Source organism: Rhinoraja longicauda, chromosome 9 (assembly GCF_053455715.1).
Source record: "Rhinoraja longicauda isolate Sanriku21f chromosome 9, sRhiLon1.1, whole genome shotgun sequence".
NCBI lineage: Eukaryota > Metazoa > Chordata > Chondrichthyes > Rajiformes > Arhynchobatidae > Rhinoraja > Rhinoraja longicauda.
The window spans coordinates 18,082,527-18,143,712 of NC_135961.1; the positions used below are offsets into that span (position 1 = coordinate 18,082,527).

Sequence of the window (61,186 nt, forward strand, 5' to 3'; positions counted from 1 at the left end):
CACTATCCTACACACACCAGGGACAATTTTTACATTTACCCAGTCAATTAACCTACAAACCTGCACGTCTTTGGAGTGTGGGAGGAAACCGAAGATCTCGGAGAAAACCCACGCAGGTCACGGGGAGAACGTACAAACTCCATACATACTTACATACTTACACAGAAATATCCAATTTTGGAAAACACTCCCTATATCATTAGTTGGTCGTAGTAATGCTATAAAGATGATCTTTCTTCCACAGCTACTATACTTATTTCAAGCAATTCCGATCTATCTTCCAAAAAAGTTTTTTTTTTAAATTGATTCAATTGTTACTAATTTTATTTGGGACTACAAGACTCATAGAATAAATAAAAGACATCTATGTAAGTCTAAAATTAATGGAGGAATTGCTTTACCTAACTTTTTATTTTATTATTGGGCGGTTAATATTAAAAATATAACCTGCTGGTTGGATGATTCTGATCAACAACCGGATTGGTTAAAGATGGAGAAAGAGGATTGTTTACCATTCGATATTGGTGCGATCCTCTTAGCTCCAATAAATTTAAATAAAAAAACATATGGAGGTAATCCCATTATACACAGTGTTATCCGTACCTGGAAACAATTAAAGCTTACGTTAAAATTGAGTAAATTATCTGTTTTCCTTCCTATTGCGAATAATCCGTCTTTTAAACCGTCTGTCTTAGATAGAGGCTTTGCTCAATGGAAAAGTTATGGAATTAAAAGGGTGGGAGATCTTTATCATAAGGGAACTTTTCTTTCTTTTCAGGATTTACAGCAGAAGTACGGATTACATGTCAATAATTATTTTAGATATTTACAACTTAGAGATTATGTAAAATCACACATGCAAGAATATAAGTTTAGAGGTCCAGAAACACTTGATGTATGCCTGAATCGACATTATAATTCAAATAAATTAATATCCTTTATTTACAATACTCTCCTTGACACTGACATTCCGTCATCAGAATCTTATAGACGAGCATGGGAGGACGAATTGAATCAATTTATAATGCAAGATATATGGGATGAAAGTTTACAACATATACATCAATGTTCATTGAATACTAGACATTCCTTAATACAATTTAAAATAATACATAGATTACATTATTCGAAGACGAAATTAAATAGGATTTTTCCTAGTATCTCTCCTATTTGTGATAAATGTCAATTTCAAGAAGCTAATTTAACTCATATTTTCGTAACTTGTATAAAAATGCAAAACTTCTGGTTGGAGATTTTTAAAATAGTTTCTAAAGTTATTAATAAAAAATTAGATATGGACCCAAAATTAATTATATTAGGATTATCAGAACATACTACAAATTTTACAGTAAGTCAGGTACATTTTCTTGATTACAGTCTAATAACTGCGAAAAAATTAATACTTAAATTTTGGAAAAAACCAATAACCCCCACAATTAAAATGTGGACTACGGAAATGACAGAGACCCTGCATTTGGAAAAAATAAGGTTTGCCTTAATCGACAAACCTGAGTTGTTTTAAAAAATATGGTCTCCATTTATTGAATTTTTAGAAAAGTAAATGGGTTTGGCACAGGACTAAAATAAAAAATTTAAATTAAAAGTTGAAACTTGAGTTAGGGGTTGGATGTACAACTGTGGTTATTGTCTCCCTGATCTACTCCCTTTAATTTTTATTGTTAGATCCTTTTTTTTAACCCTCTTACTCTCTCTCCCCAAGTTTATAGTTTTTTATTTTTATTTTTACTTTCTCTCTTCAAAAATTTAAAAATTGAAGCTATGTAAGAACTTTGTAACAAATGTGTTTTTTCTTATTTCTATTTGTACATATGCTTTTCAAAAATAAAAAATATTTTAAAAAAACAAACTCCATACAGACGGCGCCCGTAGTCAGGATCGAACCTGAGTCTCCGGCGCTGCATTCGCTGTAAGGCAGCAACTCTACCGCTGCGCCACCGTGCCGCCCTTATAAGCATGTTCAGTTTGTCAGCATGTTCAGTTTGTAAGCATGGACCAGCCAGCTGGTCAGATTTTCCAAAATGGATTGAGGATGGGGCAATGTGCATATTTGATGTGTGTGTGGCACTGAATGAGGGTGTTTGGGCTTTTGATTAGACAGGAGACGTGCTGATAGTATTTTGGTAGCACACTCATTTGGTTGGCCTGGTTATTAGAGTCATAGAATGGATACCAGTACTTCAGTCCAACTTGCGCATGCCGACCAACTATCTATAATAGTGTCTCCTGCCAGCATTTGGCCCATAGCCCTCGAAACCTATCCTGTCCAAATGTTTTTTAAACATTGTGACACTCCCTGCCTCAACTACCTCCTCTGGCAGCTTGTTCCACGATGCTCATGAATAAAATCTGCGGATACTTTGTTTCAAGGCTTGTGACGTGTGTAGTTCTTCAATTGCAAGCTTATCATCGGCATGGGGTAGGATGCTGACTGCTGTCCAATGTGAATTCCCACGGCAGGTAGCAGGGACCACACTTCACGATCAGATATTCCAGGTAGTTCCAAGAGCTCGCCGGGCCCACTACATTCAAACACCACAAGGAGTTTATTAGGATGTTATTAGACCCCTCCACCCCTAACCTTGGCTCGGGACACTGAACAATCCATCTGGTGAAGTGAGAAGCCCTCTGATTATGCAGCACAGTCAGGTAAGGCAGGGTTGAGCCAGATCTCTGTAAAACAGAGCACACAGAAGTCTCTTAGTTCACTAAAGTAGGTGAGTCTAGCTTTCAGTTTATCCAGCTTGTTTTCAATAGCTTGGATGTTTTCCAGCAATATGCTGGGGAGGAGATACTTGAAACGACATTGTTTCAGTCTCGCTTGCAGTCCAGCGCGCCGCACACGTTTTCTGGCTAGGTGGCTGCCCCTGGCTGGGCTCGGGAGTTGAGGTGAGAAATTGGCTCTGCCATGATGTAGGTGGGTGCACCAGGTGCCATCGAGGAACCAGGTTGAGGCATCGATGCAATGGTATTTTAGGCTCTCGGTCTGGTCGGGGCCTGATCTCAAGACTCTGTGTCAGACACACCGAGAGTTCGGGGACCCCTATCGGTATGGTTGCCAACTATCTCACTCCCAAATAACGGACAAGGTGATGTCACCGTCCCGCGCCCCACGTGACCTCATCCAGCCAGCGGCCACATGCTCCTGCTCCGTTAGGCGGCGCCCGGGCCTATACTGTCCGGACCTACACTGTCCGTTGTAAGGGGTTTCTGTGCCGAGCTTTCGCCCGACCTAAGGTCCCCGTGCCTTGCTCTGATCCCTTGACCAGGCCGCGCACACTGGTTCCCCGTGAGTGGTTTGACCCACTCACCCCCTACGGTTCTAGACACTGGACTTAGATGCAGGAGCGTTTATAGTGCAGAAAAATTCAACCAGACCAGATTTGAAAACCAGGGTTTAAATGAAAAAGGCTTTTATTTAGCACTTGGGACTATTGTCCATGAATACTTATACAGTTCTATAAGGCATATCTATAAGACACATACCGAATTACATGAATACTTTTGACTATGAATCATAAAACGCACAGTTCTACAAGACATATACACAAATACCCTTTTACTCTGAATTCTAAAACGCACAGTTCTACAAGACATATACACGACTGTAAGATGGGGAACGTACGACACATCGCAAAATTGACCAACACATATTCCTTTACACACCCACGTTTATTCAAACCACCCTCCCCTCTACACTAAACTATGTCCAGGATATGCAAGATCGGGGTACATGCTCACCATGGGGCTATTACTGGGGTTACTGGCTGTTCGTTTTGCAGTATTTCTTCTCGAGTTGCGTGCCTGTTCCTCTCTCTTGCATCCGTTCTTCCTGCCTGTCTTTTCTTCCTCCTGCATCCGTTTGACTTCCTTCTTGCGTGAGTTGCAGGTTTCTTCTTGCATGCCTTTAAAACCCAAAGGTCGTGGCCAGTTATACTATTCTAACCCGTCCTATTTCCCGCCAGATCTTGGGATCTCTTTGTTTAAAAGATATGTATTGAGTTTTCTCTCTGATCTGCGCTTATGTCTGGGGTGTACCGGGGATGGCCAGACGGTGTTAATTGGTATTTCGTTGCGAGGTGATGGGTTTAACTGGTTTCCCATCACCTACCAGGTAGTTTTCTATGGGCTATTGTGCTCCCTTAATGAGATTAACTGTGTAGGTCGGCTTGGGGCATTGTGAGTATGCTGATGTCAGCGCCCCAGTGTCTGGACTTCGACCTGGTTTCGCAGGTTTCTGCATGGCCAATACCCATCCATTGTTCTGGCCGTGGCTTTGCAGAAACCTAGAGACTGGGCTGTAAGGTTTTTGCTCTTGTGGCTGGTCACGAGGTCCTGCGGCCATTTTAGGACCCACAGATTGTGACATCCCTTGGTAAACTGACCGCAGCCTTTCTCCGCTATCAGCCCCAGTCTCCCGTTTAAAATGTCCAAACTGCAGCTCTTTGGTTTGGTGTTGCTTTCAGAATGAGGGAAAACTTCTCAAATCTTACACCGTGCCTACAGTGTCCGGGCCTTCAGTGTCCGGGCCTTCAGTGTCCGGGCCTACAGTGTCCGGGCCTACAGTGTCCGGGCCTACAGTGTCCGGGCCTACAGTGTCCGGGCCTACAGTGTCCGGGCCTACAGCACCCCCTGGGCCTAACACGGGACAAAGGCGGTCTCGTAGGGGACAAACCAATTTAGTCCAATATACGGGATGTCCCGGCTAATACGGGGCAATTGGAAACCCTATGCAATCGGCCGTGTTGGTTGGGCCTGTTTAGTCCAGTAAGAACTTTGATATAGGAGCTCACCAGATTGCCTGTCCTGAAAGAAGATTCCAACAGAGGTGTACAAAAAAAACTAAAAACATTTCCTGCTGGAATAATCCCTACGAGAGAATGATTAACTTTTAAAAACAAGAACAGATTTGATGAATGTGCTTTCTTTGGAAAAACCTGAGTCATCTCCTAATAATTCCACATATGTTGCAGCTGTTTGCAAGTGACTTCATTCCTGTGACTGTTACATGTGTTACTAGGATAAATTGGGTCTCGATCTTAAAATACAAGGATCTGATTGCAAAAATAAGCTTCAATTATTTATCTCTTCCATTTTATCCACATAACGTTAAGATTGCTGCACCACAAGAATTTTAAATAGATACATGTTTAATGTCAAAAATGGAAAGCAAGGATACTGTGCATGCCATTTTATTTTTGGGAACTCCACTAGGAATACTTGATAGCATGATATATCTTTCCTTCAGCATCATCAATGGAAAGGAACACAAACAGAATGCTGGAAGAACTCAGCAGATCAACCTTTCCTCTGCTTCTTGTTCCACTGAGTTCTTGCAATGTTCATTCCTAGCTTCCAGCTATCATCAGTGGAAATTAAACCTATATATACGGCTATAAGACCATAGAAGCAGAATTCCCCCCCTCCCTAGACCCGTTTCAGTTTGCATATCGAGCTAAGCGGTCCACTGAGGATGCCATCTCCTCTGCTCTACACCCAGCCCTCACCCACTTGGACACTAAAAACTCATATGTTAGGATGCTGTTCATAGACTTTAGCTCAGCATTTAACACCATCATCCCCCAGCAGCTGGTTTGTAAACTAACAAATCTGGGCTTCAGCCCCCTTCTCTGCAACTGGCTGCTGGACTTCCTCACTGCCAGACCCCAGTCCGTACGGGTCGGCAGCAACACATCGGACACCATCACGCTGAGTACGGGTGCCCCACAAGGATGTGTGCTAAGCCCCCTGCTCTTCACCTTGCTGACCCACGACTGCACACCCACCTACAGCTCCAACCACTTCGTCAAGTTTGCGGATGACACAACAGTGGTGGGTCTCATCAGCAACAACGACGAGACCCACTACAGGAAGGAGGTGGACCAGCTGGCCGCGTGGTGCACAGACAACAATCTCTTCCTGAATGTGGAGAAAACAAAGGAGATTGTTGTCGACTTCAGGAGAACGCACACCCAACACCCCCACCCACTGACCATCAATGGTGCTGCTGTGGAGCAGGTGAGCAGCACCAAATTCCTGGGGGTGAACATCACCGAGGATCTCTCCTGGAGCAACAACATCACGTCCATCGCCAAGAAAGCCCAGCAGCGCCTCTACTTCCTCCGCAAACTGAAGAGAGCGGGAGCCCCCACACCCATCATGTACACTTTTTACCGAGGCGCCATCGAGAGCATCCTCAGCAGCTGCATCACTGTGTGGTTCAGAAGCTGCACAGCCTCCAGCCGCAAGACCCTGCAGCGCATAGTGAACACTGCTGAGAGGATCACTGGCGCCTCACTCCCAACACTCCTGGTCCTTTACACCACCCGCCTCACCCGCAAAGCATTGAGCATTGTGGGTGACCCCTTCCACCCCTCCAACAGCCTCTTCACCCTCCTGCCTTCAGGGAGAAGGTTTCGCAGCCTGAGGTCAAGCACCACCCGACTAAAGAACAGTTTTTTCCACCAGGCTGTCAGGATGCTGAACTCTCTCCCCTCCCTTCCTCCTCTCTCCCCTGCCCCTATTGGACCTGGACTTTAACACCCCACACACACGCACATCCAGCAGCAGACACTTTAAAAAAAAATTTTTAACGCATTTGAAGTGACTATATTTTATATTTTATATTTTATGTTGATTGTTGTTTGCTGTGCCTTTTTAATTTTAACTTAGTTTTATGCACTTTGTTCCTCGGGATTGTGGGAAACGGTATTTCGATTTTCTGTCTGTGTAAACTGGCTGAGGATTGACAATAAAATTGACTTTGACTTTGACTTAGGCCACGGCTCATCGAATCTGCTCTGCCATTCTTTGTTTATTTAGTTTAGAGATACAGCGCGAAACAGGCCCTTCGGCCCACCGAGTCCGCACCGATCAGCAATCCCCACACACTAACACTATCCTACACACACTTGGAACAGTTTACACTTATACCAAGCCAATTTACCTACATATCTGTACGTCTTTGGAGTGAGGGAGGAAACCGACGATCTCGGAGAAAACCCATTCGGTCATGGGGAAAACGTTGCTGAACTATATTTCCCTCTCAACCCCATTCTCTTGCCTTCTCCTCGTAACCTTTGACAACTTTACTAATCAAACCTTACTTGTCTATCTCCATTTTAAAAATATCCAAAGGACTTGGCCTCCACTGCAGTCTGTGGCAATGAATTCCACAGATTCACCACACTCTGGCTGAAGCAATTCCTCCTCATCTCCATTCTAATGGTACGTCCTTTTATTCTGAGGCTGTGCCCTTTGGTTTAATATGCACACATATATACACAGACACACACACATATATATATATGCATATATATCTATATATCTCTATCACCCTATCACTCCATACAGTATGTGTGTGTGTGTGTGTGTGTATATAAAGCACCTGGCCAGTTCAGTCTTTAAGCTGTTACTTGGAGGAATGCCAGTACTGTATGCAGCAGCATACGGCCCAATCATTTTCCACCTTCAGAACGGATTGCATGCTTCATAAAGATCCAGTGCTCAATTCATTTCTATTTAGATCCTAGTGGATGGCCACATTTGCATGAAATTACTTGTAGACACTGTTTAACTGTCAAGCTGGTGCAGAAGTGTGGTGACTCTTCTGTTGCTGGTCCCAGAAGATGATCCACTATCGTCCGATACAATGATCCCACTCTCTTCAATCTTTTTTCCACTTGTAAATCTATCATTATTTCTAGCTGTACTGCCAACAACCTATGCTGAGAAACAATGTTCTGCATGCTGCACGGTATTTTTCTCTTCACTCTACACGTGTACTTGCGTATGACTTGTCTGTATTCTTATGTAGTATGATCTGATTTGATTGGATAACACACAAACAAAAGCTTTTCATTATACCTCAGTATACATGGCAATAAAAATTAACCTAACGAACAATATCCTTATTCAATGAACAATACTCCAGCCAGGGGTAAAAGTGTTCAAGGGAGACTTCAAGCCTTTTGCACAATATTGATAGGAATACTAACAACTAGATAGCAGTTTGTATAATTGTATTATAAAAAGAATAAGCTGCATCCTATAACCACGAGAACTAAGACTGTTGACATGCATGCCAAACTTTAGCATGCTTGAAAGAATACAAGATTTAATTTACTTAAAATGCATGCCTAAAGTTAGACACTCAGTCAGACAAGCCGTTTATGGAGTGTTCCCAAGGACATGACCTTTCTTCTCTTAATATTTATTCATAAACAATGATAATAATTGCAAAAGCAAAATAAAGTTAATGCTGGAAATCTGAAATAAAAACAGAAAATACTTAAAACGCACTACAGGATCAGCATCAACAGTGATTTTACACTGTCTACAGGTTCTGCTTGATCTGCTTAATACTTCCAGCACATGTTGTTTTATTTTATACGACCACGAATAGTCCTGCAGAAATGTCATCAATCTGAAGCAGGGTCGTGACCTGAAACATCCTCTGTCCATTTCCCTTCCACTGATGCTGCCTGACAAGCCAAATTCTTCCAGCAGTTGTTTGTTTTTTTTTGCTCACAAGATCATATGCGCTGATAATTGCATAATTCCCAAAAGCATGCAAAAGTACAAACTGAGGAGCTGTATACTAGCCTTTACACAAAGCAACCGAGTAAGGCATTCAATCAATGAAAACAAACACTCTCATGCATTTTCAGAAATCAGAAATTTGTACTACATTTCTTTAAATATAATGAAGAATAGACCAGGCGCAATTGTGTAATTGAAGTGAGTGATAAAAGTTGGCAACTTATTGTATTGACTAATGCAGATATAAATATTGTAATGATGTTGAGATACTCAACCCCTGTTGTGACTGTTACTAAAACCACTGGAGACTGAAGCTGATAAACGCAAAGGGTCTTTATCGTTCACGATAAGCAACCTTTCTCATGGTGACAGAATCATCAAAGTTCATGAAGTGTTTATAATGTTAAGAACAAGGATAACAGTAGGTGATTCAATAGAATTACAACAGCTACAATGATATTGTTTACTTCACTATTTTATGTCTGGCAAATGGTTTCATTGGGAATGACATATTTACAATGGCAGCACACTGTGGCTGAATTTCCACCCTTGAATGTCCAGACACCTGTGTGCTAAAGTAGTCTAAAAGCTTTTGAGGACACCCAAAATTAATATTGCAATGGCTAACTCTCCACTACACAAATATTCCTATTATTGTTGGACAGAGCAAATATAGCCATGACGGTGTTTGATGTGTGCAACAAGGAACTGCAGATGCTGGTTTAAACCGAAGATCGTCACAACAAGCTGGAGTAACTCGGCAGGTCAAACAGCATTTCTGGAGAAAAGAAATAGGTGACGTTTTGGGTCGAGACCCTTCTTCAGATGTGTTTGATATGCTAGGTGACAAAATATATCTGATCTGGAACACTCCTTGGTCTCTTTTACAATCATACAAAATAATGTAGTGGCAGGTACATGGTGCCTGGTTTGATGCAGGCCAATAAATGCAGGCCTATTGCCTTAGATCTGACTGATGCAGAAAGTCTCATTGTCTTGTCAGTTTACAAACGATATCTCTTTCTGAAGAAGGGTCTCGACCCGAAACATCACCTATTCCTTTTCCCCAGAGATGCTGTCTAGCCCGCTGAGTTACTCCAGCATCGTGTAAACCAGCATCTGCAGTTCCTTCCTACACTCTCTTGAACAACCTCCTGCTGGGGGCTGGTAGCTTGCACTCAAACTGTTTGTTAACAAAGCTGTCTTTTTAACTTCAAGATAGACACAAAATGCTGGAGGAACTCAGCAGGACTGGCAGTCATCTCTGGAAAGAAGGAATGGGTGATGTTTCTGGTCGAGACCCTTCTTCAGACCTCACCACCCACCCCTTCTCTCTGAACTCCCACCAGCCCCCCATCATAATACATCTGTAGTTCCATCCTACACCTTTTTAACTTCAAGATTGAATTAGATGTAGAAATCAAACACAGGTTGGGTGAGCACCAGGCGTGGAGCAACTGCGTTTGGTCCATGGCACCACCCTGAACTTCTCGTTGATTGTCACTGTAATTCTCAATGCTACTCCCACTCTGACTTATTGGGCGGCACGGTGGCGCAGCGGTAGAGTTGCTGCCTTACAGCTAATGCAGCGCTAGAGACTCAGGTTCGATCGTGACTAAGGGCGCCGTCTGTACGGAGTTTGTACGTTCTCCCCGTGACCTGCGGGGGTTTTCTCCGGGATATTCGGTTTCCTCCCACACTCCAAAGACGTACAGGTTTGTAGGTTAATTGGCTGTGCAAATGTAAAAATTGTCCCTAGTGGGTGAAGGATAATGTTAGTGTGCGGGGATCGCTGGGCGGTGCGGACCCGGTGGGCCGAAGGGCCTGTTTCTGCGCTGTATCTCTAAAAAATATATATATATAACTCTGTAAAGATAGGGAATACATAATAATTTTGTATAGGAAGGAACTGCAGATGCTGGTTTAAACCAAAGATAGACACAAAATGCTGGAGTAACTCAGCGGGACAGGCAGCATCTCTGAAGAAAAGCAATGGATGACGTTTTCCTAATTTAAAAAAAAAAAGTTTAGTGGCAGGTCCACTAAATGTTTCACTTAACGTTGAGAACGATTTAAAATATATATTTTTAAAGTTGTCAGTGAGACTTGAACCAGGTTGTTAGTTGTCCATAACCAGGGGCCACAGTTTAAGAATAAGGGGTAGAACTGAGATGAGGAAAGACTTTTTCAGTCAGAGAGTTGTGAATCTGTGGAATTCTCTGCCTCAGAAGGCAGTGGAGGCCAATTCTCTGAATGCATTCAAGAGAGTGCTGGATAGAGCTCTTAAGGATAGAGGAGTCAGGGGGTATGGGGAGAAGGCAGGAACGGGGTACTGATTGAGAATGATCAGCCATGATCACATTGAATGGTGGTGCTGGCTCGAAGGGCCGAATGGCCTCCTCCTGCACCTATTGTCAATGGATGTTTAAGAAAATAAGAAAGATGCTGGTACAAATCGATTTATTCACAAAATGCTGGAGTAACTCAGTCTGAAGAAGGGTTTCGACCCGAAACGTCACCCATTCCTTCTCTCCCGAGATGCTGCCTGACCTGCTGAGTTACTCCAGCATTTTGTGAATAAGTCAATGGGATGTTTCTTTTGTTTTTGGTGTTTGGTTATGATTGTACGCGTTATTGCATTTTTTTTAATTGATTATTCTTATTGGTCTTATTGTTGAACTGCGGGCAAATTTTTCATTTCACTGCACATTTATGTGTGTATGTGACAAATAAACGATTGACTTATTGACTCGAGCGAGAGCTCTTATGAGAGAGGTCGGAGGCGAGCGCTAGGACCCGGCTGAGCACGGGGCTGGTCGCGGAAGCGAGCGCGGCTGGTGGGGCTCCCATTGTAGCGGGTGGCGGTGCGCGGGACTGGGTCGGGCAGGGGGCCGCGCGGTCCACTCGCCGGAACAAAGTGACCGTGCAGCGCGTGCAGCGCCAGCGCAGAGTAGCAGCAGAGCCCAGAGCAGAGCCTAGTCTGTGTGTCTGTCTGCTTCCAGGGAGGGTAAGGGGGACTGCTGGACTGCGGAGGATCTGGGCTGTGCAACATGCCAGCGGCCGCCAAGAGGTTCCTGAGCGAGGGCAAGGGGAGAGGGCTGCAGACCAGCAAGGATCTGCAGGTCGGCGAGCTGCTCTTCACATGCCCAGCCTACACACACGTCCTCACCATCAACGAGCGGGGCAATCAATGCGAGCTCTGCTTCACCCGGTACGTGCGACAAGACGTCTTCTCTGCAAACTTGCTGCTCGCTAGCTAATGTTATTTTGCAGGATGACGAGATCCCATGATGGGTCCTACTGTGTGTGGCTCGGTGGTTGCAAGGTGCCAGCGTTCAGTATTTCCGTGCTTTTAATGTCCCCCCCCCCCCCCCAAGGGGCAAGTTGCACATGGGGGAAGGTCTGGAGCACTTTATTTGAAATGGCATAATTATTTCAATAACATAATTACTATTGGTGTTGCTGGTGTCCGTTGAAAGTCAAGTTGACCACACTTGATCCTTTCAGTCACCCTGGAAGTATTTGTGGAGCGCTGTTCTTGTATGGAGTTGGAATTCCACCCATTGGAGAACTCAGTGTCATTTATAGAATGATCTATTTTAAAAAGCACAGACCAGTGCAGCACAGGAACAGGCCCCTAGGCCCGTGATATCAGTGCCTGTCACGGTGCCAAACACAAGCTAAAACCGCCAGCACATGGTCTGTATCCCTTCATTCCCTGTCTGTTCATGTGCCTGTCAGATAGCTTCTTAAATGTTGTATCTACTCCCTTGGATTGTGTTCCAGGCGCCTACTACTGCGTGAAAAATGAAGACCTGCCTTGTAAATCTTCTTTAAACTTTTCCCCTTTCACCTTCAACCTATGCTGTCTAGAATTTTATATTTTCACCCTGGCGAAAAAGACTTGGGCCATCTATCCTGTCTATGCCTCACATACTTTTTACATACATACATACAACACATTTTACATACTTCTATCAACATGCACCTCAGACTCCAATACATCCAGGGAAAGCAATCCAGGCCTGTCCAACCTTTCTTTCATAGCTTATACTCTCTAATCCTGGCAATATCCCACCTCTTTACTTTCTCCACAGTCTCCTTCTCCTTCCTGTAATGAGAACCAGAACTGCACATAATACTCCAGATATGGCTTGCTGGGCAGCATGACGCCAACTTTTATACTCCATGTCCTGCCTGATGAAGGCATGACATATATCTTCTTGACCACCCTATCTACTTTGGTAATCATTTTTGAGGTGCTATGGATTTGCACTCCAAGATCCTTTTGTATATCAGTGATCCATGAGGTCCTACTATTTATATACTTTTGACCTCTCAAAGTGCACCATTTTACACTTGTCCAGATTAAACTCCATCTGCCATTTCTAACTGATTTACATCCTGCTGTAAACTTTGATAACCTCCCTCACTATCCACAACTCTGCCAATTTTAGTGTGGTCGGTCGGTCTGCGTTTGTGTATGTGTGTGCACGTGCGTGTCTCAGTTCCTGCATTGGTCCCAGTCATAATAATTCTCCACAATTACCCTCTCCTACGACCAGGCCAATGTTTCAAAAGTGCAAAGATGAGAGCGAGTCATACATTTATATAGACCCTTTCCTTTACTCCGCTTGCCCCACTGAAGTTTGTGACCTTTAGATTTCCTTTTCTGACATTTTTTAGAACTCTTCTCTTGATTATAAACAGTCTGAAGACAGAGTTGTGCACAAGAATTACATCGGGGGTGAGGACTTTAGATGTGTGGAGAGATTAGAAGAAGTGGGATTGTTCTTCCAAGAAATGGTTAACGGATTAGATAAACTTATTCAAATATTTAAAATATGTTCTAGACAGGAGGATTGGTATCCAGCCGACAAATTTTAGAGAGCTGACAAAATGACCAGATGGAAGATTATTGGAAGATTCTTGGTATAATTAGATTATACCAACATACAGTGAAATGTTTTTTGCGTACTAACCAAACAAATCGTACCAGACACGAGGATGTCGGGTACTGGAAAAGAGAAAATAAGCAGAATGGAGAAAAGAGTGTTACAGTTACAGAGGAAGTACAGATAAAAAATAAAGTATAACGACCACAATGAAGTACTTTGGAAAATCAGGAGTTCATCCTCTGCATCTGAGAGGTCACCTGATAACAGCGAATGCGAAGCTGTACGTGAATCTGGTGGAATGTGCTTCCGAACCTTTGTATCTTCTGCCCGAGGGGAGAGGGTAGAATTGCATTGAATTTGAATACTTTATTGTCAAATGTGACGTCACAGTGGAATTCTTTGCTTGCACACCCAAGGTATGCAAATAGTCATCCATAAAGGGCGCTTACAAAGTGCAAATATCCTCCTGCGCCAGGTCTCCCTTTGTTCTTCCCCCCCCCCCCCCTCACAGCGCCCCCCCCCCATGCCGGGTCCTTCATTGTTGATTATTCTTCCCTCTTCCCCCAACGGCGGTCTCCCCATTCCGGGTCCTCCTTCATTCCTTTCCTGGTGTGAGTGGCCCTTGACTATGTTGGCTGCTTTCCTGATAGAACATGTAGTATAGATGTAGTTGATTTGGGGGGGGGGGGGGGGGGGGGGGCTGATTTGCCTTTGTAACCTTCTGCTTAATTTCTTGTGGTCTTGGGCAGAGCAGTTGGCAGACTAAGCTACAATGCATCTGGATAGGATGCTTTCTATGGTACATCTGTAGTAATCTGTAGAAGGGCGGCACAGTGGTGCAATGGTAGAGTTGCTGCCATACAGAGCCAGAGACCTGGGTTTGATCTTGACTACAGGTGTAGTCTGTGTGGAGTTTGTACATTCTCCCTGTGACCGTATGGTTTTCTCCTGATGTTTAGGTGTACAGGTTTGTAGATTAATTGGTTTTGGTAAATTGTAAAATTGTCCCTCGTCTATGTAGGATCATGTACGAGGTGAGCACTTTTCAGCATGGATGCAAAGTACGCAAAGGGCTTTTCTCTATGCTGTATGTCTAAAGTCTAAATCGGTGGGAGTTATTGGACATATGCTTAATTTCCCTAACCTTTTGAGAAGTAATGGGGTTGGTATGCCTCTTGGTCAAACAGGCAACGTTGTTGGTTCAGGACAAATTTGGTGATATTTATGTCTGGGTCTTTGAAGCCCTCGACCATCTCCACAGCAGCAACATTGATGCAGACTAAGGCCTGTATTCCATTTTGCTTTCTGAAGTTGATGTCCAGCTCCATTGTTTTGCTGACTTTGAGGGGGGAGTTTGCTGTTTTGACACCATGCCTCTCTAATGTGGTGAGGTCATAATCTGGAAAACATTCCATTAAAAACAAATTGAACGATCTGTTTGCAAAAGAAAATTGGATATATCCCGTGAACATTTCCACAGTCGTCGGCCTGATTGCTCTTTCCAAAGAAAAGTACAGAAGCAACCAGCTCAATATCATCTGCTAATGATGCTAAGATTTGTAACCATAGGCCTTTTTTAATAAATCAAAGCAATTTCTCAGTTTTCAATATATATACTCGTGGCATGGTGCAAAAGAGGAGTATATTCAGCCCGTTATACCTGTCAGTTAATTTGGAGGTAGGATGCGAGTCCCATGCCTCTTCCACACATAACTGTGTGGCACGGACGGCACGGTGGCGCAGCGATAGAGTTGCTACCTTACAGCGAATGCAGCGCCGGAGACTCAGGTTCGATCCTGACTACGGGCGCCGTCTGTACGGAGTTTGTACGTTCTCCCCGTGATCTGCGTGGGTTTTCTCCGAGATCTTCGGTTTCCTCCCACACTCCAAAGACGTACAGGTTTGTAGGTTAATTGGCCGGGCAAATGTAAAAATTGTCCCGAGTGTGTGTAGGATAGTGTTGGTGTGCGGGGATCGCTGGACGGTGTAGACCCGGTGGGCTGAAGGGCCTGTTTCTGCGCTGTATCTCTAAATCTAAAAAATAAACTGTCAATGTTTCCCACTAGCACAATTTTGTACAGTGCATTTTGGATCACGCCTCATTGTTTAAAAAATAATTATTTTCATCTTGGACGTGTTGTACAGCACAGAAATAGGCCATTTAGCCTACCCTCTCCTTCACCCTCTCCCATTCTCCTTCCTTTCTGTTTTCTGTTGCAAGGAAGCACTCTGCTCCCTCACCCAACCCCCCACTGATGTCCTCTTCCATCTTCAAGACTTTCTCATGGACACCTAATCCCCTCTGGATTGTTTAATTTTTAATTGTCAACATTGATTGCCTTGACTTCTACACTCCCCTCACCCACTCCACCCTCAAGCTGTTTGACTCCACTCTTGGAATAACTTTTTTGCATCAGTCTTCACAGTAGAAGACACCAACAGTGTGCCTGCAATCCTAGAGAGTCAGGGGGTGGAAGTTAGAGGAGTGGTTATTACCAAGGAGAAAGTGCGAGGAAAACTGAAAGGTATGAGGGTGGTCAAGTCACCTGGACCGGATGGACTGCAACCCAGGGTTCTGAAGGAGGAGGCCTCAGAGATTGTGGAGGCATTCGTTGTGATATTTCAAGAGTCACTAGAGGTAGGAGTGGTTCCTGAAGATTGGAAAATTGTGAATATCACCCTGCTGTACAAGAAGGGAGTAAAGCAGAAGAGCGGAAACTATAGGCCGGTTAGCCTGACCAGCGGTTGGTGAGGTTTTAGAGTCAATTATAAAGGATGAGGTTACGCAGTACTTGGAAGTTCACGATAAAATAGGCCAACGTCAGCATGGTTTTGTGAAGGGAAGATCTTGCCTGACGAATCTGCTGGAATTCTTTGAGGAAGTTAATTGCAGGACGGACAGATGGCTGTAGCTGTTGTTTTCCTAGATTTTCAGAAGGTCTTCGATAAGGTTCCGCACGTCAGGCTATAACGAAAGATAGCGAGTTGGCTGGGTGGCAGAAGGCAACGTTGCAATAAAAGGCGCTTTTTGAGGTTGGCTGCCAATGACTAGTGGAGTTTCGCAAGGGTCGGTGCTGGGACTGCTTCTCTTCACGTTGGCTTTGTGGCCAAGTTTGCAGATGATGCTAAGATAGGTGGAGGGGCAGGCAGTGTAGAGGAAGCAAGGACTCTGCAGAAAGACTTGGACAGGGTAGGAGAGTGGACAGAGGAAATTCAGTATAGCAAAGTGCGGAGTCCTGCATTTTGGTAATAAGAATAAAGGCGTAGATTATTTTCTAAATGGAGAGAGAATCCAGAAATCGGAGGTGCAAAGGGACTTGGGAGTGCTGGTGCAGGACTTTTAGATCCCCTATCATCCTTCTAAACTCCAGTGAATACAAGCCCAGTCTTTCCAATCTTTCCTTATATGACAGTCCCTCCATCCCAGGGATTAACCTCGTGAACCTACGCTGCACTGCCTCAATAGCAAGGACGTCCTTCCTCAAATTAGAACAAAACTGCACACAGTACTCCAGATGTGGTCTCACCAGGGCCCTATACAACTGCAGAAGGACTTCTTTGCTCCTGTACTCAAATCCTCTCGTTATGAAGGCCAACATGCCATTAGATTTCTTCACTGCCTGCTGTACCTGCACGCTTACTTTCAGTGACTGGTGTACAAGGACACCAAGGTCTCTTTGCACTTCCCCTTTACCTAATCTGACACCATTGAGATAATAATCTGCCTCCTTATTTACATTTATTTACATTTACCTCACATTTATCTACATTATACTGCATCTGCCCACTCACTCAACCTGTCCAAGTCACCCTGCAACCTCCTAACATCCTCTTCGCTGTTCACACGGCCGCCCAGCTTTGTGTCATCTGCAAACTTGCTAGTGTTACTTCTAATTCTATCATCCAAATCAGTAATATATATGGTAAATAGTTGGGGCCCCAGCACCGAGCCTTGCGGCACTCCACCCTCCACTGCCTGCCATTCTGAAAAAGACCCGTTTATTCGTACTCTTTGCTTCCTGTCTGCCGACCAATTCTCTATCCATGTCAATACCCTACCCCCAATACCATGTGCTCTAATTTTGCTTACCAACCTCCCATGTGGGACCTTATCAAAGGCTTTTGAAAGTCTAGATACACTACATCCACTGGCTCTCCTTCATCCATTTTACTTGTCACATCCTCAAAAAACTCCGGAAGATTAGTCAAGCAGGATTTCCCCTTCATAAATCCAAGGGGAATTTGAATCCCCTTGGACCAATCTTTTTACTCCTATCCAAATGCGCCGTTATTACCTCTTTAATAATTGACTCCAGCATCTTCCCCACCACCGATGTCAGGCTAACTGGTCTATAATTCCCTGTTTTCTCTCTCGCTCCTTTCTTGAAAAGTGGGATAACATTAGCTACCCTCCAATCTATAGGAACTAATCCTGAATCTATTGAACATTGGAAAATGATCACCAATGCGTCCACGATTTCTTGAGCCACCTCCTTGAGTACCCTGGGATGACCATCAGGCCCTGGGGATTTATCAGCCTTCAGTCCCATCAGTCTACCCAATACTATTTCTCGCCTAATGCATATTTCTTTCAGTTCCTCTGTCTCCCTTGAGCCTCTGTCCACTATTATATCTGGGAGATTGTTTGTGTCTTCCTTAGTGAAGACAGATCCGAAGTACCTGTTCAATTCTTCTGCCATTTCCTTGTTACCCATAACAATTTCACCCGTTTCTGCCTTCAAAGGACCCACATTTGTCTTTACTAATCTTTTTCTCTTTATATACCTAAAGAAGCTTTGACTATCCTTCTTTATATTCTTGGCCAGCTTTGCTTCGTAACTCATCTTTTCAGCCCGTATTGCTCTTTTTGCTATCTTCTGTTGTCCTTTGAAAGTTGCCCAATCCTCTGGCTTCCTGCTACTCTTTGGTATCTTATACATCTTTTATATGAGTTTTATTCCATCTCCAACTTCCCTTGTCAACCACGGTTGCCCCTTACGCCCTTAGAATCTTTCTTCCTCTTTGGAATGAAATGATCCTGCATCTTCTGGATTATGCCCAGAAATTCCTGCCATTGGTGTTCCACCATTAATCCTGCTAGGATCCTTTTCCATTCGATCTTGGCCAGCTCCTCTCTCATGCCTTCATAGTCCCCTTTGTTCAACTGCAACACTGACATTCCTTGTTTAACCTTCTCCCTCTCAAATTGCAGATTAAAACTAATCATATTATGGTCACTACCTCTAAGCGGTTCCTTTACCTTGAGTTCCCTTATTAAATCTGGTTCATTGGACAACACTAAATCCAGAATTGCCTACTCTCTGGTAGGCTCTAGTACAAGCTGCTCTAAGAATCCATCTCGGAGACACTCTACAAATTCCCTTTCTTGGGGTCCAGAACCAACCTGATTTTCCCAGTCTTTCGATTCCAAAAGCTTCATGTTGATAACAAATCTATCAAACATCTTTTAAAAAGTCTATATCATACTTCAACTTCAACAATACTTCATGGAAGTATTCATGGAAGTTAGTAAACAAATGCACTTTCAACTCTGTTATGAACAGAGTGGCACAGCGGTAGAGTTGCTGCCTTAACGGGATTGCAGCGTTGGAGACCTGGGTTCCATCCCGACTACAGGTGCTGTCTGTACGGAGTTTGTACGTTCTCCCCGTGACCCGCTTGGGTTTTCTCCGAGATCTTTGGTTTCTTCCCACACTCCAAAGACGTGCAGGTTTGTGGGTTAATTGGCTTGGTAAATTTAAAAATTGTTCCTAGTGGGTATAGGATAGTGTGAATGTGCGGGGATCGCTGGTCGGCGCGGACCCGGTGGGTAGAGAGGGCCTGTTTCTGCGCTGTATCTCTAAACTAAACTAATATGCACATATTCCGTGACCTTGCCTTTTTGAAAATTGCAATGTGTATCAACTCCCTCCTGCTTCTTCCCCTTTTATAATCTATATATTAAAACTCTCGTTTGTTCCTGAACTGTAGCCAAAATGGTACACGATAGCATGACAATTTTAGGCCCACCTTACTCACCGTCGTCCCTTTGGTACTAATGGAAGAAGTTTCATTGAAATTGGTGTTATATTTTAAAAGTTATTCACATTTTAAAGTTTAAATCTATCTCCTAGGGAGGATGGGGGGAAGGAGGGAGGGCAAGTCAAGTCACAGTACACGATGTGCAGTGAAATGAAAGTGGCAGTGGAGGGAGGAGGACAAGGGGGGGAGGGGGGGAAGGGGGGAAGGGGGGAGGAGAGGGTGCTGCACCAATGCAGGAGAGGTTTGGGCCCAATGGGTCCACTTGGTCTATTACCTATTATAATTGAATAATTCTAAAGAATGAGAAGCAAAGGGTTTGATACCAGAGATGGGAGTTTTGTATTTATTTTTGACTTGTTTGCATTGGGTTAACCCAACAACTGCAGATCATTTCTAAACAGGAGATTGAGTTTCCATTGTGAAATTGTGGAACTATTCCACATCCGAGGAGAATGAGAAGATTGTGGCTAGATGGTAGTTCCTTTCTGTGTTACACAACGTCGGATGGATCCCGTCTGGACCAGAGGCCGGGACCAGTAGTCTAGTTTATTGTCACATTGTCACGAGGTACAATGAAAAACTTTTGTTGCATTTTTTAAAAAGCTTTCTTTTACTTTGACATTGGCAGCGCTGTCATCTTTATAGAAGAGAGATGCATAGCACTCATTTATTCCCAAATCATACATGTATTTTGGAGCCTAATTGGCCTTGTCCTTCTTCACTATTGGACTGTTTTTTTCTAATAAAGATGTGTGAGTATTCTTGTGTTGCTCACTCTGTAAAATTTCCAGAAATAATTTTGAGGTGCCTTAACAAAATAGACACAAAATGCTGGAGTAACGCAGGCAGCATCTCTGGAGAGAAGGAATGGGTCGAGTCCCTTCTTCAGATTGATCAGACTTAATGTGGAAAATAACAGGCCATAGTGTAGTAGCTAACATATTGGTGTGGATAGAAGATTGACAGGGAACTCAAATGGAACTGTTTTTCTTGGCAAGATGATGAACCATAGGAATTAATGCTGGGAGTTGCAATGTTTTTGTATGAATGCCTTGAATCCAGGTGCATAAAGCATGGTTGCTAACTTTGCTGATAACTCAGAAGTAGGAAAGTAATTGCGAAGAGGATGTAAAGAGATTCAAAAAGCTAAGCTAAGTTAGTGACAGATGTGGTAAATGTGAAATTATCCTTTTTTTTAATGGGCCATATCATCTAAATGGTGAGATATTGCAGGGGAATCGATCTAGGGTCTTTGTGCATGATTTGCAAAAAACGTAACAATGTTAGCATTTATTGCTAGGGGAATTAAATACAAAAGTAGGAAGGTTATATGGGGCACTAATGAGGACATAGCTCAAGAACTGAGTATAGTGATGCTCTCCAAATTTAAGATTGATTATTAATGCATTGGAAGGATTTTATAGAAGATTTACTCAATTAAATAGGCACATGGAACTGCAGATGCTGGAATCTTGAGCAAAAAAATAAAGTGCTGAAGTAACTCAGCGGGTCAGGTGGCATCTCTGGAGAACATGGATAGATGAAGATTTTGATCTGAAGAAGGGCCCCGACATGAAATGTTGTTTATCCATGTTCTCCAGAAATTGTGCCTAACCTGCTGTTATTCCAGCACATTGTGTTTAGTAAACTAATATCTGAATAGGACAGTTTGTCATATGGGATAGATTGTCTGATTTGGGATTGTCTGCTGGAGTTCAGAAGATTGAGAGAAGATTTAATTGAAGTATAAGAATATGTCTTGATGGGGAGAGAACGCTTCATGTTGTGGGGGAATCTTTTCTCACTTCAAAAGTACGAGGTTACCAAATTAAGGTGCTTTTTGGATATCTTCTATAAAGGGCTGTGGAAGCAGAGTCTCGTGTAGGCAGAGCTAGATAAATACTTAATGAGCAAGGTGGTAAAACAATACCGTGGACATAGAGAAGTTTATAGTTAGATCAACCATAATCTTATAGACTGCAAAACAGGCTTGAAGGGTCGTTTTAGAACAGACGACTGTTGCCAGTCGAATTCTTGCACCCAATTTGTATGTTCATTATTCTCCGCTGTACTTTCTACATTCAGTTTGATTCTTTACGGCATTATGAGCCCAACATTTACCATAAAGATTTTCTCATGCTCATGGTCATGAAACTTTATCTGGTATGTTTTCAGCTATTTTCTCTTCCCAATAATCAATTTCTATTATTTTTTTTCTGCCAACCTTTGATCCCAGTCATCCCATTCTGGTTTGTCTAACTTCTATTTGTGTGTTTACAGCTGCCTCTTTTCTATTTTAACCTAATATGGAATCAGCTTGGCAAGTTGTGCTTTGTTATTAGTGATTACTGCATCAGTGCACCTGCAGTGAGTTGGAAATTGGGTCATGCTGCAGAGGGTGTGAACTGATAACTGCAATGCTGTTTTTCTAAATTGTTCCCTTCTCTTATTTTTCTTTCCAAACTTTGTTATCTTTTGGCAACTGCAAGGGTATTAGTATCAATTTGATTATTAACATATAATTACATTATAGCAAGCATTGTCTCACAAAGGAAACCTGACCAACAAAGACGCTGTGTTAAAGCAGAAACTGAAAGTATGTATTTAATATAAATGCAACTCAATTTATTGATAGTATGTTTTTTGTTAAATGTTTCTCGATAGATGGTCAATCATCATATGCATTTTGTGCTGTACCTAAATGTACACCCTTTTTTAAAAGGCTCGTATCTGCCATGCAAACCCAATCTCAAACAAAGTGTCGGAGTAATTCAGCGAGTCGGGCAGTATCTTGAAATGGCATGTTATAAGGAATTTAGCAATTTTGCTTAAAAACTGGGTAATTTCTTGAGCAAAATGAGGCAAGCAAAACACTCTCGGACTTTCCATACCGGATACTCACTCTTCAGTTTTTTTGTTAAGCTGGGAGTAGAAGTACTGCCTGCTTGTAAGATTTTCCAAAGAGCAGTTGGGCGATGGAGCAACAAGCATCTTTGTTTGTGTAGCAGTGGTTGAAGGTGCAACTTCTCGGTAAATACAACGTTTTTAAATATTGTTACAGCAGAGTTATGTTTTTGATAGCAGAGTGAGACAGATTACTGGTGTAGGTGGGAATATGAAATGGAGGAGCAAGCTTAAGGAGCTGAATAGCCTACTACTCTATGTTAATATGCTCTCCTACTTTCTTTCAAATTGGACCATGAAATATTTGAAGTCCACTTGAGACAATATCTGTTGAAGGTCCCTTTTTAACTGGATGGAATCGTTAGTAGACTGTGATCTAGTCTCTGGAGAGCAGCACTTCTGACCTGATTGGTGATTCCACTGAATCATGATTCTATTTTTTTAGGGGAAGAAAGGGAAAAACTATGACTTTGGCAGTTGAACCTTTGCATGTCGCTATGTGTAGGACGTGAGGCATAAGCCTTTTCATTTAATTTTGGACTGATGTCTTTTCTAAACGTGAGTGACGAAGATAGGGCGGCTCTGCATAAATTCTTGTGCCAAACTTTTTTTTTCCGAAGGTAGTGCAATTCACCATATCGCACTGCACCTGGTAAATTATATCTGGAAAATCAGAAAATGGGTGCACTGAGCTGTGGAATTGATTATTGAGCAGTTGATGATTGTGCCTAGTGGATGACTTTGTTACCCATTAATATCTTCCCTTTTTGTTTTTGCAGGAAAGAGGATTTGGCAAAGTGTGGGCGGTGTAAATTAGCGTTTTACTGCAATGTGACCTGCCAGGTAAGGTCCAAGCCTGTGATCTGCAGAGTTGGCAAAAACATAAATGTCACTTTTCGCAGTTGTGGAAGTATGCTTGTAATCCACCAACAGAAGGCGGTCTATCAGTATCTCTGGAGAACATAGATAAGTGACTTTTTGGATCAAGACCCTTCTTCGTCTTGGCCTGAAACATCACCTAACCATGTTCTCTAGAAATGCTGCTTGACCTGCAGAGTTACTCCAGCACTTTGTGTCCTATAAATACAACAGATTTGTTTTAAAGATATGTCTGAGAGGAGTCAACATTTGCAAATGGTTTTGTTAGATTGCAATGGCTCTGTTGAATTTTGTCAAATTGCAAGGTTACTATTCAAATTAATCCTGAACTGTGTAGGAAGGAATAGCAGATGCCGGTTTACACCGAAGATAGACACAAAATGCTGGAGTAACTCAGCGGGACAGGCAGTATCGTGGGATAGGCAATATCTCTGGCTAGAAGAAATGGGTGATGTATCGGCTTGAGAAGGGTCTGAAGAAGGTTCTTGACTCGAAACGTCACCCATTTGTTCTCTCCAAAGATGCTGCCTGTACTCCAGCATTTTGTGTGAATCCTGAACACACTGTAATAATAACCATTTCATTTTAATTGTACTAATATGGTGAGTGTATAATTAACGAGGTTTTGCATCTTGTTGTCTTGCAGAAGACTGACTGGCCAATGCACAAACTGGAATGCTCTTCATTGAGTAAATTTGGACAGGACTGGAACCCCTCTGAGACGGTCAGGCTGGTGGCAAGAATCCTGGTTAAACAGGTGAGGTGAATGGATGAACCAACAAAATGTGCGATTGATTATGGTTGATTATATTAAAATAAAATATAATAATAAAATAAAAAATTGTAAATTATATATATATATATATATATATATATATATATATGTGTGTGAAAAATAATATATCTAATATATAAGAAATATATAAGAAATATATCAATGGATCCAGTGAACTTTGGTGATTCATACATTCCAAACGACCATGGTGAGATTTTAGAAACATAGAAACATAGAAAATAAGTGCAGGAGTAGGCCATTCGGCCCTTCGAGCCTGCACCGCCATTCAATATCATATCATATCATATCATATCATATATATACAGCCGGAAACAGGCCTTTTCGGCCCTCCAAGTCCGTGCCGCCCAGTGATCCCCGTACATTAACACTATCCTACACCCACTAGGTGATCATGGCTGATCATCCAGCTCAGTAGCCTGTACCTGCCTTCTCTCCATACCCCCTGATCCCTTTAGCAAAAAGGGCCACATCTAACTCCCTCTTAAATATAGCCAATGAACTGGCCTCAACTACCTTCTGTGGCAGAGAATTCCACAGACTCACCACTCTCTGTGTGAAGAAATGTTTTCTCATCTCGATCCTAAAAGACTTCCCCCTTATCCTTAAGCTGTGACCCCTGGTTCTGGACTCCCCCAACATCGGGAACAATCTTCCCACATCTAGCCTCTCCAACCCCTTAAGAATTTTATATGTTTCTATAAGATTCCCCCTCAGTCTTCTAAATTCCAGCGAGTACAAGCCCAGTCTATCCAGTCTTTCCTCATATGAAAGTCCCGCCATCCCAGGGATCAATCTGGTGAACCTTCTCTGTACTCCCTCTAAGGCAAGAACGTCTTTCCTCAGGTTAGGAGACCAAAACTGCACACAATACTCCAGGTGCGGCCTCACCAAGGCCCTGTACAACTGCAGCAGAACCTCCCTGCTCCTAAACTCAAATCCTCTTGCTATGAATGCCAACATACCATTCGCTTTCTTCACTGCCTGCTGCACCTGCATGCTTGCTTTCAATGACTGGTGCACCATGACACCCAGGTCACGTTGCATCTCCCCTTCTCCCAATCAGTCACCATTCAGGTAATACTCTGCTTTCCTGTTCTTGCCGCCAAAGTGGATAACCTCACATTTATCCACATTATATTGCATCTGCCATGCATTTGCCCACTCGCCTAATCTATCCAAGTCACTCTGCAGCCTCCTAGCATCCTCCTCGCAGCTAACACTGCCACCCAGCTTCGTGTCATCCGCAAACTTAGAGATGTTGCATTCAATTCCCTCGTCCAAATCATTAATATACACTGTAAATAACTGGGGTCCCAGCACTGAGCCTTGCGGTACCCCACTAGTCACTGCCTGCCATTCCGAAAAGGACCCGTTTATTCCTACTCTTTGCTTCCTGTCCGCCAACCAATTTTCTATCCACCTCAACACTGAACCCTCAATACCGTGTGCTTTAAGTTTGTACACCAATCTCCTATGTGGGACCTTGTCGAAGGCCTTCTGAAAGTCCAGATATAACACATCGACTGGTTCTCCCTTATCCACTCTACTAGTTACATCCTCGAAAAATTCTATAAGATTCGTCAGACATGATTTGCCTTTGGTAAATCCATGCTGACTTTGTCCGATGATTTTACCACTTTCCAAATGTGATGCTATCACATCTTTAATAACTGACTCTAGCATTTTCCCCAACTACCGATGTTAGGCTAACTGGTCTATAATTCCCCGTTTTCGCTCTCCCTCCCTTTTTAAAAAGTGGGGTTACATTAGCTACCCTCCAGTCCTCAGGAACTACTCCAGAATCTAAAGAGTTTTGAAAAATTATCACTAATGCATCCACTATTTCTGAGGCTACTTCCTTAAGCACTCTGGGATGCAGCCTATCTGACCCTGGGGATTTATCTGCCTTTAATCCATTTAATTTACCTAACACCACTTCCCGACTAACCTGGATTTCCCTCAGTTCCTCCATCTCATTAGACCCCCGGTCCCCCGCTATTTCCGGCAGACGGTTTATGTCTTCCTTAGTGAAGACAGAACCAAAGTATTTGTTCAATTGGTCTGCCATCTCCTTGTTTCCTATGATCAATTCACCTGTTTCCGACTGCAAGGGACCTACATTTGTCTTAACTAATCTTTTTCTCTTGACATATCTATAAAAGCTTTTGCAGTCAGTTTTTATGTTCCTTGCCAGTTTTCCCTCATAATCTATTTTCCCTTTCCTAATTAAGCCCTTTGTCCTCCTCTGCTGGACTCTGAATTTCTCCCAGTCCTCTGGTATGCTACTTTTTCTGGCTAATCTGTATGCTTCATCTTTTGTTTTAATACTATCCTTGATTTCCCTTGTTAGCCACGGATGCACTACCTTTCCTGGTTTGTTCTTTTGCCAAACTGGGATAAACACTTGTTGTAGTTCATCCATGCGACCTTTAAATGCCTTCCATTGCATGTCCACCGTCAACCCTTTCAGCATCATTCGCCAGTCTATCTTGGACAATTCACGCCTCATACCCTCAAAGTTACCTTTCTTTAAGTTCAGAACACTTGTTTCTGTATTGACTTTGTCACTCTCCATCCTAATGAAGAACTATACCATATTATGATCACTCTTGCCCAAGGGGCCTCGCACAACAAGACTGCTAACTAACCCTTCCTCATTACTCAATACCCAGTCTAGAATGGCCTGTTCTCTCGTTGGTTCCTCGACATGTTGGTTTAGAAAACCATCTCTCAAACATTCCAAGAAATCCTCTTCCTCAGCACCCCTGCCAGTTTGGTTCACCCAATCTATATGTAGATTGAAGTCACCCATTATAACTGCTGCACCTTTAGTGCACGCATTTCTAATTTCCTGCTTGATGCCATCCCCAACCTCACTACTGCTGTTAGGTGGCCTGTACACAACTCCCACTAGCGTTTTCTGCCCCTTAGTGTTTCGTAGCTCTACCCATATCGATTCCACTTCCTCCAAGCTAATGTCCTTCCTTTCCACTGCTTTAATCTCCTCTCTAACCAGTAACGCTACCCCACCTCCTTTTCCTTTCTGTCTATTCCGCCTGAATATAGAATATCCCTGGATGTTGAGCTCCCAGCCTTGGTCACCCTGGAGCCATGTCTCCGTAATCCCAACTATATCATAATCATTAATAACTATCTCCACATTTAATTCATCCACCTTATTACGTATACTCCTTGCATTGAGACACAAAGCCTTCAGGCTTGTTTTTACAACTCTCTTACCCCTTATACAATTATGTTGAAAAGTGGTCCTTTTTGATTTTTGCCCTGGATTTGTCTGCCTGCCACTTTTACTTTTCACCTTGCTACCTGTTGTTTCTACCCTCATTTTACACCCCTCTGTCTCTCTGCTCCTGCTCCCATCCCCCTGCCACATTAGTTTAAATCCTCCCCGACAGCACTAGCAAACACTCCCCCTAGGACATTGGTTCCATTCCAGCTCAGGTGCAGAATGGAACCAATTTTGGTTAACTCTGTGCTTGGTAATTATTTATCCATGTGATCTCCCACATATATATATATATTTGGAGGCACAAATTTGTTTTTTGTAGCTTGAATGATTCCAATTGTATGGTTTTGCTGTGGATGGTGAATGAGCTGTGTTGAATCTAAAATGTGTTGTATTTTAGATTAATCCCAGCCTTTCTTTGTGATGAATTTCATGACAATTGATTAGCTGCATGCAAGTTGTTCATTGTGTGTTTTAACAAGTTGTCTTTTGAACATGTTCAGAGTCCAGATGTTTAAAATGGTAAAAAAAATGTAGTGATCCTGGCTATTACCCTTGGGAACATCACTGAACACTCCTTGAATCCAAAAAATCCTAACCCTGTTGTTTCTCGTTACAAAAAAAACGTCCCGTCTCTGCTGTTTCAGCTGCTTTTGTTTTTGTATCCTTCCATCTTGACGTGAATCATGAAGCAATTTATCAAATGCCTTTCCAAATCCATACATATCACATCAGCTGCATTATCTTCATTACCTCTCAGTTGCTTCGTAAAAAACGTCTGCCTTGACCAAATTCATGATCTTTTCTTCTAATGAATCTGGACCTGTCCTATTGACTGCTAATTCTGTCCCTGAACTAGTTTCTCAAACTGTTTTGAGGTGACACAGAAAGTTCTCTAGTTATTGGGTTTATCTCTAAATTCTTTTTAGTTTGAACAAGGTGTAACATCTGCAATTTTCCATTCCATTGAACCATCCTTGCATCTACAGATACTTAGCAAGTTAGGGGCTGGACCACTGCAACTTTTACTTTTTGTTTAGCAGCCAAGAAAGTTTTTTTTTGTGCTCAAGATTCCAGCATATGCACTCTCTTGTTTCTGCAGGATTGCCTTGTAGTTTCTACATGCTGCAGAATTTCACAGGTCTGAGGTGCCCCGCCATGTGTCTTTTTAATTAACAACCAAGAAAGAATATTTAAAAATACTATTAGTTTATTTGCTGTTTAATTTTAACTTTTATATTTCTGGGTTATTTTGTTTACATGCTTGCTTGAACTTGCTAGAGCCTGTTTTCCGTGCACACATCTGCCAATGTGTGATAACCTTCTAATGCAAGAAATTGGGAATATTGCAATGTAGCAATATCCCCTTTAGCTCCAGGCTCAGACTTTCTCTTCTATAGGATGTGTAATGTTCGGCAGCTGTGGCAGGGCTAGTACGCCATCACTTCCCAGAAGGCAAATCCAGGTGGCAGCCAAAGCGAGGCATCATCCCTGGACAAACTCAATGCAATCTATGCGTACTTCAAAAGGACGAATACTGTCTTCTCGAGCTCCCTTAGCACCCTACGGCATTGCAATCCCAGTCACCGAGGCTGATGTCAGACGATCCTTCGTGATGGTGAACCCTTGGAAAGCATGTGGACCTGATGGTGTACCTGGTTGCGTTCTCAAAACCTGTGCGGACCAACTGGCTGGAGCTTTTGCAGGCAACTTCAACCTCTATTATTACTGACCTGTTTTAAAAGGGCACCATTAATATCAGTGCCCATGGAGAGTAAGGTGACGTCTCAGTGGTTATCGACTGGTGACATTAACATCCATGGTGATGAAGTGCTTATGAAAGGTTGGTTATGGCACAACAACTCCTACATTGCAAGAACCTGACCCCATTGTAGATCAGTGGGGGATGCCATCTTGCTGGCTCTCCACTTTGTACTGGACCACTTGGACAATAAGAACACATATGGCAGGCAGGTGGTCGTATATTTGTCCACAGTTTGACGTACAACACCATTCATTCCTCTCACACTTGTTCTCAAACTCTGGTTACTGGGTCTCTGTGCATCCCCGACTGTGGATCCTCGACTGTGGATCCTCGACTTTCTCATCAACCAACAACAATCGATACAAATTGGCATCAACACTTCCTCCTTGATACCATCAGCACAGGGAGACACCTGGAGGCTGTGTGCTCAGCCCACTACTCTATTTGCTCTATACCCATGGCTGTGTAGCCGGACATGGTTCCAGCTCCTTCTTCAAATTCACCGATGATGCCACTGTTGTTGGACAATGCTGAGCCAGATTATAGGAGGGAGGACAATCATCTGATTTGTGCCAAAGCACCAAATTTGATTTCCAATGTCGATAAAACCCAGGAGCTGATTGTTGACTTTAGAAGAGGAAGGCTAAGAATCTAGAAACCTGTGTTCATCGACAGGTTTGTGATGGAGAGAGTCAACAACTTCAAGTTCCTGATCATGTATACCTCTGAAGATCTGTCTTGTGCCCAGCACTTTGATACAATCATAAACCAAGCCTATCAATGCCTCTACTGGAAGATTTTGGTATGTTGATCAATGCCCTTTGAACTTTCATTGGTGTACGGTAGAGAGCATATTGGGTTGGTTTGGCAACTTGTAATGCCCAGGAACAAAGGAGATTACAATAAGTGGTAGATGCTGCTCAATCCATCACAGTCACTGACCTCCCCACCATCGAAGGGATATATGGGAGGCACTGCCTCAAAAACGGCAGCCAGCATCATCAAAGACCCACACCTGCCTGGTCATGTTCTCATCTCTCTCTTGCCATTTGGAAGAAGGTGTAGGAATCTGAAAACTGTTCAGGAGCAGCTTCTTCCCAAAATCCAGCAGGCATTTGTGCACAATAAACACCAACTAAGCTTCGAACTGCCTTGGTTGCACAGAGGCTGCGGACTTTAGCTTTGCACTAAGATTTTTAAAAATTTATTGAACATTTTGTTTGTTTTCTATGTGTGTACTGTGTTTATAGATCTGTTACGCTGTTGCAAATAAGAATTCCATTGTTTCATTTTCAGTACATATGACAATTAAACATTCTTGACTCAATTCAATTTGGAAGTTATTGATGATAGCAACTTGATATTTTGTTGCTTGGCTCTTATCGCTGTATTGAATTCATGTTAGTAACAGCCGAAGTTCTAATTTGCATTTCCTTGGAATTATAGAAAATGCACCCAGAGAAAACTCCTTCGGAGGAATTACTAACTGTTGATGAGTTTGAATCGCGTGAGTATTTATGCATTTATTGGGTCTAAGTCAGTTGTTGCACTATATTCTGCAGCATTTTAGTTTAAAATTTCCAAATAAATGTTTGCCTCTGATATTCCATTCATTGTGAAATAATTAATTAATTAATACTTGCACTTAGACTCTGCATATGTCAAAGTAGTTGATTTGTTCTTGTGCACATCTTGTCTGAAGCCTGAATCTGATCTTGATGATTAGATAAACATTTGTTGTTGTTGAATGTTCGCTTCATCTATGATTTTTTTTTTCTCTGAATCGCTCTACCATTTGAGTTGATTTATGGAGTCTGTTATCTCAAATCTGTTCCAATAACTCTATTCTAAAATTACTGCTCAAACATCTCCTTTTACGCCTGGTGGGACGTCAGTGCACTTTAGTGTGGAGCCACATGGCTGCACTGGACTGTACATTTTTCCCCACCTTCAGTTCCAACTGGGTGGCTCCAGGGAGGTATTGAAGAGGTCACTTTGAGACCTACTGATTATTGGTGTTACTTTGCTTATAGCTCCCTCTCACTTCCATTAAATATTGATTTCTGCTAGGCGATTTATGGGGTGACGCAGCGGTAGAGTTGCTGGCTTACAGCACCAGAGACCTGAGTTCGATCCTGACTACGGGCGCGGTCTGTGCAGAGTTTGTACGTTCTCCCTGTGACTGTGTGGGTTTTCTTGGAGGGCTCTGGTTTCCTCCCACATTCCAAAGACGTACAGGTTTGTAGTTTAATTGACTTTGGCAACAAAAAAAAAATTGTTCCTAGTTTGTAGGATAGTGTTAGTGTACAAGGGTCACTGGTTGGCTGAAGGACCTGATCTCTAAACTAATCTAAGTTGGGGGTTTTTACTCCACTCTGCTCTAAATACTCGATTGCATTGTTAATGTGAGTTTGTCAAATTCTCCCTGTGAAGATAAGGATATTGAAACAGTTAGCATTTAACCTCCATATGGGTAACAGATGCCTCTTTTGAGTACTTCCTGAGCCACACATGAGTGCACATAGGCCCTGGAGATCTTGCATGAACGTTATTGACTGTTATTGTGCTGGGCTTTCTTTCACTGGAAAGCCGCTAGGGAAATCCATCAATCACTGCATACAATGCACCACTAGGACAACCTGTAGTGTATGCAGTCAAGGTCGGCACTTTTTTTGGGGACTAGATTATTTCAGGCAGCATCAGGTAGCCTGTTATCAAGCCACTAGTCACATTAGTTAAGACCAACGAAAAAAGCGGAGCAAGATAGACCACTCGACCCTAAAAACCGTAGTAGGTCATGGGTAAATTTCAGTGCCATCGTAGGAAGCAGATTCTGTGTGCTAGACTGGGCAGTGTTCACAACTCTGTGATTTCTTCATATATAAAATGTTTGCAAACAATTATTTTTGCTCAACTTGGATAAGTTGACAGTTGACATTTCTAACTATTTCTTGAAGAATTGCTGCTTCGTGATCTTTAAACTTTGGATGTTACTGTTTGAATATTTGCACTAGAGATCCACTTTGTATCAGGCCAATTGATCATATTTAATGAACTGATTTATTCACAAAATGCTGGAGTAACTCAGCAGGTCAGGCAGCATCTCGAGAGAGAGAAGGAATGGGTGACATTTCGGGTCGAGACCCTTCTTCAGACTGATGAGTTTTCTCTCGAGATGCTGCCTGACCTGCTGAGTTACTCCAGCATTTTGTGAATAAATCGATTTGTACCAGCATCTGCAGTTATTTTCTTATATTTAATGAACTGTTCTTCTTTGCTTTCTCTGTTAATTTTAATTTCACCCCCACGAGCTGTATTTCTTTTTGTTTTATTTTTAAAAGTCATGGAAGCAGAGATTAGGCATTTGCAAACAATAGAACTCTACCATATCCACAATATAATTGAAAAGACAATTAACTTTATACTTAGAGGCAAGAAAATTTGAATTGGTGAATTGATTAGTTAAAAACCCTTGACAGCCACTAAAATGACCAATGCTGCCTGATGTGGTACAGAAGCATGAATCCAATTCAAATAGACACAGTGGTGGAGTAAATCACCGGGTCAGGCAGCATCTCTGGAGAAAAAGGATGGGCGATGTTTCAGGTTGGGACCCTTCTTCAGACAAGGCAGGGAAGGTGAAGAGCTGGTATAAATCAGGACCTGATCTTTTCATTGGTTAGCTGATATGCGAAACAGTGCAACCCTGTATGTCTCGCACACAAAATGATGTCAATCTTACCGTGAATGACAGAAATATAAAGTGTTATCCTTGTTTGTGAAATTCATTTTTGAATGATTCAAAATTGAGGGGGTTGGTGCAATATACTGCTAACCCACAAATGTGTCGTTATGAGATATTCACATTTGAAAAATCCATAAATCACATAAAAAAACAAGAAGATGCCTATGTTATTTGATCAACTTATCGGTTGAATTTAAATATGAAATGTTTGCAGGTTGTAGGGTAGTGGGTAAGGATTGTGTTAATGCATGTAACTCATTTTTCACAAAAGTGAGGGTTAGCACTATATTGCACCGACCCCCTCAATTATATGTTAAATTCAAAACTAAACTATGGTATCAATGTACATTATTCATGTCTAAAGCTAGCATTGTATTAGTGTAGGTAAATGCATTACATTTTATTACACTAATACAGAATGAAAAGAATGAAAAAAATATCTTGACATGTGTTCATAGTTACTTTATTCACAATATTAGGATATATATATATATATACACCATAAACACATATATATATATATATATATATATATATATATATATATATATATATATATATCATAAACACATAAACCATAAAGGTCAAATCGCCTTTATGGTTTATGTACATCATGTGAAAGATAAGATGATGAGAGAAATAGAGCTTTGCTTTAAATCAAAGTTGCTTCTGATCCATGAATCAGAATGGATTCTCTATCTTGCCTCTCGCACACAAACACACATTCATAATAATAATAATAAATTATAATAATACATTTTTATTTGTAATATGTAGGTTGGCACAGGGTCAACTGTACAATTAAACGTATTTGACAAGACAACGGGTCACCTCAGCAGTAATATTCCAAGGATAAATAAGATAAAAATGACATTAGTAAGGTAAAAAGACAATATTAAAAATAGTTAAAGACAATATTAAAAATAATCAACATATATGATTTGAAATGTGTTTATGAGTTCAGAAGCTTGATTGCCAGATGGTAGAAACTGTTCTTAAGTCTGGTGGTACGCGCAGCCATACTCCTGTATCGTCTGCCTGACGGTAACAAGAAGAACAGCCTGCGTGCTGGGTGGCTGTGGTCCTTGATGATGCTGCGTGCCTTCCGCAGGCACCGCCGGTAGAAAATGTCCTGAATGGCCGGGAGACCGTTGCCAGTGATGTGCTGTGCCGTCTTCACCACTCTGTAGTGATTTGTGGCTGTGGGCCGAACAGTTCCCGTACCAGACTGTAATGCAGCCCGTCAGCAGGCTCTCGATGGTGCATCTGTAGAAGTTTGTGAGGATGCTGGCGTTCATGCCAAACTTCCTCAGTCTTCTCAGGAAAAAGAGCCGCTGGTGGGCCTTCTTTGTTATTGTGTCCATGTGCAGTGTCCAGGAAAGGTCCTCAGTGATATGCACACAGAGGAACTTAAAGCTGCTGACCCTTTCAACCTCAGCATCACCGATGTGGATGGGGAGGTGTCCACTCCCCCGCTGTCTCCTGTAGTCCATGATCATCTCTTTAGTTTTGCTGACATTGAGAGAGAGGTTATTTTCCTGGCACCAGCTGTTTAGTGCCTTTACCTCCTCTCTGTAGGCCGTCTCATTGTTGTCTGTGATGAGGCCCAAGATGGTCGTGTCTTCAGCAAACTTTAGGATGCTGTTTGAGCTGTGCTTAGCAGTACAATTGTGCGTGAACGGGGAGTACAGGAGAGGACTGAGCACACAGCCCTGTGGTGTGCCTGTGTTGAGGATCAGTGAGGAAGAGGTGTGGCTGCCAATTCTCACTACCTGGGGCCTGCCCGTCAGGAAATCGAATATCCATCCGCAGATGGAGGTCTCCAGTCCAAGATCAAGGAGCTTGGGGACGAGTTTTGAGGGAATAATAGTGTTGAATGCCGAGCTGCAGTCAATAAAGAGCATTCTCACATATATATTTCCTTTGTCCAGGTGGGTGAGTGCAGTATGTATTGCCATGGCGATGGCATCCCCCGTGGCCCTGTTTGATCTATATGCAAACTGAAGCGGGTCCAAGGTGTCAGGGAGAGAGGAGCAGATGTGAGTTTTGACTAGTCGCTCGAAGCACTTCATGATGACTGATGTCAGTGCGACAGGACGGTAGTCGTTTAAACAGGAGGTTACTGGTTTCTTTGGAACAGGAACGATGATGGATGCTTTGAAGGAGGTGGGAACCACAGACTGACTCAGAGAGAGGGTGAAGATATTGGTGAACACCTCTGCCAGTTGATCAGCACACGCTCTGAGGGCCCGCCCTGGAATACCATCTGGCCCTGGAGCTTTGCGGTCGTTGACCTTTTTGAAGGACTGCCTCACGTCTGCCGTTTGTAAGGGCAGTGTGGTAGTCCCCCTGCACACCTGTGGACTCATGGTATGCGCTGTGTTGTCTGCATCGAACCGGGCGTAAAAGGTGTTAAGCTCGTCCGAGAGCGATGCGGTAGGCTGAACAGTGCTCCTGTTTTTCCCTTTGTAGTCTGTGACGCAGCGTAATCCACTCCACATGCGTCTGGAGTCCGAGCTGTAGGTGTTGAGGTCGCCTGAGTTGAAGGCAGTAGTCCGTGCTTTAAATTTAGCAAGGATTTCCGGTCCGACCCAGGGTTTCTGATTTGGGTAAGTGCAGATGGTGGCTTTTGGAACTACATCATCGATGCACTTACTAATGTAGCCTAACACAGAGTCTGTGTATTCGTTGATATTGCCTTCTGCTGCGTCTTCAAACATCTGCCAGTCAGTTGTGTCAAAGCAGTTCTGTAAGGCCTCATCAACCTCATTGTTCCATTTATATATGACCCTGGAAACCGGTTTTTCCTGTTTTAGTTTCTGCCTGTATGCAGGCAGCAGTAGAATGGAACAGTGATCTGCCTTACCAAAAGCATATATATAAATATAAATAATAAGTTAAATTTGTGCAGAGTGTCTGTTACACCAATACAAGGGAAACTGCACAAAAGAGGGGGCTGGGGAGGAAGGATGGGAGGGAAATGGGCAGAAACTAAGAAAGAATAAAATCAGAGATATTAAGCAGGGTGAAAACATTTAAAAAGCAAAATAACAAAAAAAATGTGAATTGATAGATGAGATATATTCTGCATTTAAATGGTATCATACACATACTGTTCCCCCATAACATTGATTACACTGCGAGAGGCATAACGAACGGTGGGTTTTGCTTACTAAAATGGCGGACATTCTGCTCCATTGCGTAGTACACTTCAGTATACGTGATTTCGATGGAGTGGTCCATCTTGCCCCACTCTATTACCTTTGGTTAAGACATTGACAGACTGGTGGAGTGGAAAGCTTCCATTTTGTCTGCTTTGAGCAAGCACAATGTCAATTAATTGGCTCTCCTGAATAAAAGAACAATGGACCTGATTGCAAGGTGAACGTTTGATCGGCCATTTTAATCGGGTGTCTAATGTGTGGAATGGTGCTGTCTTTTCTTTCAAAACAATAATGGCAATCGCTGGATTGAGGGCTGGATTTTCTTATGCAGGTCAGTAGTGTTGTGAAATCCTGGGGCTTGCTTGGCTTTGGGGATGCCCATTCTGTTGCATGAGTTGTGTGTCCTTGTAACCTCTCGGAAAGAACACCTATTTGAGGGATTTAACAAGATAAAGCTAGCCACTTGGATTGAATCAATAACAAGATGTTCCTGCCTTTTGACCTCGTGATTAATGGGACTAGAGGGCTTCTACGTTAGATTGCAACCAATATTATGATTTCTTCATAACCATTGTTTTAGTCCTGTTTCATTTGATTTTATTTCTGTTTTATTTCAGATCTTGATAAATTGGATAATGAAAAGAGAGAACTGATTGAGAGTGACATTGCTGCTCTTCATCATTTTTATTCTAAACACTTAGACTTTCCTGACCAGGCTACCTTGATTGAGCTGTTTGCTAAGGTTTGTAGTGGATTTGAAAACTGATATGTTTGGGGGGAAAAGTTAGTTCACTTATTCTGTGGGTATAACTGGGTGAATATTAGGTGGAACAAATGCATGATTTTTTTACCTCGACATCACAAGGTTTTTGTGGTCATACTTGAAGATTTAATCCTGGGCATTTAAAAATTAAACTGACACTAATGCGAGAGACAGAAGGGCCATTTAAAATCTTTGTATAACCTCCATGTGGACTTCTAGAATGCCAAGGGAGGTTGGCGAGGGTGGCCTTTTGCAACCTGTAACAAAAACAGAAAATGGTAGAAGCACAAGGAAGGTCAGCCAATATCTGTGCAAGGAGAAACGGTTACATTTTCAAGGCCAGGAATTTGTGGTAAGTAGGGAAATTAATGGGTGCACAAGAGATAATCAGTAACAGGAGTGGTCTCTGAAATCTGAGAGGGGAATGAAGATGTGCCTGGTCTTCTAATCTCATTGTAGATGGTAGAACTTGAGTAGGATGTTCAATTGAATGCAGCAATGTGTGGAGTAGCAGAACTTTATACTTGTTCTATCCAAGAGGAGAAGCAGTTGGAACCGAGATGGGTGAGAAGCATCAAGGGTTCAGTCAACAGTGGTATGGTTGAAGTTACTATTCACAAATAATGAAGACGCCTTAGAGGTAAATGTGTGGAAAGTCATGTGATAGGAGCATACACAATGACGATGGAGGAACTGGGAGAATGGAATGGTGTCCTTGCAGGAGGTGGGTGATATAGTAACACTCGTAACGCCGCCATGCCACTGATGGGAAACACAGATCTTTACTTTTCTGTGAAGCTGAGAAGAATACCCATCAAAAACTCATTGTAGGGAATAGTATAGGAAGCAAGTAGGGACTAGGCTGGAGCGACTAGGCTTGTATACACTGGAATTTATAAGGATGAGAGGGGATCTTATCGAAATGTATAAGATTATTAAGGGATTGGACACATTAGAGGCAGGAAACATGTTCCCGGTGTTGGGGGAGTCCAGATCAAGGGGCCACAGTTTAAGAATAAGGGGTAGGCCATTTAGAACGGAGATGAGGAAAAACCTTTTCAGTCAGAGAGTTGTGAATCTGTGGAATTCTCTACCTCAGAAGGCAGCAGAGGCCAATTCTCTGAATGCATTCAAGAGAGAGCTAGATAGAGCTCTTAAGGAAAGCGGAGTCAGGGAGTATGGGGAGAAGGCAGGAACGGGGTACTGATTGAGAATGATCAGCCATGATCACATTGAATGGCGGTGCTGGCTCGAAGGGCCGAATGGCCTACTCCTGCACCTATTGTCTATTGCCTATTGTCTAAGTATTCATGTAAAGTATTTATTAATTTTCTTTCTTCTTAAGGTTAATTGCAATGGATTCACTATTGAAGATGAAGAACTTTCTCATTTGGGTTCTGCCATTTTTCCAAGGTTAGGATTGCAATGTACAGATGTATTATTGTCAAAACAGTTATTTATTTTCATCAAGTAAACTGGCATTTTCAGAATGTTTGTTAGCAGTCATGATTTTATACACCTCTATAAGATCATCCCTCATCCTCCTGCACTCCAGGGAATAGAGTCCCTCTGTGCTCAACCTCTCCCTATAGATCAGACCCTCTAGTCATGGCAACATCCTCGTAAATCTTCTCTGTACCCTTTCCAACTTGACAACGTCTTTCCTGTAACATGGTGCCCAGAGCTGAACACAATACTACAAATGCGGCCTCACCAACGCTTTGTATAACTGCAACGTGACTCCCAACTTCTATACTCAATACTCTGACTGATGAAGGCCAATGTGCCAAAAGCATTTTCGACCATTTTTGACGCTACCTCCATTGAATTAGGTACCTGCACTTCTAGATCCCTCTGCTCTACGACAGAGTTTTGGCCCCTTTCGCCAGAGCCAGATGCCGAATAGTTAGACAATGGATTATTGGAGTTTTACTCTAACTATGGGTCGGTCAAGAGGAGTGGATGGTGACATTGGCGGGGAATGCTCAAACCCTGTGAGCTTGGTGTGACTTATTTTTGTAAATTAATGGTACAAGAATTAGTTGGGAATTTTCTATTCAACGTATTGCTGACCACACTGAACTGCCTGCACCCTCCACAGACATTCTTAACAATTATGAATTGGCCTGTTCTTGATTTGCTGCCTTAAACCACCTCATTCCAAAATGGCTGGGCCAAGTGCATTGGAGCACAGCCATCATGTGGTTATCCAGAGCAGGCCCTGATAGAAGCACTGACCTCTCCATGTGGTGCCAGCTGTCAAGGACTTTGAATGCTCCCCCATTACAATATTTAGAAATATTCGATAATCATTTAAAAATCTGAACTATTCTTTTAACCAACACATTCAAACATTTAAAACACTTAAAAGCTTTTACAGCGACCTCCATTCAAACAGTTAGGAAAGTTTATCAAAAAGCATGCAGATCCTGAAAAAACCTCGCCAGCAGGTTGGGGAGCCTCTAGAAATAAACTGTTCTGATGAAAGGACATCAACTGAAAACACCACCCATCTTGTTGCAAAGATGCTGCCTGACCTCGTGAATATCTCTCTAATTTTCTATTTTCAGCTTCATTAATCGGTGATATGTTGCTTACCCATTCAAAGAGACAAGATAATGCCTCTTTAATCTGTAGGTTGAGGAATAAACGACTGATTAGCATGGCCCAGATAATCCACCCTTCCCCCAGCCAAAATCCTTAAAAATAGCATCATTTGTGATCATTCTGAACTCTTATTTTGCATGCGTGCATAGTTGCTCTGCCATATCGGAATACAACATTTAATAAACATTCACTAGCTACTTAAAAATCAAAACAATTTATGTTGCTCTGTGCTGTGCTGAATAAAGATGACTGGTGATGTTACCAAGAGCAACAAAACGTGGACGAAGTTTAAGATTGTTTTTTGCTGATCCAATTTTTGGCTTTTTTTTTTAAATGCTGAGTGTCTCTCTCCATACCTGTCTTGGGGGTTAGTGAGTCTGACAGTGAAGGGACTATAATTACCTTCACAGTAGGAGTGACCTAAATGCTGCAGCTCACTTTGTTGCCTGGTGAGTATTCATTTAGCTCCATTATCCTGTCTGGTTTAGAAACCCCTCCCAAGTTGCTTCTGCATTGATGTTGATTGCACGGGGTATTTACGGAAACAATCAACAGCACTTGGGTGTTTTTGTTTTGCTCCTTTTAACATTGTGCTGAATTGCTGGAGGTGAAACATCTTCCTGAAGTTCTCTGTTAGTTCTTCGATTTTTGGATATTGGTGCTGTTGGCAGGTCATGCTTATCTCTCATTAGTGTTAAACATTTCAATGAATGAAATGAAAGCAATGTTGAAAATGCTCAGCACAGTATGCTGGATCTCTGGAGAAAAGAGCAGAATGCTTTGGGTAAATCACCTATCAGACCTCTTATTTTATAACCATGCTAAACTAAACTGATGTATTAAACTTGGATTCCATAAATCATGCTAAATAGTAGTTTATGGGAGCTGTATGTCATATAAATACTGAAGCTTTTCAGTGATTAACATATAGAAGTGGGGAGGTCATGTTGCAGTTGTATAAGAAGTTGGTGAGAACCGCATTTAGAATATTGTGTTCGGTTCTGGGCACCATGTTATAGGAAAGATATTGGCAAGCTTGAAAGGGCTCAGAGAAGATTTACGAAGATGTTGCCATGACTAGAGGGGGTGAGCTACAGGGAGAGGTTGACTAGGCTAGGTTTCTATTCCTTGGAGCGCAGGAGGATGAGGGGTGATCTTATAGAGGTGTACAAAATCATGAGGAATAGATCGGGTAGATGCACAGTCTCTTGCCCAGAGAAGGGGAATCTAGGACCAGAAGACATAGGTTCAAGGTGAAGGGGAAAAGATTTAATAGGAATCCGATGGGTAACTTTTTCACACAAAGGGTGGTGGGTGTATGGAACAAGCTGCCAGATGAGGTAGTTGAGGCTGGGACTATCCCAATGTTTAAGAAACAGTCAGACAGGTACATGGATAGGACAGGTTTGGAGGGATATGGACCAAGCGCAGGCAGGTAGGTCTGGTGTAGCTGGGACATGTTTGCCGGTGTGGGCAGGGCCTATTTCCACACTGTATGAACGGTCTGAATGATGTCAAGTTAGGAAAATGGGAAGTACAATGAGATCTGGGTGTCCTTGTTTATCAGTTACTGAAAGTAGCATGCAGGTACAGCAGGCAGTGAAGAAAACTAATGGCATGTTGGCCTTCATAACACGAGGAGTTGAGTATCTGAGCAAAGAGATCCTTCTGCAGCTGTACAGAGCCCTAGTGAGATCACACCTGGAGTATTGTGTGCAGTTTTGGTCTCCAAATTTGAGGAAGGAAATTCTTGCTATTGAGGGAGTGCAGCGTAGGTTCACGAGGTTATTTCCCGGGATGACGGGACTGTCGTATGTTGAAAGAATGGAGTGACTGGGCTTGTATACTCTGGAATTTAGAAGGATGAGAGGGGATCTTATTGAAACATATAAGATTATAAAGGGATTGGACAGGCTCGTGGCAGGAAACATGTTCCCGATGTTGGGGTAGTCCAGAACCAGGTGTCACAGTTTAAGAATAAGGGGTAGGCCGTTTAGAACAGAGATGAGGAAGAATTTCTTCTCCCAGAGAGTTGTGAATCTGTGGAATTCTCTGCCTCAGAAGGCAGTGGAGGCCAATTCTCTGGATGCTTTCAAGAGAGAGTTAGATAGAGCTCTTAAAGATAGCGGAGTCAAGGGATATGAGGAGAAGGCAGGAACGGGGTACTGATTGTGGATGATCAGCCATGAACACAGTGAATGGTGGTGCTGGCGCGAAGGGCCGAATAGCCTACTCCTGCACCTATTGTCTATTGTATCACTCTATGACTCTGTTTGAAATATCAATAGTTGATTGATGGAATTATAAAGCTCTGCTTAGTAGCAGTGAATGATTTGCTTTTTCATTCGTTTGGTTTATTGTCACATGTGCCAAGGTAGAGTGAAAAGCTTTTGTTGCGTGCTAACCAGTCAGCGGAAAGACAATACATGATTACAATCGGGCCATCCTCAGGGTACCGATACATGATAAAGGGAATAATGTGAATAACATTTAGTGTAAGATAAAGTCATGGAGTCATAGAATGAGACAATGGGAAACAGGCCCTTCGGCCCAAATTGCCCAAACCGCCCATCATGTCCCAGCCACAATAGTCCCACCTGCCAGCATTTGGTCCATATCCCTCCAAACCTGTCCTATCCATGTACCTGTCCAGCTGCTTCTTAAATGTTGGGATATTCCCTGCCTCAACGTCCTCTGGCAGCTTGTTCCATACATCCACCACCCTGGTCTAATCAAAGGTAGTCTGAGCGCCCCCAATGAGATAGATAATAACTCAACTACTCTCTAGTTCTTAGTAGGATGGTTCAATTACCTGATAACAGCTGGGAAGAAACTGCCCCTGAATCTGGAGGTGTGCATTTTCACACTTCTATACCTCTTGCCTGATGGGAGGAGTGACTGGTGCAATTCGTCCACGATGGGACATTCTTCGCTGGATACAAGCAATATAGCATTATGTATTTTATCATTTGGATGTATTAATGGACTACCTAGAATAAAAGATTCCTCACGTGGGAGATGGACACTTTGATGTTTCTCAAAACAGCCGCGTATGTCCATTTGCCCAACAACTAATGTTCGCCACCTTTTGGTTGGTAAAGAGTGAGCATACAAATAAACTAATGTTTCTATTTTCCAACATACATTTGCAGGTCTTTTCTTGTTCCATTTACTAGCCAATATGTTTATTTTCACCTGAACAGAATGCTATTTGTAGTTAGGTTGTACAGATTTTAAAAACTGATCAGCTGATTTTGAAATGCTTCAAACCTTGAACCTTAATGAGGTTTGTGTTGTTCTTTTTTAATCCAGTGTTGCCTTGATGAATCACAGTTGCTGCCCAAATGTGATTGTAACCTACAGAGGGACAACTGCGGAGGTCAGAGCCGTGAAGCGGATAGGTCCTGGTGAAGAGGTTGGAAAGCAGGATGATCAAACCTGTTTTTTTTCCCCAATAAAAACATTAAAAAAATAATGAATTATTATTTTGCTTAATGTATGTGTATAGAATATTAAGAATATTAAAAATACTGAAACTTTGTTATTGTACCCTCTTTGCCTCAGAGCGAGGTTTGCAACAAATTAGCATTGGTAATGCAGATAAACTGCTACTGAGCACTAATATACCTTGCAATGTAATTGTCAAGGCAAACTTTTATGGTGCTATGACTGTGCATTATCAAAGATGCAGTGTTTAATGGACATTGTTTTTATAAAAGTGATTGAATTCAGCAGTTTGGCCAAATGAAATTCATTCTTTTGAATTCACCAATCAATTGAGATACATAATTAAAAAATAAACAAGGCAAAATGTATACCATGAACTGAATTAGTTTACAAAGAACAATGATCACACTGGGAGGCCAGATAGAGATTTGGTTTTGAAACTGACAAAGACAATTTTTTCTATTGATACTTGTACAATGATACCCTATCAACCAAAGTAATATTTGATTTAAGTTGTTTAAAATATGCCTTTCTCTTTTGCCTACAATACAATCAGAATTCCCATGTCCACAGACTGCATATTCATGGGGGCATTACTGTTGAGACACATATCCATAAGAAACACACCTCCACTTATAACATGGGTTTCATTGTGGGAGAGGGTTTGTATCATGGAAAATGACAACCCTTCTGTAATACTGTACTTGTTGTTTAAATATTACATTTAACAATTGCAATGGCTTATCATCTGCAGGCCGATAGAATCCAAATTCAATTTCATTTCATGGCAGGTATGAAATGGAAATCTCATTTTTTTTTTTTCTGTCTACCAATGTTGTAGATTTTCACCAGTTACATCGATCTGCTGTATCCAACCGAAGACAGGCAAGACCGATTGAGGGATTCTTATTTCTTTACTTGCGATTGTAGAGAATGTGCAACAAAAGCAAAGGTAATGTTTTTTGAACTTCATGCTGTTTTTCTTGCTGTCATTTGCTTGACCACAGTCCAGCCTTAGCTCCGGGTTCCATCTTGCATTCTTCCGAACACTTCAGAGGATGAGACAGTCTCCCCTGGAGCAAAGTACAGATGTGATCCATAGAAATGGATTGTTCTGGGTTAGAGGTTGTCTGAGCACAAGATTCTAAACATTCCTGATTTTTTTTCAGTTTCAAACTGGGGAAAATGCATTGTTTCTGCATGCAGTATTTTTTTTCAAATGTTTTGCAAATACCAATTTATTTTAAAATTTAAAACTGCAATACCACGTGATGGAAATTACTTTTTTGTGACCTTTTGCTTTGTTGATATTTTTCTACTGCTAAACATCAGTACATGCTCTATTACCACTATTTAAAATGATGTGTTTTTCCATGGTGGTAATTCAGTGAAAATGCAGATAAATCTCTCCTACATTGCACAACCCCCCTTTAAAATTGGTATGATTTTGAGATTAATCTTTGACTACATAATGTATTTAATGAAAAATAACAATAGAAAACATTGGGAATACTTTAGCAGGTTAATTTTGGAGCTCTTGTGCAATACCTATTATCATTCTAAATCTGAGTGACAAATGTTCATTAATCAAATCTATTAGGAGTGCTGAGATGGGACATTGAAACGTAGAAACATAGAGAATGGATATCTCTGAATGGTGGAAAGGACTCGTGTCTAAAATAGCTTGACCGTGTTTCTGTCATCTTGCAAAGCTGAATGTTGGAGGAGGAAGGTCGATTAGAGCAAAGATCTTTATTAAAACTGCCACTTTTGGATGCTGCTGGTTTGCATCTTTATAGATTTTGCTTCATTTTCAGTTAAAACCAAATTAAGAACAAAACTGGATTATTAATGAGATCCTTTCTATAGCAGGGTGACCAAAGCTGAACACAATACTCCAAACACAGCCCCATTAACATCTTGTACAACTGTAAGATAACGTCCCAACTTCTATAACGCACCCTGACTGCTGATGGCCAATGTACCAAAAGCTGCCTTTACCACCCTATCTACCTGTGACGCCACTTCCAGAACAAAGCCCCTTACCCCTTACCTTCACACTTCCATGGTAACACCCTTGAGATGGCAGAAGTGGAATGAAAAAATAGCAAAGTTGCAAATTCTACTTTTGTCATGTGCTTTCCATCAATTCTTGTGAATGAACGAGGCTTCTGAGCAACCCTTCAAGAGAATGTTTAGCCAAAAGAATTCAAAGAATGCCTTTAAAAAAGTGTAGCCTTGTATCATGCATTTGCTGCAACGTTTTGCTTGTTTTTATGCTCTTACTGCAGGATAAAGAAAAGCTGGAAGTGACAAAATACAATGAGCCACCAAAGCCGGAGGCTGTCAAGGATATGATCAAATATGCAAGGAATATAATCGAAGAGTTCAGGAAAGCCAAGCACTACAAAAATATCCTTTTTCCAGTAGAATGGTCATGGGTCATCATTTGTTGAACATTGAATTCTAGTTTCCTGCTGTCTTCATGCTTGGTGTTAATATCTATATACTAAAACTCTTGTTTGTTTGTTTGTTCGTTCCTGAACTACAGCCAAAACGGTACATGATAGCGTGACAATTTTAGGCCCACCTTACTCACCGGCATCCCTTTGGTGCTAATGGAAGACGTTTCATTGAAATCGGTGTTATATTTTTAAAGTTATTCACATTTTAAAGTTTAAATCTATCTCCTAGGGAGAGAGGGGAGAGGGGGGAGGGAGGGGGTGGAAGGGAGGGAGGAGGGAGAATAAGGGGGGGGTTGAGTGGGATAGAGTGGGGGGGGAGGGGAAGGGGGGAGGGGAGGAGAGATTGCTGCACCAATGCAGGAGAGGTTTGGGGCCAAGCTTGGTCTAGAAGATTAATATAGATTTTATAGATATAGACATGGAGTCGGCAAGAGAGAGACCTAGTAACACTAGTGATAATATAGAATGGCCAATTAACCTACCGACTCACGTGTCTTTGGGACATGGGAAGAGACTGGAAACTCAAAGGAAACTTGCCTGGTCAGATGAAAAAGATGCAAACCACACAATGTCAGAGGTTGGGATTGAACCTAGATCTCTGGTATTATGAAGCAATATTTCAATACCTGCACCACTGGGCCACCCCATGCTCCATGCCTTGTATATTTATTAACAACAAATTGGCCATCAAAATTTAGAAAATGATATTTTAAAAATGATATTTAAATTTACTAATAGTATAGGGTGTATGGGATGTGGGTAGAGGGAGATGAGACCTGGTCAATGGGGAATAAAACCAGTGAGAGATGTGGGCAAACTAAGGGAATGTAAAGTTGTAGACAATTTGGCATGGGTAAATGTAAATACCAGCATAAACTGCAGAGAAAGGCACTGAAGGATATGGAGAAACAAATTTTAGGACTTATTCAATTCATTAATTGAAACTGCTGTGTTTTTTTTTAAAGCCGATAGAGTTTAGAGATTTGTACAGTGGAGCATAGATCACGTGAGCCAGTCTTGTACATACCAAGCCAGAGGTTGAGGAGAGACCTGATTGACGTATAATAACGTTGAGAGGCATAGATAAGGTAGACAGTCCAACCTATTTCCCAGGGTGGAAAAATCAAATGCCAGAGGGCATCGCTTTAATTCGAGAGGGGCAAAGTGTAAAGATGTGCAGGGCAAGTGTTTGCACAAATGAAGGTGAGCGTGTGGAACATGGGGTGGTGGTGGTGGAGGAGGCCGATGCGATTGGTGCATTTAAGAGGTTTTTGGATAGTCATGTGGATATGCAGAGAATGGAGGGGTACAGATTATATGCAGGCAGATAGAGTTGGTCTTGATATCACATTTGGCACCGACATTGCAGGCTGAAGAGCTTCCTGTGCTGTACTATTCAATGTTGACTGCAGATTTGTGTGCCAGATATAAGTGATTTAAAATTATGCAATTGATTAAAAACTTATGGCCTAGATGACTTGCTGTTTAAAAGCTCAGTTATGCTCATAAATTCATGTGATAGGAGCAGAATTGGGCCATTTGGCCCATCTAGTCATGGCTGGTGTATCTTTCCCTCTTAACCCCATTCTCCTGTCTTCTCCCCATAACCTTCAACACCTGTACTAATCAAGAATCTATCTCTGCCTTTAAAATATCCATTGACCTGGCCTCCACAGCCTTCTGTGGCAATGAATTCCACAGATTCACCAGCCTCTGATGAAAGAAATTCCTCCTAAAGGAACGTCTTTTTATTCTGAGGCTATGACCTCCAGTCCTAGACTCTCCCACCAGTGGAAACATCCTCTCCATATCCACTCTATCCAGGCCTTTCATAATTTGGTAAGTTTCAATGAGGTTCCCCCATCCTTCTAAACTCCAGCAAGTAGAGACCCAATATCGTCAAACGTTCATCATATATTAACCCATTCATTCTTATAAACCTCCTCTGGACCCTCTCCTGAGCCAGCACATCCTTCCTCGGATAAGGGGCCCAAAATTGCTTACAATACTCCAAATGCGGTCTGACCTGCGCCTTATAGAGCCTCAGCAAGCTGGTGTACTGGAGTTGCATATTGGTTAGTCAAGAATGGCAGATTTATTTTCCTAAAGATCATTAATAAACTAGATGGGTTACATACAACTGATGGGATATAGATTAGCATTATTCATGCAAGCATTTTATTACAGATTTATTTGATTAACAATTTCAATAGCCCAGCTGCTGTGATGGGATTTGAACGTGTTTCTGGATCAACTGTCCTGGTCTCTAGATTATTAGACCAATAATTTAACCAATTCTGCACCTCATGTTGCCATAGAAGTGTGAAAGGAAGGGATGATATAAGAAAATAACTGCAGATGCTGGTACAAATCAAAGGTATTTATTCACAAAATGCTGGAGTAACTCAGCAGGTCAGGCAGCATCTCAGGAGAGAAGGAATGGGTGACGTTTCGGGTCCGAAACGTCACCCATTCCTTCTCTCCTGAGATGCTGCCTGACCTGCTGAGTTACTCCAGCATTTTGTGAATAAGGAAGGGATGAGGTGGGTTTGTTCGGGAACCTTTTTCCTCAGTCTAAGCTTTCCGAATGTGAGGAGTCTGTGAGGAAATAACAGCGATTTAAAGTTCTCAGAAGGAATTGGGAAGTTCTAAAGATTTATAGTATGCAATGCATTGTGTCCTAGAGTAGTGAGCACTGTAATACTTGAGGACAATTTGGATAAATACTCAAACTAACAAAGGGAAAAAGCAAATCTGGAGAGTGTAATGGCCCTTCTGAGTTCTACAATTTAATTTTGTAATTTTTTTTTGTGATGTTCCAGCTCTTTATATCATTTAATTTTCCCTTGCACAGGACAGGGTGGTCAAAAAGGCATATGGGTTACTGGCCTTCATTAGCCGGGGCATCGAATATAAAAGTAGGGGGGTAATGATGGAATTGTACAGAACACTGGTGAGGCCCCAGCTGGAGTATTGTGTACAGTTCTGGTCACCACATTATAGAAAGGATGTGATAGCTTTGGAGAGGGTGCAGAGGAGATTCACCAGGATGCTGCCAGGGATGAAGGGCCTCGGCTATGAGGAGAGACTGAGCAGACTGGGGTTGTTTTCCCTGGAGCAGAGAAGGCAGAGAGGGGACATGATCGAGGTGTACAAGATCATGAGGGGCATAGATAAGGTAGATGGCGGGGAACTTCTTCCACTGGTGGAAGGTTCAACAACGAGGGGACATAGATACAGGGTAAGGGGAGGGAGGTTTCGGGGGGATGTGAGAAAGAACTTTTTCACCCAGAGGGTGGTTGGAGTCTGGAACTCACTGCCTGGGGTGGTGGTGGAGGCGGGAACACTCACAACGTTTAAGAGGCATTTGGATGGGCACTTGAAATGCTACAACATTCAGGGCTATGGTCCAAATGCGGGAAAATGGGATTAAAATTAGACTGTGTTTGGTAACGGGCGGCGCGGACACGATGGGCCGAAGGGCCTCTTTCTGTGCTGTAGGACTCTATGACAACAGAAGACAATTTGTGCAAAGGTGTTGAGATGGAGGAGCACAAAAGAAGATGCTGTTGCGTTAAAAAATCTTTACCTTTATTTTTCCAATGCAATCAGTCCAGGTTTGACAGCTGTTTTTGCGTTACAATTCTTAACCACCTGGCACCCCCTAGTGAGTTGCTGGAGATCTGCGAGTTAAGTCTGGATAAGATGGGATCCGTTTTTGAGGATAACAACGTTTACATGCTGCACATGATGTACCAAGCCATGGGAGTCTGTTTGTACTTGCAGGACTGGGATGGAGCACTCCGCTACGGTCAAAAAATAATCAAACCTTACAGGTAGATATAAAGTTTTATTTTATTTTCTACACAATTACAATGCAGTAATTCTCTTTGAAAATACTTTGGCTGTATGGCTGTCTAAAAAAGAAATAGTCATCACCATTTAGTTATTTTAGCTTGCACATTTCATTGTCATTAAAATTATGTGATCAGGGTTTCAACTAATTCTTGTGTGTTGGTTTGTTTTGTTGCTCCAGGTACTTTGGTAATTCTTAATTTTCTAATGTTCAGTGACTCGCTTTCTAGTGAGAGGGGCCTAAATTCGCTGCCAAAGGAGGTTGTAAGCAATGATCTACTTGGTGCCTGTTAGTTTTGAATGTTGAAGCTTGCCAATAAATGCAAATGATTTTAGATAAGGATGAATCCTACACAGAGGAATGCAAAACACTTATTTTTAATGCACAAAGAGATTCATGAGATAGATATGGGAAAAGAGCTTGTGCTAAACCAAGCAGAAAGACCTAATGTTTTGTGACCAAGCTGTAGCCCATCTGTGTCATGGGGTGCCAAGGTGGTTGTTTTTGCATCCACATTGGGGCAATTTTCCAATCCCGACCTTGGTGACAAAATTGTTTGCTTATTTCCATTCTTTATTTTGTTTCCCCATGGCTCCCCTGGGCAGGATTGGAGTTGGCTGCATGTTCACAATACATTGTGAACAAATCATGAAAATGAAATACAAATAAAGGGTTAAACATGGATTTAATTTAACATCACATGCTCAAAGATGGAATGTAGTTTTGTCCCCACTGTAAACAAAAGATTGTATTCCTCGTCCTCAAAAAATTGCAGCGGGTCCGATCACAGAGTATTACTGGTTTGAGCTGTTTAAGACTCTCTCTTCTAAACTGCCGTTACTTTCTGCAGTCAGAAATGCCATGGTAGCTGAACTGTCACGGAGAGGAATTAAGGGTCATTTATACTGAACTGACATTCTTCATAAGGGACTGAAATCAAAAGCAACTTAGTATAAGACAATAACTGCAGATGCTGGTACAAATCGAACTCACAAAATGCTGGAGTAACTCAGCAGGTCAGGCAGCATCTCAGGAGAGAAGGAATGGGTGACGTTTCGGGTCGAGACCCTTCTTCAGACTGATGTCAGGGGGGCAGGACAAAGGAAGGATATAGGTGAAGACAGGAAGATAGAGGGAGATCTGGGAAAGGGGGAGGGGAAGAGAGGGACAGAGGAACTATCTAAAGTGGGAGAAGTCGATGTTCATATGTTGATTAAGAATTAAAAATTTCCTTCAAGAAAAAGACTTCAACATTGAGAACTGTGTAGATCATGAATTGCCACATTATAACAGAGCTTTATTTGTCGTTCGGCACCGAAGTACCGAACGAAACTACATAGCAGTCATAGAAAAAAAGAACACAAGACACATAACCCCAACACAAACGTCCATCACAGTGACTCCAAACACCCCCTCACTGTGATGGAGGCAACAAAACTTCCACTCTCTTCCCCACGCCCACGGACAGACAGCTCGTCCCCGACCGACCCGCACAGTCCCCGCACCGGGCGCTGAAACGTCCCGCGGCCGAACCGGGCGATGAAAGGCCCGCGACCAAGCCTTGCGCAGCTAAGTCCAGTGGCCGAGCCGCACCGGGCGATGTAAAGTCCCGTGGTCGAGCCGCACCAGCGATGTAAAGTCCCGTGGCCGAGCCGCATCGGGCGATGTTAAGTCCCGCAGTCGAGCCGCACCAGCGATGAAAAGACCCGCAGCCGAGCCGCACCGGGCACTGTTAAGTCCCGCAGCCGAGCTGCACCGGGCGATGTTAAGTCCCGCAGTCGAGCCGCACCAGCGATGTAAAGTCCCGCGGCCGAGCTGCACCGGGCACTGTTAAGTCCAGCGGCCAAGCCGCACCGGGCGATGTAAAGTCCAGCGGCCAAGCCGCACCGGGCGATGTTAGGCCCCGCAGCCGAGCCGCACCCCGCGCCGTGAGGAAGAGAAGAGTTCCCCCCCCACACCACCACCCCCTCCCACACATACACAACCATTACCCTGACTCAAAATTGGCTTGTTGATTCATGGGTTGTGAAGGTTTTTGTTCTTGGTATCTCTGCCATGTGCTATCAGAAAGAATGTTGAAGAGATAAGAGCTGCAATGCAATACATCTGCACACAACTTCAATGCAAGTGTCCTGTAGTCTTCTGCAGAGAACTGCTTCTGTGCAACTTGAAGGTATCTCCTCGAACTGGTCCCATGCCAGAATTGGGAACCAGTAGGTCTAAGGGTGCCTTGTCCTCCATGTTCACATGGTTTTTAACTCTACCTATCTAAATTAATTAGCAGTTCATCTCTCACTGTCAAATTCCCCTCACATCTCCCGATGCTTCTAGCCCTGGACCTAGCCGATCCCTTTACAACTCTGCCCTTCTGTAGGGCTTTGTGCAATGTACACTGAAATCACATAACCGGTGAAAACTGATCAGATGTCAGGCTGCCAGTGGCAGGAACTTTGATTTGCCACCTGTTCCTTTCCAGAACTATTGTCAGAATTCCTGATTACATTCCCATTTAAAAGGAAGGTTTGGGTAACTGATATGTGCCCATGATTTTCTGGCAACGTGTTGATGAGTGAGGATTCTCACGAGAGGATGTCATTAGGTTAGCTCTCCTGAGACTGGTGTAGCACCAAGAGATTAAAATTCCTCGACTTCAAAGTTCAAACTTTGAGTTGGCAGATGAAAGACTAAATTTGATTTTGAGGGATAAAGAGATGAATGTTTTTGATCCTCACTGTCTACCTAATTGCTTTTTAAAGGTAGAAGGAAAGGAGTTTGGAGTGGGCAAGATGGTGACAATATAATTTGAGGAAGTGGATGAGGAGAAATCAGTAAATGGCATTATAGTGAGAATCTGGATACTCGTTTTTTTTAGAAGAGACGCACATTATGTAGGTGCAGCAAGTGCTAAGAATGTGGAGCGTTGACTTATTACCACAGAACATTACATAGGTGAACATCCTTGATGCAGCTCTACGAGGCTTTAGACAGGTTGGAACAAGAGAGCTGTGTGGTGCTTCACCTGCCTTGGAGGCAGTGCAACACTAAATTAACTCTTGGGGTTAATGGCCTCGTTGTAAGTGGATCAGATTGGCCTAAACATGCAGGCGTTTATAAGATTGAGAGGTGGGAATCATCTGTAATGTAATTCAATAAGATTTTGACAGTGTAGGTACTTTTTAATTATTTCTTCGGTTGAGGAATCTAGAGATGAGCAACATAGCTTCAGGGAAAAAGGTTGGCCATTTAGAATTGTGCGAGATTTCCTCATTCTGAGGGTGGTGTACTGCCTGCCTGAGTTTGAGGGACTATTAGACATTTTGTGTTCATCCAACTCTTCACCCACCCCGGCACCTTCAATCTGAAGAAGGGTCCCGACCCGAAACGTCACCGATTGTTTCTCCAGAGATGCTGCCTGACCCGCTGATAGGCACTTTGTGTCTATCTTTGGTATAAACCAACATCTGCAGTTCTTCATTTCTATAATTTAATACCTTGTTTTCTTCCAGTCATTTATTTTGCTGTTCTGATAATAGGGACTCGAGTGAAGAGTGAGAGATACAGTCACATTGCCAACCGCAGTCCAGCTTAGAGTTTTTTAGATTTTTAGATACAGCGCAGAAACAGGCCCTTTGGCCCACCGGGTCTGCGCCGCCCAGAAATCTCCGCACATTAACACTATCCCATACCCACTACGGACAATTTTTACATTTACCAAGGCAATTAACCTACCTACCTGTACGTCTTTGGAGTGTGGGAGGAAACCGAAGATCTCGGAGAAAACCCACGCAGGTCGCGGGGAGAACGTACAAACTCCGTACAGACGGAGTGTCTCTTTAAATTTAAATGTGATTTTGTGCACGGTTATTTTATTGTTTGAAAGCCTGCCTACTTTCCGACTATGGGCTTTGCATGTGGAAAAGAAAATAAGATTTAAAAGTGGGCAAGAGAAAATTAAAGTTAAAGGAATTTTTACTTTTAAAGCAGCAAACACTATCCTGCATATTCTCTGAATGTCGCTTCCATGTGGCTGAAACTGGGTCGATTGTATATGGGTCTGGAACACCATTCTGCTGGAGCAAAGGCATTGAGAAAGGTATCTTCGGCTCTTTTTTGTTATCCAGAAAGTTTAAAACTAATGTGATTATTTCAATGTGTTTAAAATTTTACTTTATTATCACGTGTACTGAGGTACAGCGAAAAGCTTTTTTTGTTGCATGCTATCCAGTCAGTGGAAAGCAAAGATACTATAGCAGAGCAAGATAGGCCACTCGACCCTAAAAAACGTAGTATGTCATGCCACCATTTTAGTAGGCAGAAACTTGCAGAAACACTTAAAAGAATAATAACAAAAATCTGTGAATTGATAGATGAGAAATATTCTGCATTTTTATGGTATCGTCACACGTACTGTTCCCCCAAAACACTGATTACACTGCGAGAGGCATAGCGAACGGCGGGCTCTGCCTACTAAAATGGCGGACGTTACACTCCTTTGCATACTACACTTCAGTATAGGCCATTTTGACAGAGTGGTTCATCTTGCTCTAGTATCTTTGGTGGAAAGACTATACATAATTACATTCATGTCATCCAGGATAAAAGGAAAAACATTAGGTGCAAGGTCTGATTTAAGATAGTCCGAGGGACTCCAAGGAGGTAGATGGCAGGTCGGGGCCACTCTCTAGTTGGTGATAGGATGGTTCAGTTGCCTAATAACAGCTGGCTAGGAACTGTCCCTGAATCTAGACGTATGCCTTTTCATACTTCTGTACCTCTTGTCTGATGGAAGACAGGAGATTTGTTCTTGAGTGTGTGGTGGCTTTGCTGAGGCAGAATGAAAATGGATGGAGTCAATGGAAGGGAGGTTGGTTTGCATGATAGTCTGGACTGCATCCACAATGCTCTGCAACTTCTTGCGGTCTTGGATGGATAATAATATAAGAAGCATTGCAAAATGGTTCATGAGAGCCTTATCCAGTGTTCTAGCAAGAAGCACTGTTTAAACATGATATTTTCTATATAATTAAGTTGTTTGCATTGTGTTTGTTACAGGCAAAAGACCAGTCTCTTCCTGTGCTCAGTTTTAAAATGCTCAGTGGAAGAGACAAGGTGTTCAGTTGTGCAGTATACTGTCATTCGGTAAAGCTATAGGCTTTCTCCACCACCATTTTAATACATTTCAACTAGTTTAAAAGTGGATCCTTTTCCGAATTTCTGTAATTATGAATTATAACTTCATACTAAAATTAGTGATACAGCATCGAAATGCCATTTGCCCAAACACATCTGCACCAACTAGTAGGGATCTATCTGTATTTATCCCATCTTCCAGCTCTTGGCCCATAGCCTTTCTATGCCTCGGTCAATCAAGTGCTCATCGATATACTAAAATGCTGCCTGAGCTCTGCTTCCATCACTGTGTTCCTGATGCTTGCCACTTTCTGGGTAAAAAGGTCCCCCTCAGATTCCCTTTAAATTTCATGCCCCTTTCCCTTCGTTTAGTTTCGTTTATTTTCACATGTACCATACCACTGATATGGGAATAGTTTCCCACACTACCCTATAATGTTATATACTTCCATTCTAGGAAACCTGTGCAGTTTCTCCCCATTCCATCAAAATCCTAGCAAATCTGCTCTTTCCCCCCCACTGTGTATCACCTCTTTCCTGTAACATAGTGACCAGAACTGCACACAGTCCTCCCACTGAGGTCTGAACTGTGTTTTATAAAGGTCCTTCGTTTTTTAGAAATACAGCTCGGAAACAGGCCCTTCAGCCACTGGGTCCGCGCCGACCAGCGATCCCCACATATTAACACTATCCTACACAAACTAGCGACAATTCTTACATTTACCAAGCCAATTAACCGACATACCTGTACTTCTAAATAGTGTGGGAGGAAACCGATCTCGGAAAAAAATTCACGCAGGTCACGGGGAGAACGTCCAAACTCCGTACAGACAGCACCCGTAGTCGGGATCGAACCCGGGTCTCTGGCGCTGCAATCGCTGAAAGGCAGCAACTCTACCGCTGCGCCACCGTGCGGCCCTATGGCAGTTCATGTAAACCACATCTACTGCACCTACCCTCATCCCTGTCACTTTGTTAACTCTTTAAAATAAAAGTTAAATCTGTCAGATTTGTCAGACAGGATCTGGTCTTGACAAAGCTACGCTGGCGATCTTTGATTAGTCCCTGCCTTTCCAGTTAGTGTTAATCCTGTACCTCTGAATTTTTCCAACGATGCTACGCCCACAGCTTTGCAAAAGCAAGGCTTTTATCAGCTACCCTTGAAAAGAGACACCATGTTTGTTATCCTCCAGTTCAGGCCCTACCTTCCCCAGTACCTCACTCATGGCCCGTAAAGACTTAAATCTCAGTCAGAGCCCCTGTAATCTCTCTCCTTCACTACCATTGCAACCTGGAATAAATCTCATCCAGCCTGGGAATTTATCTACCTTTCATCCTGCTAAGGCATCATGTACCTGCTCATCATTTGTGGAGACTTGAACTAGAATTTCATCTTTGAGCTCCCCAACTACAATACATTTCCTTTGTGAATACTGATTGAAAAGTCTCCATTTCTGATATTTTCTGGCTTTGCACACAAATTGCCTCCGTTATCCCTAATCGGCCTTTCTCTGGTTATTTTTTTTTTGCCCTTAATATGTTTACAAAATGCCTTCAGATTTGCCTTCAAAATGTTTGCTAGTGATATTCTGTGACCCTCCCTTTGCCTTCCTATTTTCCTATTTCAGTGCCTTCCTAACTTTTTTAATTCTTGGTGTGCCTCCGCAGTCCTTGGTAGTCTGAACCTGCCATATGTGCTTTTTTTAGTCAACGCTTGATATCTCTCTTTACCCTGGCAGGAACATGTTGGTCCGAACTTTTGCTGTTTCTTCTCTGATCGTATCACACTGTACAGATGTAGACTTGTCTGCCAGTAGATGCTGCCAATCTACACTTGGCAGGTTCTGTATTATTGTAAAGAAAACTGCTCTTCTTTCTGCGCACCCCCACAACACAATTTTGAGTCCTTTATTTTTGGTCTATTCCTCAATACTGAAGTTATGCATTTATTGACTAGCAGTGCAATGTCACCTCTTTTACAACCCCTTGCTTGTGTGAGACAGGGATACAGAATTATCAGTCTTGCCAATCTTTCAACATGCCTCAGTGATTGCAACAATATCATAGTCCCACATGTTGGTTAAAAGTCCATGTAAGATGCTTGTTTAGACCCCTTGCCCTAAAATAAATGACATTTAGTTTTTTTCCCCCTTGTGTCCATTTTCCCAGCTGCTCTGCCTCTTGGATTTATTGACATTTTCTCCTTCAGGTGTTTACCTTTCCATGTGAACAGCTACTTGGAGCCCTCTTCCCCTAAACCTTCCCCAGTAGCACCAGCAAACCTCTCCACCAAATTGTTGGTCACATCCTGCTTGTTCAGGCTCCACCTTCTCCAGAAAGGGTCCCAGTCATCCATAAACCTAAGGCCCATTCTCCTGCACTATCCCTACACCCATGCATTCAACTGACCTATTCTGCTATTCCAATGCAGCTAGTTTTGGTTAATATGTGAAAAATTATGGAGTTTATATCACAATTAGATCATGGAAATTTAATTGGTTAACCTTTTAACTGTTGCTTTTCTTGCTTGCAAATCACTGGCAATATATTAAAAATATGCATTTATGTAGGGTGCATTCCATGCAAACTTCATGTGCATGTTTCACCTTGATACCGGTTCGCATGTCCTTTTCTTTGGTGAAAGAGAAGGACCTGTACTGTGGTTTACTTTAGAGATACAGCCTGGCCCATAGAGCCCGCACTGACCAACGATACTAATGACACACGAACACTATCTTACACACACCAGGGACAATTTACAATGTTCGTCAGGCAATTAGCCTACAAATCTGTACGTCTTTGGAGTGTGGGAGGAAACCGGAGCACCCCTGGAGAAAGCCCACGCAGGATACAGGGAGAACGTACAAACTCTACATACAATAGAACTTTATCCCTGGTAGGAAAATAAATGGCACACATGGGCAGAATCGAACCCAGGTCACTGGCGCTGTAAGGCAGCAACTCTACCGCTACGCCACTGTGCCGTTCCTTGCTGAGATTGTTGACTCGATAAATCTTCTGCTCCCACTTCGGATCCCACTTGGACCCTACCAGTTCTTTCCCGTGAACGTGTGGAACTGCTGCCCTGGTTATGCTGACTGACCTCTCACCTTCTTACATAAAGTTGCCAACGTCACAAAACTTAAGAATTTTATGTGCGCTGCAACTGGAATTACTTATTACAGCAATGTGATGTAACAAAGTAGAATATTCGCAATTCAATTTGAAAAAGTATGCACTTTTTTGGATGTTTCTTGAGGGATATTGACAAAATTGGACATTTTCTTTCACAGGCTTTGGCTATCATGGAAGTGGTGCATGGGAAGGATCATCCATATATTTTTGAAATTAAAAAGGAACTGGAGGAGAAATGAATGTTTTTCCTTGACCATCACTATTCCTCAAATGAAATGCAAGACTATTCTCCAGTAACAGAATAATGTGTATTCGTTCGTAACAAAGGATCTGAAAAATAACAGCATGAATGTTAAAGGAATGCTGTTTTTATTTTTGTTTTTAATATTTAAGTATGACAATAAATATAAAATTGCATCACCTCAGATTTTTGATTTTGTTTGAACTGCGGTGTGTTCTCTGAACATTTGACTTATTGCAAGCTTTTCAATATGTGCGAGTCTAAATGTATGAGAGCCTAAAAAATGGCCATTTGGCTGTGATGCCTGTTCTGTCATTCGGTAGGATATCTAATCTTTTCCCTGCGTATCACTTTCTTACTCTTAGACCATATCCCTTAATATCTAAAAATAAATCAATCTCTGTCTTGACCATACTTAGTGAGTGTGTACATCCACGGCCATCTTGAGTAGCAAATTCCAAATGTTCACAAATAAATTTCTTATCACCTCTGTCCCAAAACCTTAGACCTTTACTTTTTCCCATTGAACACCCCAACCCTTCCAAATTTGGCACAAAGTTTCCACTTTCTAATTTAATTTCCGCCATTCCGATTTCGCCTCACTTTTTTCTGCAAAACACATGCCTCTCGCCGGGCCTTTTCTCACCTTGCCTGGCCTCCCCGCATAGCGTGAGGCCCATTGATGTTGAGAGGGGATGGGGTGGGTGAATGGGAGGGGGGTTGGGGGTGGGTGAATGGGAGGGGGTTGGGGGAGGGTGGGGAGTGTCGGGAGTCGGGTGGGAGGGAAGTGAGGTGGGGGTAGAGGGGTGGGGTGGGGTCAGTGTAGAGTGGGAGTGGGGGGGAGTAGGGGTGTAGAGGGGTAGGGGTGGGGGTAGAGTGGGAGCGGGGGGGAGGTGAGAGCAGGGGGGGGAACATGGGCCGTTGTGATTTGCTGTTGAAGACCACTGGAGCAAGTATGTCTTCAATGAAATTAGGTATGTGCAGTTTTAAATGAAACTCTTTCTTCATAACTTATGACCATTGTTCTTTTATTCAATACCAAGAGAATTGGGATGTGTAAGGAAAAAGCAAAATAGAAAAAACAAAACAATTTTTTTTAAACTTTGTGTTTAAAATAGCAGAATATACTCATGTACCTTGATATCTAAAAATAAATCAATCTCTGTCTTGACCATACTTAGTGAGTGTGTACATCCACTGACACTGACGCCTGACATTGTACATGTAGTCCAAGAACTACAGACTGTTGGAAATAAGTGTTTTTTCACACATGAATGTAGCGCAATGCGTTTGCGCATTGGGCGTGCATACTTTTTTTTTGCTGAAAAGTTGTATTACGCGCCATATGATGTAAAATTCTGAATTTTGGACATCAAAATCATGAATTTGTAAAATCAAATGTTGGGAGGTCTGCACTGGATATTTTCTTCTGGGCTACCTTGGTGCCTTGATGAATGTGCGAGCAAGCCGGACCTTCACTAGATTGCTCCAATTTACACCTGCAATGGAACAATTATTCTTTGGGTCTACTGTAAAAATCTCATCAGGACAGCAAGGTCAGCACTAAGGAGGAATGCATCAGCGAGGAGGTTCCAAGCTCAGTAAGGTGAAACGTGTCTCGAGTTGCCATGGTCAAGCAAAGGCCCAACAAGAATCACGATCACCAGAGATCAGGAAATCAGCAAAAAAGAGGGAACAACCCATAACTTGGTCAATGAGGAAATAGTGGAGACAACGAGCATGGAATGAGTGTTGGAGATGAAGTTGAGAATGGATGTGCCAAAGTCTCTATGACTAGTGAGGAGAAAATGGGTTCCATTTATATTCTGTTTAAACCCACCATAGTGAATACTCTACCTTGTGTAGGAAAATAACTGCAGATGCTGGTACAAATCGAAGGTATCACAAAATCCTGGAGTAACTCACCAGGTCAGGCAGCATCTAGGAGACAGGGAATGGGTGATGTTTCAGTCTGAAGAAGGGTCTCGACCCAAAACGTCACCCATTCCTTCTCTCCTAGATGCTGCCTGACCTACTGAGTTACTCCAGCATTTGGTATACTCTACCTTGTTCAACTGAGAGGTGCAATGTATTCAAAATTGTATGTCTGCACCCTTTGGGATCATTTTTGCAAAGTCTTTTACTTTTTGTTGTCTTGGATAAATTGTTTTTGCGTGTTGTCCTGGTCTGTGCCTGTGGCACTGCTGCAAGCAAGATTTTCATTGTTACCTGTACCTCAACGAACCTTTGCATGGATCAATGGGCAGAAGATCAAAATTATGTGGATATTGAACCTGTAAAACCACACACAAAAAGCCAAATCTGTATACAGTCATCTTTTTATGGAAATAAATATGGTGGTACTTTAAAATGCAATGAAGGGATGGCATGGATGCTGTCCACACCTTTGTGAAATGGTGGCAGTTCTATTGTTTCCATATCGCTATGAAAAGGATAGCAACAGTGAGATTCTTGCAAAAATGCTTTATTGTGTATATGAATGATAGACAATTATCTTTTACAAAATGTTTTGGTACATTCATGAATAAGGAAAGTCACAAAGCATATACAAAATTATTTACATGTCAGACAAATTTGCTCTTATTTGTCACATGAAGCAATGCTGAACGGTTCCGTATTCAAACAGAGGCAGCAATAGTCAATGTAAAATACTGTCATGTTGTATCACAGTTTTGCACCAGAGAAATAATAAAACTTATACACTGAGTATACATAAACCTGATGTTAAAAAGCATGCACTGTTAGTTTGAGAGGAAGAAAGGATGACCACAACATAAGACTCTTTCACTTAATGTATTAAGACCATTGTTGAACACCATTGTGGACTTGACTCTATACATTTACATTTCTTAAAGATACATTTAAAGGGCCAAATCCTTTTCATGGAATTAGTACAAGATACATTTTGTACACTTCTGTTTTCCAAAACTAAAGCCTGTCCATTGTACTACTCTCCAACTGTGACGTTTTGCTCCAAATGCTTCAACAGTAAACTCGTTTCGTAGGTGGAACCTGTGCCACTGAAGAAACGGCCAAGTTTACCTGCTGTTTCACTGTCTGCAGCTTTCTGAATATTTAAGTACTATGACAATACAGGAGTGGCAATAAATTATACAATATAAAATTATCAGCTCTATTCATGGAATATGAATCTTTTGCCTCATGTTGCAATCGCGATACACTGACCAGGGCATAAAAGGCCATGTCATAATGTATTCAATAAATTGGCAATCAGAGAAGATTTTGTATCAACCGAGATTGGAGGAATGTCTTTATAATTAGGTGTTTTTTTTTAAAGTACAAAGATGCTGCCAATAAATAGTTTTGAACAGCTGAAAGTACCAATCCATAGAAACATGCTTTAAAAAATAGTTGCATGTCATAGATTGAACGGGTAAACAATCTGGTTAAAGCCTGTGGAGCAAAGATGTGTAAATCATGTACATTGGCATGGAGAACAAATAATATCACTATTGATTGAACATCTTAATATTAAACTCTTTTGGGGTGTCAGTAGCTAAG

General features: G+C 42.3%; 1 protein-coding gene across 2 annotated transcripts; it reads left to right on the forward strand.

Annotated features, from left to right (window-relative positions):
• The first annotated feature begins 11,379 nt into the window (after positions 1–11,379).
• Positions 11,380–57,827, forward strand: LOC144596918 (N-lysine methyltransferase SMYD2-like). Of its 2 annotated transcripts, none has more exons than XM_078405800.1 (12): positions 11,380–11,770; positions 23,183–23,246; positions 23,929–24,039; positions 30,537–30,597; positions 36,617–36,741; positions 38,108–38,175; positions 42,682–42,784; positions 43,658–43,768; positions 45,108–45,228; positions 48,943–49,117; positions 53,122–53,230; positions 57,561–57,827. In XM_078405800.1, the coding sequence occupies exons 1-12, from the start codon at positions 11,610–11,612 to the stop codon at positions 57,639–57,641; spliced, it is 1,290 nt and encodes a 429-aa protein (XP_078261926.1). In that variant the 5' UTR covers positions 11,380–11,609; the 3' UTR covers positions 57,642–57,827. The 2 variants fall into 2 exon arrangements, with proteins under 2 accessions (XP_078261926.1, XP_078261925.1); XM_078405799.1 differs by having other exon boundaries at positions 11,381–11,770; positions 53,119–53,230.
• Positions 57,828–61,186: the final 3,359 nt, after the last annotated feature.

What these genes read in the sequence shown, in the direction of transcription:
- LOC144596918 (XM_078405799.1), top strand. Translation starts at nt 11,610, where the DNA reads ATGCCAGCGGCCGCCAAGAGGTTCCTGAGCGAGGGCAAGGGGAGAGGG. An exon ending in TGCGAGCTCTGCTTCACCCG is followed by an intron (nt 11,771 to 23,182) that starts GTACGTGCGACA and finishes TTGTTTTTGCAG; the next exon opens with GAAAGAGGATTTGGCAAAGT. An exon ending in TGATTGAGCTGTTTGCTAAG is followed by an intron (nt 36,742 to 38,107) that starts GTTTGTAGTGGA and finishes TTTCTTCTTAAG; the next exon opens with GTTAATTGCAATGGATTCAC.